General features: G+C 48.8%; 1 protein-coding gene and 3 non-coding genes across 4 annotated transcripts; all 4 read right to left on the reverse strand.

Moving 5' to 3' along the window:
- Positions 1-15,243: 15,243 nt before the first annotated feature.
- On the reverse strand, positions 15,244-15,316 carry TRNAA-AGC. The gene has a single exon. It is a non-coding gene; the product is annotated as a tRNA-Ala (tRNA).
- A 1,084-nt stretch (positions 15,317-16,400) lies between these two features.
- LOC120686759 (agmatine coumaroyltransferase-2-like) lies at positions 16,401-17,756 on the reverse strand. The gene has a single exon (XM_039968961.1). The coding sequence runs from the start codon at positions 17,754-17,756 to the stop codon at positions 16,401-16,403; it is 1,356 nt and encodes a 451-aa protein (XP_039824895.1).
- Positions 17,757-47,911: 30,155 nt separating this feature from the next.
- On the reverse strand, positions 47,912-48,018 carry LOC120686981. Its single transcript, XR_005680487.1, has one exon. It is a non-coding gene; the product is annotated as a small nucleolar RNA R71 (small nucleolar RNA).
- Positions 48,019-59,109: 11,091 nt separating this feature from the next.
- LOC120687076 lies at positions 59,110-59,216 on the reverse strand. Its single transcript, XR_005680576.1, has one exon. It is a non-coding gene; the product is annotated as a small nucleolar RNA R71 (small nucleolar RNA).
- Between the last annotated feature and the right edge of the window lie 12,873 nt (positions 59,217-72,089).

Here is a 72,089-nt window from a genome sequence, read left to right on the forward strand (position 1 = left end):
ATGGATGAAAAAGAGGCAGAACTGGAAGAGCAAAAGGCAAGAGCCACACGTGCCGAGAATTCACTAGCCGCTCTCCAAGCTCGGATGCAGAGGTACGAGGCTCGCTGGGGAATAGGTGGATGGATGGAGGAAGATGAAGAAGAAGAACCCATGGAAACCCATTGGGACGTAGGTACTCAGACAGAGGAAGAAGAGCCCGAGGAAACCCATTGGGATAAGGGTACTCAGACCGATGACACCATAGAACAGTGCCTCCCACTGAAGAAGCGCCCCATTCGGAGTGAGGAAGAATCCCCATGATAGGAGTAGCACCCCAAGCTGGAACCTTGCCCTAATAATTGTGTATCCATGAAGTCTGTACCCCACCATGTTGTAATAATAATAAATATCATCTACCCCCTTTGTGTACCTCAAATATTTGTACAAGTTTTTCACCCTATCTTTGTTTCAGATGGCTGAGGAAGGATGGACCCAGGGCGACTGCCAAGCTGCACCTGGCTTCCCCAGCCAGTTGATCAACGCCCTGGAAAGCCTTGGCGTTACGGAACGCCCAAGGTACTACAGCAGAGAGTACGAGCATCATGGCACTCTCCGCTGCAGGGTGATCCTAGTCATCGCCAGAAGTGACCGCTACCCCGACATCCAGTCATGGCGAGTGACCGCTACAGGGTTTAGGCACCAGGACACATATCCCCTAGCCGTCAGGAAAGCACTTTGTTACCTGTGCCGGATTTTCGAAAGACACCTCGCCCCTACACCAATGAGATTCTTTCCGCCGGCCATCAGAACCTCGGTTTGGGAAGCTCGAATGAGAAGCCTGGAACGGCATCGCCATGAAGAGAACCCTTTGTACCAAGTGACTACCTACCTAGCCGCCTTGGATCAGCTCTTTGACGAGCAAGCCAACCTGCTGAGGGAACAGACCCATCGAGCCGAGCAAGCAGAGCTCGCGGTAAGACTGCAACAGATCCGAGCAGTCCAAGCCGAGGCAAGAGCCGCAGCCGCGGTCAGCAGTGAAGCAGTTGCTCAGGAGAGCCTCAGGCAAGCCCGGGACCAGCGCATGTTGGAATGGACTAGAAGTGGAACCCCAGTCCCGGCAATAGGAGAAGACCATGTTCTGCTCGGAACACCCGTCATAAGATGGGGATCACTCCTTGGAAACCCATAAGCCTCACCCGAGAACCCTGGAAGGTCTACGGCCGCCGCCGCAAGAGACGCCACTGCGCAACCCAGGAAAACGGAGATCTAGAGGACGGCGGGCAAGGACCGCTCATTCCCCGAGAGGGCGTGAGTTCTCTTCCGAGAGAGGAACCCACTCAAGCCGATGAGTTCGCCTAAAGTGCTAGCTACCGTCAAGGGATGAAGCCGTGTGGTCCGAAGAAGATCTGTGCCCCTTTTCTTTTGGTAGTTGTGTACCCGGACGTGTAGTACGCGTTTGGCCTTGCCCCGTATTGTACCACCCTTGCTGTAATAAAGTTGTTTTTGCTTGTTGTTTGTGTTGTTGCGTGCTTGTTGATTGTGTGCTTGCCGGCAGTAAATAGATACTGCCTTTTCAAAAATACGACTTAAACAACTTAAACATCACCTAATCTTAGTCTCAATCCACTCATTCTGCAGATGGTTTCCCAGAGCGTCACGAGGGCCTCCCGCATGGGAGTGCAGCCGGATGGGCAGAACCCGCCGCCTGTAGAACAAGAAGTGAGCCAGGGCAGAGGGGAGAATAATGAAGTGCCACTGCCACCCCCTCCACCCTTCACAGACCTGGCACAAATAATCCATAACCAGACTCTTATACTAGAGACACTGGCCAACGCTCTAGTGAACAGGCAGCCACGAGAGCAGACCTTTAATGACAAGCTGACAGCTTTTCTAAGGGCCAAGCCACCCACTTTTGCCGGATCCAACAACCCCTTGGATGCAGATGATTGGCTCCGCGTGATTCAGAGGAAGCTCGAGCCGTTTGGGTGCCAGGATCGAGACAAAGTCCTTCTGGCAGCACATCAACTCACTGGGACTGCCTTAGCCTGGTGGGAGAATTACTGCGCTGCTGCCCGAGATGCCTCCACCATCACCTGGAATGAATTCGTGAGGGAATTCCGTCGTTATCACATCCCCTCAGGCACCATGAAGCGCAAGGCGGATGAATTTCGCGCACTTCAGCAGGGGAATATGACGGTGGAAGAATATACACACCAGTTTATGGAGCTGGCTCGCTATGCACCCGAAGAAGTGAACGACGACGAGAAAAAGCAGGATATGTTCAAAAAGGGACTAAACCCAGAACTCAGGACCCTGCTCACTCCGCAGATCTACCCTGATTTCAACACCCTGATGAACAAGGCAATCCTCACAGAGAGGGCCAAGATCGATGAAAGAAAGGATAACAAGCGCAAGTTTTTGGAGAGCAAGGCACGCCAGCAGGATCGTTTCCAGAAGCCCAGAAGCTTCAGCTACAACGCACCAAGGTCCCAAGCCCCAATGCAGTACAGAACTCAGTCTCAAGTGACAGGACCACGGGCCCCTAACACCTAGCTCAGAAGCCAGAACACCATGAGGGCCCCTCAGAGTAATGCAAGCCAGGTCACCAACAACAACAGCAATGTGAGGGCCTGCTTCAACTGTCGGGAGATGGGTCATTTCATCGCTGACTGTCCTTATGCCAAGAACAAACCGGCTACATCAGCTTTCTCCAACACAGTGAACGGACCTAAGCCTGTTCTGACCGGTGCCAACCGAGTGCCCCTCCGCGGCAACAGTAACAACAACAGCAACCAGCAGAGGCAACCCCAGCAGTCTTTTGGACGAGCCCGCGTCAACCACATCGACGCACAGGAAGCTCAAGGAGCCCAGGGCGTAGTACTCGGTGAGTACCTAGTCAGCTCAACTCTTGCAACAGTACTGTTCGATTCTGGAGCATCACACTCATTCATGTCCTCAAGTTTTGTGGAGAAACATAAAATACCTACAGTACTACTAAAAACACCCCTATTAACCCGGACGCCCGGAGGAGACATCAGGTGTCAACTGGGTTGTCTACGGGTAAGGATCAATTTAAGTGGGGTAGAGTTTCTAGCAGACCTAGTAGTACTTAAGTCAGAAGGGATAGATGTGATCCTTGGAATGGACTGGCTAAGCAAACACAATGGCCTCATAGGTTGTACGGACAAGGTAGTACATCTAACAAACCCAGAGGGAGTCCGAGTGACCTGTCACACCCAGGAAAGCGGAGCCAACCCGATGATATTCAGTATGGAAACCAAGAACTTGGGAGAGGTCCCAGTAGTGAATGAATACCCCGATGTCTTTCCCGAAGAACTTCCCGGTATGCCACTAGATAGGGACGTAGAATTCGTCATTGATCTTGTTCCTGGAACCGCCCCGATAGCCAAGAGACCCTATAGGATGGCAGCCTCGGAGCTGGCAGAATTAAAGAAACAGCTGGAAGAACTACAACGGATTGGTTTCATCAGGCCAAGTTCATCACCTTGGGGAGCCCCAGTTCTATTCGTCAAGAAAAAGGACGGAAGTATGAGGTTATGTGTAGACTACCGGGCACTAAACGAGGTCACTATCAAGAATAAGTACCCCCTTCCCAGGATCGATGATCTTTTTGACCAGTTAAAAGGAGCCAAGTACTTTTCCAAGATTGACCTGAGGTCCGGATATTTTCAGCTCAAGATCAGGGAGAGTGATATCCCGAAGACAGCCTTTGTCACCCGATATGGGCAGTTTGAGTTTACGGTAATGTCTTTTGGACTGACAAACGCACCTGCCTATTTCATGAACCTCATGAACAAAGTGTTTATGGACGAGTTAGATAAGTTTGTCGTAGTCTTCATTGACGACATACTTATTTACTCGAAGAGTATTCAGGAGCACGAGCAGCACCTGAGGGTAGTTTTGGAAAAGCTAAGAATGCATAGGCTATACGCCAAGTTCAGCAAGTGTGAGTTCTGGCTAGAAAAAGTAGCCTTCCTTGGTCATATTTTGACCGCCGAAGGGGTAGCCGTGGACCCCGAAAAGGTCGAAGCAGTATCCAACTGGCAGCAACCAACCAATGTCAGTGAGATCAGGAGTTTCCTCGGATTAGCTGGGTACTATCGAAGATTCATTGAGGGATTTTCTAAGATAGCCCGGCCCATGACAGAGCTGCTCAAGAAAGAGAAGAAGTTCACCTGGACGGAGTCGTGTGAAAGGAGCTTCCAGGAGTTGAAGTGAAAATTGACGACAGCCCCAGTGCTAACCCTGCCGGATATTCATCGGGATTTTGTCATATATTGTGATGCCTCTTGGCAAGGATTAGGTTGTGTACTGATGCAAGATGGGAAAGTCGTTGCATATGCTTCCCGTCAGCTCAGGACCCATGAGCAAAACTACCCGACCCATGATTTGGAGCTTGCAGCCGTAGTGCACGCACTTAAGATTTGGAGGCATTATTTGATTGGAAATAAGTGCGAAATCTTTACCGACCATAAAAGTCTGAAGTATATCTTCACCCAGCCAGACTTGAACTTGAGACAGAGAAGATGGCTGGAATTAGTCAAAGATTATAATTTGGAAATTCACTATCACCCAGGTAAAGCAAATGTAGTAGCCGATGCCTTAAGTCGGAAATCCTACGGGCCCAAGGATGACCATTTACAAGAGGAAATGGCACGATTAAATGTGCACATTGTCCCTCGAGGCTCCAGCCAAGTGCTGAACGTTCAATCCACTCTAAAAGAAAGAATCAGGAAAGCCCAAAAATCAGACAAGGGACTGATGGAAATTCGGAGGCAGACTGGAGAAAATAAGGCACCAGATTTTCGAGTGGATAATAAGGGGACGTTGTGGTATAAAGACAGAATTTGTGTGCCCCAGAAAGGAGATTTCAGGCAGATAATCATGGATGAAGCCCACAACTCAGCCTACTCCATTCACCCAGGATCCACCAAAATGTACATGGACTTAAGACAGAAATATTGGTGGAATGGGATGAAGGCAGATATTGCACGATTTGTCGCCCGTTGTGATAGTTGCCAGAGAATCAAAGCTGAACACCAGAAGCCGGCAGGATTATTGCAACCCCTACGCATCCCGGTGTGGAAATGGGATGAAATAGGAACGGACTTCGTGGTGGGCTTGCCCAGAACCCAGAAAGGACAAGATTCCATACGGGTAATAGTGGACCGACTCACTAAAGCGGCTCACTTCATACCTGTACGGACCAACTACGGCGGAGAGAAGCTGGCCAAGCTCTATGTGGAAAACATAGTAAAATTGCACGGTGTGCCCAGCCGAATTGTTTCAGATAGAGGGACCCAGTTCACCTCTAGATTTTGGAAGAGTTTGCATAAAGCCATGGGCACCAAGCTAGACTTTAGTTCCGCTTATCACCCACAGACAGATGGTCAGACGGAAAGGGTGAATCAGATTATGGAAGATATGCTAAGAGCGTGTGTCCTCACTTATGGCAAAGATTGGGAACAAAGCTTACCTTATGTCGAGTTCTCATACAACAACGGATACCAAGCAAGCTTGGGCATGTCACCGTTTGAAGCTCTCTACGGAAGAAAATGCAGAACTCCTCTGATGTGGTCGGAAGTTGGAGAACGTGCCCTAGTCAGCCCCGGACTCATAAAGGAAGCAGAGGAAAGAGTCGCCGAGATTAGAGAAAAGCTAAAAGCGGCCCAGTCCCGACAAAAGAGCTATGCGGACAAGAAAAGACGGGAAATAAGTTTCAACCCAGGAGATTTCGCATATCTCAAGGTATCACCCATTCGAGGAACCCGAAGATTTCAGGTACAAGGAAAATTGGCCCCTCGGTACATTGGACCATACCGAGTTCTGAAGAAAGTTGGAGCAGTAGCGTACCGTTTGGAGCTACCAGAAGAAATGTCGGATATACACCCAGTATTCCATGTCTCGCAATTGAGAAGGTGTTTGAGGGTACCCGAGGCAGAGCATGTGCCGGTAGAAACGATAGATCTACAGCCAGACTTGCGATATCAGGAAGTACCAGTCAGGATTCTGGATACTGTAACCAGGAGGACCAGAAACTCTGAAGTACGGATATGCAGAGTCCAGTGGAGCAGGCATGGAGTGGAAGAAGCTACGTGGGAACGCAAAGACGCTCTAAGGAAGGAATTTCCCCACCTATTCAGGAACCAGTCGAATCTCAAGGACGAGATTCATTTTAAGTGGGGTAGGTTTGTAACATCCCGAAAATTTACTAAAATAAGTCATGCGCTAAAGTTGTGTTTTGTCGTTGAGCTCGACTTCCCCTTAAAACCCTGAACCCTAAACCTCAAATCCCGAGATCGTTTCTCTGTCCCGAACACCCGTTGTCCCATCCTCCTCTCCGCGCGACGCGCGCGTGGCCGACCAGCCGTAGACCACGCCGCGAATCCCGCCTGTAATCGACGCACGCGACCGTCGCGCGTGGCCGGCCGGGGCTGTATCGCGTCGGCGCAAATCCCGCCCTTCCTCTCTCTCCATTTCCCTCTCCCCTCCTTTTTCTTTCTCTCTCTTTCTTTTCTTTTTCCCATTTTCTTTTTCTCTTTTCTTTTCCCTCTCCTTCCCTCTCCCTCTCTCTCCTTTCTCCTACCCGCGCGCTCGGCCCCTGCTTTGCCCGCTCCTGAGCACCGCCCGCTCGGCCTGCTCCGCTCCGCCTAGCCTGGGCCCCCCCTCCTCTCTCAGCCCGGCCACCCGAGCGCCGCTTCCCGGCCTGCCCTACCCCGCTCTCGCGCGCGCGTGCTCACCCGACTTGCCCAGCTCGCGTCGCGCCGCGCCAAGCCGACCCGGGCCGTGCGCACGCGCTCGCCGTGCCGCGGAGCCCCGGACCGCGACGCCGGCCGCCGCAGAGCCGTGCCAAGCCGCCTGCCCGCGCGCACCCCGTGCGCTGGCCGAGCGCCGTGCCGCGCCACGCCACGCCGGCCCCGGGCCGAGCACACGCGTGCGTGCGCGCACGCTTGCCTCCACGGAGCGCCGACCACACGACCGTGCCAAGCCATACGCGCACATCACCGCTGTTGATGCCACACAGTGCCGCCTGCTGCGCGCACACCGCCGCCGTTGACGCTCGTACGAAGCTCGCCTGCGCCGGTCGAACGCCGCCCGACGCGTCCCATCCTGCCCCGCGCACGCGCCCCGCCCGCTATCGCCGTTGACGCCCCACCAATGCTGCTCAGCGCCGTGCCGTCGCGTCGCCTCGCCGCCCCCACGCCATTAAACGCCGCCTGCAAGCTTGCCCCCGCCGTCCGACACCCCGCTCCCACCGCCACCGCCTTGGCCGTCTATAAAAGAGGCCGCGGAGCACCCTCCGAGCACCCCAGCCACCCAGGCGACCTCCACCGCCACTCCCAACTCCCTCCCCGGTCCTGCAGCACCACCGCCGCACACTCACCCCCGCCGCCGCCGTCGATCCCCGCGGAGCCGCCCCCTCACTCCACCCCAGCTTGAGCCGAGGTGGGGAATCGAACCTCTTCACCCTCCTCCTCCTTTTCCCCCCCCTTCCCGGCCGTTCCCGCGCCCTGGCTCGCCGGCGACGGACGCCGCCGTGCGCCGCCCACCTCTCCCCTGTTTCCAGTAGCGGTAGGAAGGGGAAGGGCACATTTGTGCTAAGCCCCCTGGCCTTTCTTCTTTTATTCTAAAAGTCCTCCCACCCTTTAACCTATTTGCCAAAAACCCCCTAGTCCTCCCTTTATTTTGTTAAAGGGACCCTCCATTCTTTGGCCTTTTTCCTTTTAAGCCCTACTCCTTATAATAATTACAAAGAAAACCCCCACTATAGAAACTTATTTGCAAATGAAACCCTACCTTTTCCAGAGTTACCCAAACCGTCCCCGAAAATTCTATTCAAGTCCTTTTTCTAATTACAATTAGGCCCCTGACTCCTTATTTAACCTCGAAACCCTTAAACAACCCATCATTTCATGCGCCTAACAACCTTGGATCTACACAAAACTTTACCACGTCTCTCTTAATATAGTTTTGACCATGCCATTAGAAGCACACCCAAAAATATCACTCCATGCCCCATATTTTATGTGTACCTGATTCGAGCTCAACGATAAATCGTTATTTCTTTGTTTTGATTGAGTGTTTGTTTGTATGCGTTGTAGACCACGGAGTGAACGAAGAAGAGCCCGTCAACGAGCCGTACTGTGAGCAGGAGAACAAGGATCAGTTCCGCGACCCCGAGCCCGAAGGACAGGACATCCCAGAAGGCTTTGAAGACGGCAAGTTCAATCCCATCCTTTGATACATGTTTCGGTCCTAGTTTTTATAAACACAACCCAATGGCCTGTTTTATAAAAATTGCATATGTTTTGCTTGCATGAAAACACGGTTGGATAGCCACCCCTTGTTTTGTGATAACCATTCCTTGACCACCTAGGTTAATGTCTGATTTTACTTGGACGTTAATCGACACTAGAACGCTTAGGACTTTACTCATAATATGATTTATTTGATAAAGAAAATGTGTGTGTGTGGGAAGGGATAAAATGTGGATTTTCGAAAGATAAGTATGGACGGGATGGACGGCATTTCTGTGTGAATTGCCGATTGGTGTGCTTATGCCTGTGTGGCAGGACAAAGAAGGGAGATATCCATCTTGTCGTGTCTAAGGACCGAGTTGGTGTGTCATCTCACCTAACTCCACTATCGTGCAAACCACTCGACCGTTGAATGGGCAACGGCGTAGCATAAATCCCACTAGTTAGTGTGGTAGCCATCAGGAGAGCTGAGAGCAACGGGTGACTAAGGAAAAGGGATAAGCCCCGAGTGACTTATGCCCGGTTATACCTAAGTGAACGGTCGATGACCCCTTGTTGCATCCCGTGATGGCTAGTCAGGCTTAGCTATGGTGGGTAATGGCTATGTTAGGATCTACACCGACACGACGGTGTTCGAGTTGTGGTATCCTACTTGTGGGTAAAGTTGCACACCTCTGCAGAGTTAAGAATCTATTCGAATAGTCCGTGCCCACGGTATTGGGCGAGTTACGGTGTGGTCACATAACTAGTGTTTCATTGGGATGGGTTGGTGTGAGTTGTTTTGGAATTGTGTCCGGCAGTTGTGCCGTGTGCTACGACGGACGGGGAGTCCGGTAGCAGTTTTGAAACCTGAACTCTGTGTTACTGCCAAAAAAAACTGATTTCTAAATGGTTTTCTATAAAATAAACCCCTGCATAAAATATTGTTTTTCTGCAAATTAAACCGTAACCTTATCCTTGATTTACCTATGCATATTATTCTGTTATAACCCCTCCGTGGGTGTGGTTGGACTTGCTGAGTACGTTTGTACTCACCCCACTCTTACTTTTTACAGAAGAAGACCCAGACTTCGTACCAGACGACGCCGAGTAGGGTTATCGTTCTACACCTAACCTTGTCTGTGGAATCGGCCCTGTCAAGATGCCGCCGCTGTCGCAATACTCTGAGCCTGTGATAGACCCCATGTGGTTTGCGGTCTGGTGTTATGTCGTAGCTTAGTTAATTATTATTATCATTTGTATCGAGTGTCCTCCAAGGTTTGTACGGTTATGAACCATCTGATGTAATAAATGTGGCATCAGCCTCCTGGGACTGGTGTTTTGTATCACATTTAAGTCTTCTCTTATGAGGGACGCTTCAGCAGGGGACAGCGGCGGCAAAGGGCGCAGATCAAGAACTGACCAAGTGTTGGGGGAAGGCGGAGGAAGAAGGGAGATATATTGGGGGGGGGGGGGGTCTTTTGTCCCGGGTGGAGCCACGACCCGGGACAAAAGGCCCTTTTGTCCCGGGTGGTGGCTTCACCCGGGACAAAAGGCCTTTGGGCCTTTTGTCCCGGGTGAAGCCACCACCCGGGACAAAAGGGCCTTTTGTCCCGGGTCGTGGCTCCACCCGGGACAAAAGGTATTTTTGGGCGGGCCGGTAAAATTCCGAACCCGCGGCCCACCTTTAGTCTCGGGTGGATCTACCACCCGAGACAAAAGGGGTCTGTTTTCTCTCATTCCCGCTAAATCTTATGTTTGTTTTTTATTCTTTTTACTTCTCTTTTAAAATAGGCTTTCATTTGTTAATTCAGTTAATAAAATTATGATTCCAAAAAATTATGGAACAAAATTTCTTATCTCTATATAAACTTGATACACGCAACAAAAATAATTAATTTTCATTCAAGTGATTGGGTCAACGAAATATCTAAATTTTTTGAAATCATATTTGTTATTTTGACCATACAAAAATATATTAGGTGAACAAATTTTTTCAAACTATTTCTTTTTGACAGAAAATGGATTTTACATAAAATTAAGTGAATTTTACATAAAATTAAGCAATTTCATGATATTAATGAGTAGTGTGTGAGTTTGAGAGATAGTGTGTGTTAGTGCGATTGTGTGTGTTAGTGAGAGAGTATAGTGTGTTAATGTGAATGTAATTTCATGAAATAAATAAAATTAGTTGAGTAATCCATTATTGAATGAAAATTATAATTGAGTCTGGTAATTAAGTGAAAAATATAAAAAATGAAATATATAACACATAAAGTATAATTGTACAGTACATATATAATAAAAGTATTCGAATTGCGATTACTTTTTTATACAATAATATAAAATGATTCAAGTACATGAAGGATTAGCGGTAACAGACTTTCTCTTCACAAATGTCCCTTGATTATGATCACGGCGCAAGTATGGAGCATCATCATTGGCTAGCAGGATGCATGGATCAGCATTTACTTCGAAAGGTGGAATGACAATAAAATTATTATATTCTTCTGACAAGTCTGTCTTGTCTTCCACTCCAACGATGTTTCTCTTTCCTGATAGAACTATGTGTCGCTTAGGCACAGTCTGCCTACACATTGTGCAATGCCTGCCCCAGATCGTCGCTGGGATCATTTTCTGCTACATCTACTTCATGCTCTTCCATGGGAATATCGTCATCGAATGCATCGATTCTAGCATTCCCGGGAAAGTGGTCGTCAAAATCTTCTTCTTCATTGTCTTCCATGGTAACCCCCTGTTCTCTGTGCTTCGTCCAACAAACATGCTTCTCCATTAAACCATTTGCGAAAATATGGCTGTGTAGGATTCTTGAAGATGAGTAATCCTTATTATTGTTGCAATGAACACACGGGCAGCACATAAAACCATTCTTCTTGTTTGCCTCAGCCACAGACAAAAAATAATGCAGGCCATCAATGAATTCTTTCGAACGTCGGTCAGCATTGTACATCCATTGCCGGTCCATCTGCATTTTAAAGAAATCGATTTGAATTCTTTACACATATCGAATAAATAAAATATATCAAACCTAAATTAAACTAAATGTAACATAACATGAATAATTAAAAGATCTGGAATATCCATCATACATCTTGATTAATTAAAAGGAGTACTTAATCAATTACAGAACTTAACAAAGGAGTACTCAACATGAAACTTAAAAATTCGGACAACAACACATATGTTTTCAACCGTCCTTGCGTTGGAACGCAGAATGCTCTAACGGATTTCTTGCTGGCGCAGAAGAAGGTGGCGGAGCTGAAACCTCCGAGTTTGGTGGTGACGAACCGTAACGCCGCAATAAATCCTCAAGATCAAACGGAGGTTCCTCGCCTCTTACCATGCATTCTCTATATTCTTTTTCCAAATAACGGAGCGCTGCCCTATGAAAAGCACTAGGTTTTTTGGACCGACGACCTACTTGAGTTGTGCCATTCTCTCCAGAAGGACAACGATCACCCCCACCGGCGCCACTCCCTCCAGCTGTTGAAGCCATATTTTACTGAAAAATACCTTTATTTTTCACAAAATTATAAATTCTTACCATTACAATGTAAATATTATTTACTATTACAATTACAATGATCAGATTAATAACTCTTGCAAATAACAATGAAATCATATAAAAAATATACAAATAATCCATCACTAGAGTGTGAGCATGAACGAATGCAACACTAGAGTGTCAAAATAATCCATTCATAATATAAAAAATTCTAATATACTCATTTCATTAATTCATTCATGAATACAAAAATCAACTATCTACAATATGGTCATATATACAAGTACATCGCATGAAGTGTCTACACTCATTTTAAAAATTTCTACTATCCACATACTCATCTAAATCTAAAAGAAAATCACACCTACATATGCAATCTAAATGTCCAAGAAATGAGCTAGCTACACATTTTCTCTATTTCTAAAGTATGAAATGAGCTATACAAGCCAAGGAAGAAGAGAAAAACAAGCCCCAAACTTTTAGCGCCGATAGATGGACGGGAGAATCAAAGATCTTCACAAATGTGGTGAAGAAATGAGTAAGAACTCCCCTCTCCCGAGCCAAGAACAGCAAGAACAAGTGAGCTGAATGGCTCGGGCGGGGGGGGGGGAGAGGGAAGGGGATAAGGGGGCCAAGGAGTTTTGTCCCGGTTGGAGACACCAACCGGGACAAAAGGGGGGCCTTTTGTCCCGGTTGGTGTCTCCAACCGGGACAAAAGGCCCCTGTCCCCCCCCCCCCCCGCTGGCCCGGCTAGCCGTTGGACCCGGGACAAAAGCCACTTATTGTTCCGGGCATAAAGTCTGCCGGGACAAATGGCCTGGAACAAAGGCCTGTTTTGTAGTAGTGACCGTGAGAAACGGGGTGTTGCGGTTGTGTACAAGTCGCGTGTGAACGTGGGATTTTAGCGTGGTGATGTGGTGGAAGGGTGACCTGTGAAAAGTGGCAGTGGTTCATCTGGTGTACAGCATTTTCTCATGAATTCTAATATTCTATAGAAACTTTGTTTAAAAAAATATCAATTTGATGGTGATTGTGATGTTACTGAACTATGGCACTATGCATGATGGGTCTCTCTCTGTATGGTAGTGAGTAGTAGTTTAAAAGCTATGGTTGGAGAAAGATCTCTCACAAATATCTTGCTTTGGAGTCCAATTGACACTAGAGTAGTCTTTGTTTAACAAACCCGATTACTTTCATATTATTTATGTCTGGTAATATAATGTTTTTTTCAGATTAAGAGAGGAATGCTAACTTGTGGATGGGTTAATAAAGTAAGAAGACTCTGGGAAAGTTTATTTCAACTTCAGCTTCACCTATTTGCGAAAAAATCGAAATGCTGCAGCGTGAACGTGTTTCGTAAACCTGAGCATCAGCTTTGGCCGTCAGAAGAAACCCTCCCAAACAACCCTCAAGACGAAAAGTAAAATTTGAAATTCCGTTTGACAGCGGTGACCAAAGTTTTGCGGGTCAAATTTTATGAGGAAGAAAAAAAGAAAATACTTTTGCATGGCGGTGACCAAATGTGAATGCTTTTGACAAGGGGCGATTACCACCACTTGTCTTGTTTACAAGGCACCGGAAGCTTCTCAAGTCTCAAGATATATCTCAAGATACCTCTTCAACATTCAAATGCATTTGTTCGACTGACTAGCAGCCCAACCGAGTCCATAAATATCTAGTTTTCCTGTCTCGCGAGAACACTTCTTTCGCTTCTTGGTCAACTGCTGCTGTAAGATCAACAGTGACAACTTTAATTCTTACGGCCACTAATAATCCAATAATATGCAAACGTACGTACGTTCACAGAGTGCGTGTACATGCATTGTGAATAATATATGTGAGTTGGACTGTGGAATCGGTAAAAAAAAAAGAGTCCGGTGACATGGGGCAGAAAAGATAGGTTTGATGATCGGGTCAGATCATCAGGTCGGTGGGGGTGGATAGGCGTTCGGCCGGGGAGCCAGGGCGGAGCCAGGATGGTGATTTTTCATTGTTAGGGGGGCTAATTATATAAATTTATATAAAAATTTAATCAAAATTTAAATTTGTAGTGTAAATTTGGAAATCATAGGGGGGCCAGGCCCCTGCCCGCCCCCCTGTCTCCGCCCCTGGCTGAAGCTGCAGGTTGGAGCTGGAGTAGTGTGAGAGAAAAATACTGTTATCTAGTTGGTGGTTGGAGGCTGGAGCTAGAGTGATGTGAGAGACAAAAACTGTAACGTTGAAGGGCTGGCGCAGTGAGTAGATGCTGTTCGGTGTTGGGTGGCTGTTGCCACTCATCATCGTCGCCCAGCCACACACGCACACGCAACTCTCCCAGTCCCAGCTTATTTTTCACCGAGCCCCTCCCATGCCCACGGTATCGCACTCGAGGGCTCCTCGACGACGCCCTGCAGGCCTGCACACGTGGATGTTCGTACGTATGGGTCTCCTCGATCTGTGCTTGTACGCAGCAGCTACGTACGCCTACGCAAGTAAAGAGTATTCGATCGGAAGCCCGGCGTGCAGAGACGTAGCTACTACTATTATGGTTACGGTGTGTATTTCATGATTTCACCACATCTCGAGGGCCTCTCCGAAAATGAAACGCCTCGCCGGCTTCGCCACCTCGGTCAGAGACTGGCCGTGTTTGGTTTGCGTTGGAAAAAATTTCAATTTCTCGCCCATTTGACCACTGATTAGATGTACTAAATAAAATTTAATTATAAAATCATCTCCACAACCATAATACTGTAGCAGTTACTCTAGATTTGACCGTATGACTAGAAGATGATTAGACGTGGTTACTATAGCATTAATGTAGCCAATTATGATGGAACTTGGCTCATTAAATTCGTCTCGAAAAATTACACCTATCCGTGAAAAATTTTCACAAATAAAATTCATTTATCACTTCATGCATATATTCGTTTTTTTGAAAAAAAATTCACATGGAAAACCAAACACGGCAACTAGTTGGTTCGGAGGACGCCGCAGCAGCAGCAGACGAGCCGCGTGGCGTCTCCGGCGGCCGGGGCGCGGCACGGTGGCCCACAAGCGTCCGGATGCCGGGCCCTTGCTCTGCCCGCACACCACGCTGGACCCGGACCGCGAGTAATAAAACCACGGTGGGGTATACTGTGTTAGTATAAAATTCGTGCGTACCATGAGGACCAGGTTGGGTCTACAGCGTGCTCCCGCAACGCCGACATGTGGGGTCGTCGGAGGGTCAAAACTAATTTTCTTTACAAAAAGCTAAAATCTGAATTTATTTTTTCAATTGAGGAACACTTCTCATGATTTTTTCCCCCCAGGGAAACATCATGGTCGGCCTCTTAGGCAGGCAGCTCCACTACACCTGTGGGCCGGCCTTTCTGCAGCAAGAGAAAGCTAACGAGAGCCCACACACATCTCATCTATTGAGAATGGGCCTGAAGAAGAATACTAACGAGAGCCCATGACATCACATAGCAGCGGGCCTGTAATATTCATATCCCAAAAAATTGGAGATGCGGGGTATCGATCCCCGTACCTCTCGCATGCTAAGCGAGCGCTCTACCATCTGAGCTACATCCCCGCGGTGGGTGCTTGACAGAGTACAAGCTTCTTAATATGTAAATAACGGTTGCCGAGACTACTCTTCTATTCCGATGGGCTCCAAGCCAACGGTAGTCTATTATCAATGTACCCAGGAAGCCGGACGTGTTGATGGGCATGCGGTCGTCGATGCGATAGACGGCCCTGCGGTGGCGCGGCCGGGGTACCAGCTGATGTCGGCCGGCAAACTCGTGCTCGCGGGCGAAAGGCCACGACGCGCTCCGCCACCAGGTCGGACGGAGTCGTCGTGCTCCTTCGAACGAACCTCACCGACCGCTTGAAGATGGGTGACCCGCGAAATGAACCCCAGCGTCGTCCAGCTCCGGGTCCCCGGCCGGCGGCGAGCACCAGCACCCTGGCGTCACCTTCGCTCTCCGGCGTCGTCGTGACGACCATCATCCCGACGACGTACGTGCACCGTGCACGGCCGATCGAGCCGTTCCCCCACAGGGAGCTCGATCCCGTGCGCGCCCGTGACCGTGAGCCCCAGCCTGCAGGGAACGCGTCGACGGCGACGACGCGGCTCAGCGAGGTGGTGCTGATCACGAGGCCGCGGTCACACCGGGGCAGGCCAGCTTGCTGGGCACGCTAGCTGTGGTCGAAGCGCGTGGCCACCTTCATCCGGATCCCGACCAGCCGCCGTGGCGTTGGCCACAACGGCCAGGAGCTCGCGCTCCGACGCCGGGAACGCGCGCGGCCGCCGCGGCGCGGCACGTGGACTGGTACGGTCCGGCAACGCGGCGTATAGGCGTTGGTCACGGACTCACGGCGCAGCCGTCCGCCGCCGCGCCGACGCCACATCGGCGTCGGACTGACTGCATCGCCATGGCGACGATCGTGATGGCTACGAGGAGGCCATGCGTGGGCATTGCTCTTTGGGCGCACTATAGTAGGTCTCAGGTCTGTGCTATGGCTGTACCTGTACGTGACAAAAAAAAATCTTGCTGACGTACAGGCACAGCAAATTCGACGATTTAAAGACTAAAACACAACATTTTTTTACAACATCATCAGTTCGATGCAAAGAGCTAGCACCTAGCAGAAAAGCATTAGATTTTCGTGCCCTAAAGGCGTGCGTCCGCCATTTCCAGCGAGTAGCAGCACTTGGTGAAGGTATCCATGGCGCGGCTGAAGAGGGGCACGTAGGCGTCCACGCTCCTGTCGCCGGAGAAGGAGCGCACGACGAAGACGGAGCCCTCCACCGGCAGGTAGCTGGGCATGAAGAAGAACGGCGGGCCGGCGCCGAAGTCCAGGTCGTAGAAGGGCGCGTGCAGCAGGCTGTCCACCTCGACGTCCGGGCTGTACACGGTCTCCGCCGCGTCGGCCGCGGGCACCAGCCGCTCCTCCTCCACCGCCCCGGAGCTCGCGAAGTCGATGAACGACCTGAAGTAGCCGTCGTCGACGCGCGCCACCTCCCGGGACAGGAGCTCCACGGCGAACCGGAGCGGCCTGGACAAGAGCTCCCCGGCGGTGGCGGCCGGCCGCGCCCACAGCACCACGTTGCCGGCGTACCCGTCCGGCACCCGCGGGCGGCGCATGCGCGCGCGCCCGTCCACCGCGACGCACAGCCTGGTGACCTCGCGCGCCTCGAGCCCGCGCGCCGCCGTGATGCACCGCCACAGGTGCGCCGCGACGCACTGCAGCGTGCTGTACGGCCGCGGCGCCCCAGCCGACGCCCGCGACCTCAGCTCGGCGACGAACTCCTGGCCGAACCGCACCCTCCGCACCACCACCTCGTCGCCTCCGCATCCGGCGACGTCGCGCCTGCCGCCGGGGCTCTCGCCGCGAGCAGGCGGCGGCTTGAACTCGACGCCGCGGTGCTCGAACGCGACGCGCGGCGGGTCGCGGGGCACGAAGAGGGACGCCCTGCCGTGTGCCGGGGCGGGGTCGAACGCCGCGCCGCGGGTGGCCTGGCCCCACGCGAGGAGGAAGTTGCAGGCGGCGCGCCCGTCGGCGACGGCGTGGTGCATGGTGTGGCCGACGGCGAGGGAGCCGCACGCGAACCGGGTGAGCTGGACCAGCAGCAGCTCCTCGGCGCCGTCGCCGTCCGGGTGCAGGCGCAGCACCTCGGGCGCCGGCTCCATCGGCATGACGGCGCCGAGCGCGACGTCGGCCGTCGCCTCGACGAGCCGCGCGCCCGCGTCGGTGAGCAGGATTGCGCGGCGGTCGGCGGCGTCGGCGCCGAGCCGCCCCGCCCACTCGCGGTACTCGGCGAGCGCCCGGGCGAGCCCCGCCGCGAGCGCGGCGTTCGGCGGCGCCGGCGGGCGGAAGAAGTTGATGCCCGAGATGTACAGGTCGTAGTTGGCCTTGTCGAACACCGTGAGCGGGATGGCGGCGTCCGCGGCCGTGGACGGAGCGCCGCCGCCGGCGCCACCGCGGGCGGGCCTGATGGCCTTGGACGACTGCACCGTGATCTTCATGTGGCGACGACTGTGTGCACGCGTTCTGGATGTGCTGGTGAAAACGTGGACTATGCATGGATGGTGCCATGATGATATCATTAGCTGGTGAAACCGTGTAATTGCACTGGACATATTTGGACATTAATAGCGCCAAGCAAGAGACAACCATGCTCATCAAACTGTGTAATTTCCTTTTCTATAAGCTTTTTGGGTCATGGTCAGGTGCGTTGTACTAAAACTCCTTTTTTTCTTAATGAAATACCTGTCCAGACAAAATTCTTGAGAAAAGATAGTTCCTTCTAGGACTTTTTTGGGGATCTTTCTTCACCTTTTCTTTAGATTTGGTTGTTGATAGGTAAATTGTGTCGTCGTGTAAGTAGTTTTATTGTCCTTTCTGCCTTTTTGTTGGATTTGTGCTACCCAGCTCAGGTCTATCTTTTTCTTCATCAACATAGCATGCATCTCTTTTGCTAGTTCATTTAAAAGAAACTAGCATATTAATCCTAGGTTTGTTACGAGTAATATTATAGACCTGCGTCATACCATCAACTTTATTAACTTTGTTTTCTTCATTCACTTCATGTACAGGCACAGGCTGTGCCGTGATTGATTGATTTGTTCGGGTTCTATTAGGATTCATATTGATTTGTCTGGACTCCGATTGGAATTATTCCGATTGACGGACTAAGAAAATATTAATTGCTTTAGAAATAGTAGAGGTATCTTGCAACAACTCATATATATGTGTGCTATGTAACTTCACAACTAAAAACAGGCTACCATGTGTTTCAGGAAAGTATTTGGTGGACACGAGGGCAGGTGCGCACAACATTGTTGAGTGACTCGTGGATCTGGTTATAGGACACACTAATTAGTTAGTGCTCGCATAGTGCGACTAGTCTCCACTACATCTACTATGTCACGGAAAGCTGCTGCCGCACATGCAAGATGAGCGATTGGATCGCAACATGGGCACCTGCCGCCGTGTTCATAAAATCCACTCTCTCGTGTGTTTCGACGAGATCAATGATTTTATGACTGAATTTATCTATTACTGTAATGGTGAGGGGCCGGGATAAAACAGGCTTGGATCCGGATGTTGATTGAAAAAAAAGGAAAAGAATGTATATTACTGGATTTGCTGATCATCTAATGGGTTAGATTAATACAAAGAGTGCATGCGGTGTCGAAGTGGCAATGCATTTCTGTGATTGATTTGCACGTCAAAGATCAAATTAAAGCTGGAGCGCCGGGCACCGGCGGCGCCAGCGAGTGGCAGCAGCTGGTGAAGGCGTCGACGTTGCGGCGGAAGAGCGGCACGTGCGCGACCACGCCGCCGTCTCCGGCGGGCCGCCGGCACGAGGAAGGGGCGCCCTCCACCGGCTGCAGGGTGCTGTAGGTGGGACTGTGGGAGCGAAGAGGAACGGCCTGCCGGTGCCGAAGTCCAGGTCGCAGAACGGGATGCCCAGCACGCTGTCAACCTCGAGGTTGGTCCGCATGGTGTACCTAACCCCATGGCGAAGGAGCTGCAGTGGAACCGCGTGACCTGGACCAGCATCATCTCGCCTCGACCGCTGCGCCGCTGCCGTCCTCGCAGTTCCGGTGCAGCCTCACCGCCTCGGGCCCCACCCGCCGCGGCATGACGGCGGCGAGCGGGACGTCCGCCGGCGCCTCCACGAACCGCTTGCCGGGGGTCGTTGAGGTTGAGGATAATGGCGCGCCTGCCGGCGGCGGCGCCGATGGTGACGAGCGACCGGCCCACACGAAGTCACGGTACTCGGGCAGCATCCTGGTCAGCCCGGCCTCCAGCGCTACGGCGGGTGGAACGCGAACACGCTCGGAAAGTACTCTTCGTGGATCACCTCGTCGATCACGGTGACCGGGACAACGGCGGGCGCCGCCGCGTCGGAGCTTCTTGCCCGGAGCCGTAAGCCGCGGCTTGACTTGCCTGGAGGAGCGCACAGTGACCTTCATCCTCGCTCCGATCGAGAAACACGCGGTACGTTGGCGGACGGCCGACGGGAAACTTAGCTAGCTAGGGCAAACGAGCAGATGATGATCCGATACGGTGCCCATTTTCTACTGGGATGCTGGATGCCATAGGCAGGTTAGGTGACGCGGCGAAACGGGTCGGATGGCACCGAGCTGCTGGTTCGTGGACGAAGCTTTCCTTTTTTCGGGGAAAAGCCCTTCGCACTCGTGGTACTTTAAATCCATTCTTTAAAAAGAATGTTTTTGTCTGATCATCAAGATTCTCTCCTCTACACCTAGTTTTGCTGCACACATTCATCCTCTATACCAACTACCATCTGCGGGGTCCACACGGCAAAATTCTTTTCTTTTTTTTCTTCCTCCCTCCCCACTCTCTCTCCTCACTCCCTACCTCCTCTCTCTCCCACCCGACCCCTCCCCTGTTCCGTGCGGGCGGTGTCTGTGGGCGCACGCATGGGCGGTACGCGGCCGCGGCGGGGCGGAGCACCGGCGGCACAACTCGGCTCGGCTCCGGCGGTCCCGACCGCGCTGCTTTGGTAGCGTCGGCGGACATGGCCGCGACCAAGGTAGCGATGCCGCCAAGCGCGCTCCTCGCATTGCCGCCGCATCCCTCGTCCACAGCACCCACGCCGTTGCTCGCTGTCAAGACCGCAGTGCCGCACGTGTCCCACGGCGCGGCGTGGCTCCTATTCTCTCCCCGCTCCGGCCGTTGCACACCCTGCCCTGTCTTCGACCCTCCTCTGTCCCTGCCCCGGCGAGCGCACACGGGGACGGCGGCGGGGCGGAGCGGAGCGGAGCGGCGGTGGTGGCGCGCACGCGAGGCCGGCCACGGCGAGGCTGAATGGCGGCGCGCACGCGAGCGGCGGGAGCGCGGGAGGGCGACGCGCACGCATGCAGCCGAGCCGGCGAAGTGTCGCGCAACCGCGATGGAGGAGCGGCCCGGCCTCAAGCTCGCCTCCCCCCTTATGTTGTGGCGCCCATGGTCAGCGGAGGAGCGCGCCAGATCCCGGCGTCCGGCGGTGGCTGTTGACGGCCATTATTTCACGTTCTGACCGTCAACTTCTCGGGAATAAAATGTGCTTTGCACTATGTTCCATGTATATTTTATTTAATTCTAATAAGTTCCACAAGTTTTGGATGAGCTGTGACTACAGGATATCACAGTCCAAAGATGGTCGAAAACGGAGAAAATTCAGGCCGCCGGCCTCAACCGTGCCGGGCGGCCTGACACCTCAACATACATGGGTGCGTCCTTGTTACAGAAGTAACGTGACATGCTCACAATACCCCTAAACCAGGGATCGGCCCTTGATTCAGTCGGTAGACCCGGAAGGCATGAGGATTAACCAAAGGACCCACAAGTCAGCGCCCAGATCATCAAACGTCGGTGGTACCCAACCCAGGAGCAATATAGAGCGTTGATTTACAACATCGGCGAAATGGAGGGCCAACAGGCCCCGGAGGCAGGCCGCCCGGCCTAAGGAAACGGTCTTTGGACCGAGTACCCAACTTACCGACCTCCAGGAGCAATCAGAGACGTCCAGGAGAAGGCGATGGCCAGATGGCCACATCCCCACACCGGCCGCCCTAGGGGAGGCCGGCCGGCCCCACTTGGAAGCCCCTAAAGCTCGGTCTTGGCGTGGAAGTTAAGCTCAACCGCCATACCTGCTTACACCTGACGCCAACTCCTTTACCGACCCTGAAGCACTATAAATACTATAAATACTATAAATAGGCTTCATCCTCACTTGTACACACACCAAAAGGAGTTCTCTCTTCTCTCATTTCTAGAGGAGAATTAGTAGTTGGGAGTTAGAGTCGAGTCGAGCTTGTCTCGGAGATCCGAAGTTGTCATCGGAGCTCGGTGAAGAGGTGGTGGCAAACATGTCATATGGTCTTCTAAACAACACTTTAACCATTTATTTATCATATATTATATCACTTACAATTATAAACTTATAATCATTGTTAACTATATTGACTACGAATCCAATCATATAAAATTTACATTATAAAAATAAAAATAATAATCAAATTATTGGTCAAAGATGGAAAGATTTGAATCTTGATATGCGTGTGTGCCTTATAAACATGAAAGAAGGGAGTAATTGTTAAGACGACATGAATCAACTAGTGACATGCTCATCCTAGAAACAATTAGGAATCCTTAAAAAGAAGCGAAAGCAACACGGAAAAGAACGGTAAGAAAAAACCTGCGCAAAGAGAAGCCAATCTACTCGAGCAAAGCTAGCAACAATTATATTTAATAAAGCATGCGAAAATTCGACAATGATTAGTAAAGCCCAAAGTCAAACAGAAAGAAGCCTTAACCAAAAAGGCAAAGCCGATAAAAAAAGCTCGCCAACAAAACTACAACTAAAAACTATAAACGAGTCCCACCAAAAAAGAGAGAAAAACTTAGAGCCAACTTTCAAAACAAACCTCAACTAAGCATGCAAAAAGTTAAGAACAAAAAGTTAATTAACTCAAGTTAACTAAGCGTGCATCGCCACAGTAATCCGATAATATGCTGTCCCGCCGGTTGTTAAGCCCACACATTAATAAGCCGCTAAAGTAACCAGCGCTACAGTAATTAGATGCTACAGTAACAACTCCCTCACAAAATCAGCTGGAACTAGTCCAGCCCAGCCATTCAGTTCAACCGAACAAGGGCAATATCAAAACCTGGTACTAATTAATCAAACCTAAAGAGCAGGAATTAAATAGCTAATAGGCTTGAGCTTAAGGAAAAGGAACAGTACTTACCTGCTCACGGGCGGAGGTGCACACGGGCCACCAGCAGGCCGCCCTCGTGCGTCACCTGCACAGGCCAGATGGGCTGGCAGCCGGCCTGCAAGCAGGGATGGGCTGCCGCCCAAGGAGCAGCCAGTTCGGGCAGCTGGGCCGCTCAGCTCCCTCGTGGGCTGGGCCCTGCTGATCGCGCCCATTTGACATCATCCTTGTTGCTGGGCCTGGGTCGATCGGTCTATCTCTTTGGCGGCAACTGTTGCATAGAGAGCGCGGTTTGAAATTTAATTTGGGCCGAGCAAAGCGAAGCGACTGCCCCCTCGGCGGCTAGCTTCTGCTGGGCTGCTAGGCCCGCCCGATTTGCACTGGGCTGTCGTCGCCATGAGAGGAGCCCAGAGATGGACGGGGAGAGGAGCCCAGCCCAACGCAGGAAGCACGGGCGGTTTTTTTTTTCGTTTTTTTACAAAAATATATTTTCGATTTGGAAATTTCAGGAATATACCCCGGCCGCCCAGCTGCAGGTCGGCCGGACCTGGCCGCCCGGCAGCGGGGCAGTAGGGGCATTTCTGAAAAAAATTTCACGGAGAAAATTGCTCGTAGGTCCCTGGGGGCCGGTCGCCCGGCAGCGGGGCGGCCGGCCCCCCAGGCCGCTCGGCTGCAGGGCGACCGGATCTCCCACCCTTATATAAGGGTTGACTAGTCCCCCCACCCCTCATTTGCATCACTAAAATTCCAGAAACCAAGAAATTAGAGGGAGGGAGGGAGAGAGGCGAAGCCCTTCTGGATTTTCGAGTCAGCGACTGCAGGTAACCAAAATTCTTCTATGCTTTACAAATAAATTATGTTGTAATTATTTTTGTTGAAATAGTAGATTAGCAATCAATTTAATATCATGATTGTGTGTCCAAATATGTCGAGCAAGCTTCGTTTTCAAGTTCATTATGGAGTAGATCTATCAGCTTTTGAATGAATAGAGTGCGGAATAGATAAACTATTAGAGATGAGTTTTGGTTCCATACGCAAATGGCTTCATGAGATATTCAATGTAAATTCAAAGACTCATTTCCTAACCGTTCAGACTGTGACGAATTAGGAAAGTGAAGGGGATTTCTGGGAGTTGATGCTTATAGCAAACACTGAAGAATGGCGGACTTACATGCAACAAGCTTTTGACCGCGGGTGGCCTCTTGCAATGCTAATTCAGATTCACCAGAAGGCAGCCCATTTCGATGAAGGGTCAACAAGTACATCATCTCATATAAACCAAGCAGTGGAACAAGAAAATGAAGATCAGAACATGCATGTCACAGAACCTGAGCCGCAAGGTATAGCTGATCAGGTAGGAGAAAAAGAAGATCAGAACGTGCATGTCATTCAACCTGAGCCGCAAGGTTTAGCTGATGAGGGGGAGCGGATACCTGGAATAGTGGAAGCTGTACAGAATGAAGACCAAGAGGCTCGAATGATGGAAGAATGTGGGGACTCATTAGACGATGAGGACTACCCGTTGCTAGGTGAATGGTGAGACAAGGGTTTTGGAAATCCAGTGATACAGGATATTAGGAGTAATGAGTACGAATACAGAGAGAATGAGGTTGTGTAGGGGGCAAAGTATCCTAGCATTGAAGCTGTGAAAGATGCTGTGAAGCTTTGGGCTATATCGTTGAGGAAGGAATTCAGAGTTGTGAAGCCTAGCAGCAAAGAATATGAGGTGAAGTGTGTCAATGACGATTGTACATGGCGAGTACATGCCTACAAGGGTAAGTACAAGACACACTGGGAGTGTTCAATTGTTACACCACATACATGTAGATTAACTGCTGTTGCGCAAACTCACCGTAACATCACATCCACTTTCGTGGCCAAGAAGATGTATGGGGTGATTCTGGACAAAATTGATTATGAGCCAAAATTGATAATTAGGGACATCGACGACTTCGGACTCCAGAATCAGCTCGTACGTCCCGTCAGCTAGAACAGTCGTATCTATATGTGATGCAAGAAACGGTATTACAATCATACACACTTCGCGATAAATTTGCAGTCTAAAACATAACTTATCATATGGGAAATTGTTTATAGAGCAGTTATTTAACATTTCTTACTACATAAAACAACATGATTAACCTCATAAGACAACTTGACTATCATCACAAAGTTTTAGTTGGTTCACATAGCATGTAAATCATGGTTTGCTAAGAATTAATCAACTCAGTACACAACCAGTATTTAAATTCAGCAAAATTACTTCAAACAGAAAGTATAAAGAGCAATCTATCTTGAAAATTTCACACAATTTCATGCAGCCAATTATTCATAATAAAACATTTACTCAGACAGCACCTAGAACAAGATTAAATTCTACAGACCAAACTAAAGCAAATCAGAAGCTATAAATTTAACAGGATATCGATACAGAGCTAGCACAGCTACTGTAAATTTTTCATGATTTTATCTGCAGAATTAATTCTAAGAAAATAAATAAAACATACAGCAACATATCAAGATTCATTTTTAATTTTCGTTCTAAACATGAACTTATGCTCAAACTTCATGGACAAGCTGTTTTATTCAAAATATACACTCAGAAATATTTACATGATTTATCATGAACAGAAATTATTTATATGATTTAATCTATGTAGGAACTCATAAATTTATAACTTAAGATGAATAGAGCTTTAAGCTCTCAACTTTTTACTATAGCTAACATGTAAACAGTTATATCTAGCATAAAAATTAGAGCTTCACAAAGCAACAGAATCATGCTCAAATAATTATCATGAATATAATTAGCATATAACCAAACCTAAGTCATAGCTTTTAACATAGGCATGTACTAGAGTTCATATTTTGACATAAGAACACACATGATAAGTAGAGTATCTCTGCCAAAAGACACACCCAGCATAGCTATGGAACTCAAGTTATAAATAAAAGAGCATTTACAAAGTATTTAACATACACATAAAAATATGCAGTGACAAGGCAAAGCCCTTTTACAAAGTGATAGAGTTCTAAACATAGAATCCATGGCCACTGGTTTCATAATTTTTGGATTTTTCTAGCATTTGTTAGGAATTTTCAAAGTTCAGCCTAGAAACAAAAGGAAAAGGATTGAAAACTTGCAGATAGGTCCCTAGAAAGAAAAAGAGACTTGCAAAATGGCCCTTGGCCGAATTCAGAGAAGAGGGAGGGGTTTTGACCGCCGATTCCGGCGAGGCTCATCGCCGGCGGTGAGGGTGGATGGGCTGGGGAGCTTTAGGGCGCCAAGCGCTATCTGCTAGTGGTGTTGGGTCGAGGAGGAGGCGGCTGGAAGAGGTTCGTCGACATGCGGCGGCGCGGCGGTATGGAGGAGCTCGATGGCGAGGGGGCTCTAGTGGAAGATTGGAAATGAGGAGAGGCCGGTGAGCTGCGCGAGAGTGAGGTGGAGCTAGGGGTGGGGTCTGCGCGGGCGAAGCGGCCATGGAGGAGCGGGGCGACGGAGAGCTCAAGCTCGCCGGCGTTCGGGCAGGCGGTGGTGGCGTTCTGGAGGTTTGGGGCGGGGAACTGGCGAGGGAATGAGGGGATTGGGATGCGGGGGTTCCCATGGTGCTGAAGCGCGTGAGAGGAAGGGAGCCAGGGCTCTTCCTCGAGCTCGCCACGGTGGCGGCGATGTGGCGGCCGCGCGGACGGTCGGGGCAGCGTGGCGAGGTAAGGAGGGCTACAACGCGGGTGGGAGTGGGGCCAGGGGGTTGCGGGGGTGCCGCGTGGGGCGGTGGAGCAGCAGGAGGTGGCCTCCCGGCCTTCCTGAGCGGCGGCAGCGCCGCTCTGTGCCGGCGGCAGAGGAAACAGAGAGAGAGGAGGAAGACGACAGGCTGGACCTGTTTGTAATTTCAGAAAAGTTTAGGGGTCCTACTATAAAACAAAAATAACTCCTAAACTAGGGCTCAAATGAAAAAGTGCCCAACATGAAAGTTGTTCAACTTTTCAAGATCTACAACTTTGATGTTGTGCAAAAATTGATTTGACCAAAGGTTGAGAAGTTATTTTGAAAACATAGAAAGTATTTTGAATTTAATGGACTTTTGTCTTTTCCAAAACAAATTCACCTTAATTTTAGACTAAAAAGTAAAATTTCCTGCTATGTAATGATTACACTAAATTTTACAAAGAAACCCTCCACAAAAGCAACATTTACCCATCCTATTCAAATTAAATTATAGGAAGGACCTTGCATCAAATCATATTTACACAATTAACCTTATATTTTTAAAATAAGACCCTTGTTCAAGCAAATTAAACACATGATGCATAAAATAAATGCAGTTCTACTGTGCAGACACCTAGGGTATCACATCTGCCTCCAAACCTCTTGTAGCTTATCTCCCTGAATACAAATATCTTTATTCCCGAAGTGGGAATAACAAGTTTGTATTTTGTCACGGCCTCGGGCCGATCTAGCTGCAGCAGGCGTCGACTAGAAGCTCTAGGAGATCTAGGAAGCAAGCATGCAAGCCCAAGTCGTTTATATAAAGTACTCGAGTTGTAATGTCGAGTAGTTGTACTGTGTCGAGTACTTATCCTTGTTTTGGAATGTAATCCTAGTTAAGGAAAAGAGTATCGAGCAGTCGACTAGGGATGTGAGTGTTTTCTTTTTCCAGAATGTAATCTCGGAAAAAGGAATGTCTTTTTAAAATCCCATTTTTTCCACAATTTGCAACGGACTGTTGGCCTGTTGGGTGCTTTACCATACTGCCACCGTTATTATAAAATGAAACGGTAACTTAGGTTTTACCCCACCGGCCGCCATTTGTTTTACTGCTTTAGATCTGTCTTCGCTCTCAAGCTCCTAGATCCAAAAGTCTTGCTCCTTGTCGTTCCCCATCCTCCTCCTAGGGTTTTCACCAGTTTATGCGCATGAAGCGTTCTGTAGATTTCCGGATGGCACCCAAGAAAGCGACCAAGGGGAAAGGTGCGGCTGTGGAGCCAACCCGCGATGAGGAGTGGAACACAAGTAAGTGTTCCCAATCTGACTTGGAATCTCTAGTGTCGCTAGGTATTTTAGTTCCCAGATCTATTATTCAATGACATCCTGCCTTGGGTTCAGATCATCCGTATGAAAATACGGGGGAAGTTGTTGCTTTCACCTCATACTTGGAACGAGGATTGGGGTTTCCTTGCTCTTCTTTCTTTTCTGAACTGATGTGCTATTACAGGATCCAATTGCATCATCTGACCTGAAATTCCTTTATTCATATCTCCATCTTCATGCATTTATGCGAAGCTTTTCTGGGCATCGAGCCCCATTTTGAACTCTTTCGCTTTCTTTTTCATTTGAAACCGCAGCCCAACAGATTCGTCTTAGATGTAGTAGGGGGCGCGGGTCTCCAACTTAGGCAAAGAAAGGATAGAGTGTATATCCCTTGTGACCTTAGTAATAAAGTAATCAAATGGAAACCTAAGTGGTTCTATGTCGAGAACTAGTCGAGAAGTTTTCCATCCATTACTCCCGGCCCTCCAATCCAATGGCCCGAGTGGAATAAAAAACCAGTCAACGAGAGTCAGATCTCTGAACTGCTCGAGCGAATTGCCGTTCTGAGGCAGAATGTGTTGACTAGGGAAGCAGTTATGTTTGACTGGATGAAGTGAGGAATCCAGCCATTGCAGGCTCGGGAATCGTTTGGATTTCAGTATCAGGGAACAACTGATCCATCCAGATACTCGAAGGAAGAGATCTCGGATGATGTAGCACTCAGTCGAGTACAACGACTGTTAAAGAATGTAAAGAAAATCCCAGTTGTTCCTGGTACATTTTCTGCTGCGAATCCGCCGAAGCAAGTACTTGATAAGAGTAGTCGATACATAGAAATCGAGTACTTTACCATAGTGTAAATCTGATAGGATTTGCTTTATGTAAGAAGACGTGGATCGCTTTAAGAGTAGTCCTTCACTACCAGGCATTTATTCGCCCTTTTGTTCTTCCAATTTCCTCGATCTGTCAATCAAATCTTAGTATGCTCATATGAAGTTTGATATAAACAGTACTAATGTCTAGACTTGGATGTGCAGATGAGGCAGCGTCTGGGGAAAAGAGTGATGGGGAGCACAGCCCCACTCCAAGTGCTGATACCCAATCTGTGCAGCCTAGGAGTACTCGAACTGCGGCCAGGAAGCATCGCGGTTCCTCCCAAACTACTAGCGTTAGGTAAGTAACTAGTGATTTTGCAATCGAGTACTTTCTATTTGTCGATTTGCAAGTTTTGATTTGTGTTTTTGCTTTCCCAAGTCCGGCGGCGAAGATGCCACGGACCTCAGCATCTAGGGATGATACTACAGTGGAACAGACAGTCCCCTCCACCACAGTGGACCCGTCGAGTGGGATCGGGGCTACTCATTCAGTGAATAGTTCCGATGTAAATAAGACCATCGATGCGGGTAAGCTGGCCGTGATCGCAAAGCCTGCCCGCAAATTTGGCATCAAGGGGTTTGCCCTAATAAGAGCTCCTGCGTAAGTTCTTTTGGAACTTGTATGTGTTGGATCTATTTTGAATCTAGTAGTTTGTAACTACTTTGTCTTTGCAGAGATGCGGTCCTGGGAGAGGATGTGGTGGCTGAGAGCCACTCAGTCTCTCAATCGGGGTTGGAGAAGCCCCCGAGCACTCCTGAGATGAGTGCTCAAGATGCAGAAACATTGGCCAACTCCATGCTTCTGGATTCTCCCTTACCGAACTTGGAGAAGGGTAATGATGAAATCCCAGAAGGTGACGGAAGCAGCAAGCTTCTAGGAGGAGAGGGTGAGAAGCTTCCTGAGGGAGGCGATGATAAACAGCCTGCGGAGACCCCTGTAGGTTAGCTTGTAGGAAAGGTATCCTTTTATTTGCCCTTAGTGTGATTATGTAGCTTGTTCTTCCTTTAGATTCCCTAACCACAGGGAATGTTGCAGGGAAAATTGAAGATGTGCCCAAGAAGGCTGTTGCTGAGGTGGTGGCGAGTACTTCCCAAGTCACATCGGGAAGTAATTTGCCAAGAGAGAAAGTGGAGCTAGCTGTCAAGCTGCTGGAGGTAAGTAGTCGAATGTTTCGAGTACTTTTAGAATAGATCGAGTAGTATGCTGATCTTTTGTTTTGCAGGAGGCATTGGGACGAAAAGGTGTCCAGTCTCCAGATGAGACAGAGCTGAATGCTCTCAAGGAGAGGGTTAAGACACTCTCGTCTGAGAAGACTGCTCTTGGGGGGAAGCTGAAGAAGCTTTCCCAATCTAAGAAAGGTTAATCTTTAGCATTTGATATGCACTCGACTAGTAGATCCGCTTGGTGTTTATAAGATTTTATTTTTAATCGAGTACACAGCTTGTGCCAAATCTTTAGAGATTCAGGAAAGCTTGGTACTAGATTTAAAGATTCCTATGTACCAAAACACAGATGAAATAGAGAGGCTCAAGAAGATCAAGGAGGACTCTGACCGAGAGATGGAAGGAGCCTTGAAGTAGCTCAAGACCTTATCAGAGTCCCGAGACTCGACGCAGCGTGAGCTCATGGAACAGAAAGAAGTCAGAGATGCCGCCCTGGAGGTGACCGAGGCCATGGAAATCCCACAAGAGGATGGAGATGAGCCACTCACGCTGGCTGGGAGGCTTCGCAGGGTGCCTGGAGCCTTCGAGAGGTTTGTTTCCCATATTACCCGCCCGTGCATGGGTCACGTACTTGGGTTGGTGAAGTCTTATTGGCCAACCACTCGTCTGGATGCCCTTGGACGAGGAGCTAAAGCTGACTGTACGGAGGATCAGTTTCGTCAGTATTTGGTGGAAACTTCCTGGGTGGCTAATCAGATAGTAGAGTCCTTGAGCAAGGCTGAGTCTCCTTGATCTTTTCTTGTAATTGGAATGGCATGTGGGCCGGTAGTACTGTGAAACAAATACTGGATATTTGTTGTAATGTTAAGTACTTGTTAGGATTGTGGAATCCCTTGATGTGTCGAGTAATTGTACTCGACGGTCCTGAGTGTAGGCAGCATCGTGCCCACTCAGTTATAATAGTAGATACGATGCATTGTATCCGTAGGTGCCTTGGGAGGCAGAGTATACTCGAATAAGATTGAGTTTGTATGGTTCTGAACTAAAACCATGGTGCTGGCCGGTTAGGATTGAATCCCTTGAGATTAACTAAGTGGGAATAGCACCATAAGAGAGAAAAAGTCATAGCTTATTGTTAATTTCCCTTTTTGGAGGAAATTTTTTCTATTAGCATGCAGCTAATATGGACTTTGTTGTCCAATCAAGGAAAAACTCTTATTGAGTACTTAGGAGGTATAAGAAGTTTCTTGATAGATAAGGAGACAGGCAGCTCTCGACAACTACTCAGAATGCTAAGGGAGAACAGGAGTTCTTTTTGTATCTCAAGCAAGCGGGTAGTACCCGTCAAGTACTTGAGGCAAAAAGATTCTGTAACAGAGATTCCCTTAGTAAACTAAGCAAGTGGGAAACTTGTGTCAACTTATTTTAGAGTATCAAGAACTTATCTGTACTCCTTAAGTGGTTTTCGTAGTTGATCAGTTAGGATAGACCTTGTTTGGTTACCCAGATAGTATGCAACTATTTTACGAAAATGTCCCAAACTACTCGATCATATCGAGTAGTATGTCCTATTAATGGACTGGATTGGTTTCTAGAATAGGACTGTTAGGATTGAACTCCGTCGAGTTAACCAAGACGTGAATATTCTAGAAACATCCCAAACTTACTCGAGCAGAGCGAGTAAGGTGTCCTACCTGAAGACTGGAGTAACTCTAAGGCAAGTCTGTTAGGTACTAACCCCGTCGAGTTGTCCAAGATGAAGGTGCCGAAAGAGTATCCAAGACCTACTCGAACCAGTGAGTAGGATGTCCTTTAACCAAGGACTGGAGTAATCCTTAAGACAGAACTGTTAGGTACGAACCCCGTCGGATTGCCCAAGACGTAAATGTCGAAGGGATATCCAAAACTTACTCGAGCGAGGCGAGTAAGGTGTCCCTAAGGACTGGAGTAATCTTTAAGACAGAACTGTTAGGTATGAACCCCGTCGGGTTGCCCAAGACGTAAATGTCAGAAAGATATCCAAAACTTACTCGAGCGAGGCGAGTAAGGTGTCCTTTTAACTAATGACTGGAGTAACTCTTAGGGCAAGTCTGTTAGATACTAACCCCGTCGGGTTGCCCAAGATGAAGGTGCCAAAAGAGTATCCAAGACCTACTCGAGCAGGGCGAGTAGGGTGTCCTACCGGAGGACTTAGAGTGTCTTTTAGGATAGAACTGTTAGGTACGAACCCCGTCGGGTTGCCCAAGATGTAAATGTCAAAAAAACACTCGGGTGTGAATCATGAAAAACTACTCGATAGCTGCTCTAATGCTGAGCGAGGCTTTCGAGATGGGGTATTGGTCGTGTGAGCGAGAGCCAAGTAGTCGATATAGAAGAAATCAACTTTATTTGGATTTGTCGAAATTACAATAACTGTAAAGTGACAGACTCTGACTCTTAAGACCTACCCCTTGCTCATTGGACGTGAGCATTGGTTTACATGACTAAATAAAACTTATTCGAAGATAATACTAGTCGATATGGGGGTCAATTAGATTTGGTGTAGAACTAGTCAATGCAGAGGTTGACTAGATTTATTGGTGGAGTCTCTTTCAGGAGAGGTGCCCCAAGGGCCTTGCGGAGTGAGTCACACTGGAAGATCGTGTGAGAGCTCTTTGGGTGGATAAAGCACTTGCGTAGCAGTACTTTGTTGATCCTATTTCCGCTCTGAGATGATTTAGCTTGATGCTGGATGCGTGGTTTACCCTAAGGACGGGTATTGGTGGTTGCCGGCTTGTGCTTTTTGAAGGATGCGGAAGCCTTTGGCGGGATGCGGTAGTTGGAAGAAGGGCTGTATGCCTCGACTTCCTCCCGTTCCTTTCTCCTTGAGATGATGATGTTGCGCGCAGCGCGCCCAATGTTGATCACACTGCGGAGGTCGTAGTTGGAGTAGTCATAGTTGTCGCCTTGTTGTTTTTGCAGGGTGTTAGCGAGGCACTGACGCCTGAATGCCCTCTTCTGGTTGAGCTGGCGACGACGTTCGTAGAGGTCTTCTGTTGGAAGCTGCTCGTCCAGTTGGACGGTGACGGTCGCTGCTGGAGGAGGAGGAGGAGCAGGTAGATCCTCCTTGGTAGTAGTTTGGGCTTCTGTGATTGTAGGAGGAGTAGTTTCCATGTTGTCGGAAAGGTACTCGTTGAAATCATCAGAATTGTAGTCGTCGAGGTTGAGACGCTCTGTGGGATCGCCCTCAGGTTCTTCGGCGATACGAACCATGAGGATTTCACAGCAAAGGCCTTGAACTTCTTGGTCTTGTTTGCTTGAGGACGGGTCTAAAGCTCTGTTGGTAGGGCAGATCCGCTGGCTGTGAGACAGAAGAGTTGGGATCTTGTGCCTTTCTGAGGTGCATTGTCCGTCCTTGCGGCGTTGCATATATAATCAGGTTAGGGAGGGAGTCCTGATCGGACTTGAGGTTCTTAGCCGAGTTGGACTCGACTTGTTTACTATACTAGATTAGGTCGTCTAGCTGTTCCTCCGGATAGGAGGAGTACTCGGATTCGGAGTCGGTTAGCCCACCGATTTTTGAGTATGTATGCTTTGGGTGAGCGAGAAGCGGGATGCCCATCTCTACACGGAGGGCGTTCTCATTCATCCAGTGTAGCCATGATTGAGTGGGAGTCAGCCCCTCAGGCTCCTTGATCCAGGGTCTGTCATAGATTGAATCGCTGGATTGTTCTGGAGCTTTGGCCTTTCCTTTTTTAAGCTTGGCCAGTTCCCAAAGAGCGTCAGCGTGCTCGGTTGGTTTGGTCATAGCGTCCATGAATAGCTCGGTGTTGTCTGACCACTCTTCGAGATCATCGAATGGTTCAAAGTTTTCGAGACCGTTCATGAAGCAATCAAAGTCCTGGTCGAACTTGGACTCGACTGGTTTCGGAGTCCGAGTATGAGCAGGTTTCGGTGAAGGGCTCTGAGGTATCCTGGAGATAGACGGTCCCATCCGAACAAGCCGGGGGTTTGTCTCACCAGCTCCCCCGCAGATTCCTCCTCCCGCTTTCTGCTCTTTATTTTGCAAAGTGCTTTCGGCTACCTTGATACAGTCGGCTAGCTTGGAATTCACCCGATCGATACCTGAGGACATATCACCTGACCTTTTTTGTGGTGGGTTTAACGCTTTGGGGATCTTCCGTGACGTAGATGGGCCGAGAGCAGTTTCTGCAAGTTTGATGCAGTCCTCTATCGATCGTGAAACTTGATCTACTCCGGCGAGTAGTTCTGAGTTTTTGATCCTAGGGCGCTTGATCGTCTTGAGATGAGCCAAGTATTTTCCAAGAGTTTTGGAAAAGTGAGGCTTTTTGGAATCAGAGTTTGTGTCGAACTTGACCGGACCAAGAGTTCGGTTTAGAGTTGTCACTTTTTCCGGGTTGTCTGAGTCAAGTTCGGGTGGAACTCTTTTCTCGTCGAGATCCGCAGACTTGCGGATGCTGGCGAGTTGGGAGCGGGTTTTCGATTTAGGTGAATTAGGCATGACAAGGTGGCTAGAGAAGCCTCCCGTTCCGTCAGCCGTGCAAGCCCAGGAACCGAAAACGAGGGTCGTGCCTTCTGGCACGTTGTTGGTGTCGCTTGATCCGGCTATCGAATCCGCTGATGAACTCGCCGAATCCCCTACCTGGCACGCCAGCTGTCAGTGTTTACCGCCAAGCCTTCTCAGGGATACCCTTAGCAGTAAGGTTTGTAGGTAGGGTTCAGCGGCTCTGGAACTCGATGGTGCAAGGAACACAAAGATTTAGACAGGTTCGGGCCGCGAGTTGCGTAGTACCCTACGTCCTGTGTGGTTTGTATAGCCTTAGGTGTTGATGATTGTTTGGAGGGGGTCCCTGCCCGCTCTTATATATCCGGGGGGACAGGGTTACATGGAAAGTCCTAGCCGAGTACAGTTGGAGTCCTACTTCAACACAATCGGGTAGTTCCCTTTGTACTACAGCTAGTTCTACGCCTATTCAGGTAGTAACAAAAGAGATAAGGTACATCCATAAGCTATCCCTTATTCTAGAACATTCTATGTCTATAAGCAGTCCCGCTGCCCCGGGTCTCACACATTGGACTTCTGGATGTTTTGAGATTCTATTTGTGGCTAGTTGTTATATATATATATATATATATATATATATATATATATATATATATATATATATATATATATATATATATATATATATATATATATATATATATATATATATATTGCCTGTGACGAATGTTGTGATATATACTGTATGTGACATTTGTTATGTCTGCGACATAGGTCTGTGATGGGGTACTTTATATGTGAAAAAAATAAGCTGGGTTTTTTCAATTTGCCGTGTGCCAACCATGGCACACGGCAAAGTGGCCATATAGGCCGGCCTGGTGTCCAAATTTCGCCGTGTGCCAAGGCCAAGGCACACGGCAAATCGTCCAAACTTCGCCGTGGGCCACAACCCACGCGCACGGCAAACAGTCCAAACTTTGTCGTGTGCCAACCACGGCACACGGCAAAGTGGCCGTATAGATCGGCTTGGTGTCCAAATTTCACCGTGTGCCAAGGCCAAGGCACACGGCAAATCGTCCAAACTTCGCCGTGTGTCACAGCCCAGGCGCACGACACATAGTGCAAACTTCGCCGTGCGCCAATGACTAGGCACACGGCAAAACGTCCTAACTTTGCCGTGTGCGGCGGCTGTGGAACACGGCGAAACCTATATTTTTGTCGTGTGCCGTGTAGCTGGTGCATGACAAACCCCTCTTCCGCGTGGCCCCCCCACACCTCTTTTGCCGTGTTCCTAGGCCTTTGGCACATGGTGAGAGCGAAATCTTCGCCGTATGCCTATCCCTCAGCACACTGCGAAGTATTACCAACACCGTCAGTGCGATGCCGCCCCCGTCTGCATGCCTTTTTTCACCGTGCACCCTGTAAAACACACGGCGAAGCTGTTCGCCGTGTGCCCGAAATATGGCACACGGCAAACTCGACCTATGCCGTGTCCGCGGCTGCCGTCAGGTCTTCGCCGTCGGCCACTCTCGGCGATGTTTTCGCCGTGTGCTAGGCTTAATTTGCCGTGTGTCATGCTTTTGACACACGGCGAACACTCGAAATCCGGTAGTGATTGCTGGGAACATATTTCACAATTACTAATTGGATGCTCTTTTTAAGCCTCCAGATAAAGCTATCTAGGATCCTAAGTGTACACTTAAAAGATAGATAAATTCTAGAAATTCTCGTACAAATAAGAATCATCTGATCATCAATCCGACAGCTCAAATCATAATAGTCATTGGATCTGTTATCTTTCCTAACATACACAAACCCATGTGTGACAATGTGTTTACCCATAGTAAACTATGATTGATGTATCCTGTTTTCACACTCACTTGGTGCATGGACACGACATTTTAGTCTGTCCTCTGTCAAATAACTTTTTCAAGAAGTCATCGACCTTTTGAGCAAACTCAATGTACTCTTGGTTGCTCTGTCATCCCTTGTACATCCACTCACGGTCATCCATCCTTTAACATACGAGCGAGTAATTTTAAAACCTATTGCATCTACATGATGTCTAACAATCTCTAATAGGTGAAGATAGGTCCTAATCCCACCTGAGGATGCGTAGATATGGTCAGTTTCCATGTTCTACTCCTATCCGAGATAGAATTTCGGCAGCACCTCCCCGCTGCTCTCCAAATACACGTCCTGGCAAGGAGATTGTGTATCCGGAGAACAACAGGGAGGTGATGCCGAAACTCTGGCTCGGATCGGAGTAGAACATGGAAACTAACCACATCTACGCATCCTCGGGCTGTCCAAAAAATGTGGACAATTCGAAATAGATACGGATATAGATATGCAAAGATCTGCATATCCCAACCGTATCTCTTCCAAACGGGAGACGCCTAGGTTACGTGACCTACAAACATAATACAAAAATAGGGCCTGGGTTGCTTATGCAGCTCACATTGCTTTCCAGCTAAGTGACGAGTCGAAGATGATTCAGTAGCCTCACCTAAAAAAAAACATAATGGTATCAATTGTAAATTTCGAAAGCACCTCCCCTACGGGGGCACTGCGGGGGCAGGGCCGGCCGGGGCACCGTCGGGGCAGCACCGCGGCAGGCCGAAGCGGGGTCGGGGCGCTGCGGGGTAGTGGCGGGGTGCGCCCAGCGGGGAGGGCACCGCGGCGGCGCCGGAGCCGGGCGGGGAGGCGCCGGGAGGGAGCCGCGCCGCGGCCGGGGCGGGGACTCACAGGGGCGGTGCGGGGACACGCCGGGGTGCGGAGCGCCGGGGCCGGGGCGCGCCGCGGCGGCTCCGGGGTGGGGCGGGGACGCGTCGGGGAGGGGGCCGTGCCGGGGTCGGGGTGGGGACTTGCAGGGGCGGGGCTGGGACGTGCCGGCGCCGGGGTCGGGCTGCTGTGTCGGGCCGGGTCGTAAGGGCTGGCGCGTCGGGGAGGGGCCGGCGGTGGTGGGGGAGACAGAGAGAGTGAAGTGAGAGTGAGAGTGAGAGTGAGAGTATGAGTGAAGTGAGAGAGTGAGACAGAAATGCAGCGGGACGAGAAAAGACAAGAGTTCTGGGCTTTGCCGTGTGCCGTAGATCTAGCACACGGCAAAGGCAGCGGCACCGATTGAACCGGACATTAGGCGTCGGTTCGACCGGCCAGGCAGAGGCCAAATCTGTTGACGACATGCTTGCGCAATTGTACCGGTGCATATCTTCAAATCCTCGATTAAACCGGTGCTGAAACTGTATTTTTGATCCAAAATGAGGAATGACCAGGTCCGGTGCAAAAGAGACCTGCAAATAGCACCGGTGCAGAGGCGGCGGTGTAACCGGTGCAGCACCATCTGCATGACTTTGTTATGCCGGCGCCAAGGCTACGGTTCAACCGACGCCAACAAGTTGCACCGACGCCAACAAGTTGCACCGACGCCACAGCGACGGTACAACTGGTGCTTTTAGTTTTTTGTTTTACTACTAAATTGACTTGGAGTTGTTTGCTTCTTTGACTTTTTGAACTTCCAAGTGTTTTTTTTTGAATTTTTTGAGCTCTCTTGAGAAGGATTGAGTAAGTGTGCGAGATTTCTAGGATCAACTCGATTTGGATCAAGCTACAAACTCGAGAACCCCTCTTAATTGTACGGTTAAGAACTAAAAGGTGTCTTTCAGCATGTTTTTGTATGTTCAGTCGCGTATACGAAACCCCATCAAATATACATCACTGCAGTTCAACCGACGCCCCCAAGTTGCACCGACGCGGTTATTAATTAGCTGACGCACTTCACGAACCGGCGAGGGAAAAAGACATGCTTTACGCAAACCAGGCCAGATGCTAAAACATCCATCTTTTCCTATACGGAGGGAGTAGTATATGTAATCTCCGGCTAGTCCACCGGAGGCCACCACATAGAGGACAGAGGTAGCAGAAATCTCTCCCGGCCCTATCTCCTCCACCACCGGTCGTCGCCACCGTCGTCTCGCCATATCTGATCGTCGTCCGGCAACCACGGCGAGCGCCCCACGCCAATGCCATTTCTAGGCATCTCAAGGTCCTGCTGCCATCTTCCACCTCCCACAAGCTAGTAAAAACTGAACTCACCCACATATCTGTGCTCCGTGACAGTGTGGCTCCACTTTTTAGTTGTCACGACGAGTCGACGACACGAATGGAAAGGCATGCTTCAATTGATTTAAATCTCGATCTACGTGCAACACATCTCCGACGTGTTCGCTCGGCACTGGGATGGCGGCGCTGGGGACACGACGCTCGTGTTCAGTCCGTTGGGCAAGTTCTGGCGCATCCAGGTCGTCCGGGACGCTGGCGGCGCATTCCTGGGGCTCCGGTGGCCCGTGTTCGCCGCCGGTAATGGTTTTGGCTCTGGCTAGATCGTCGTGTTCCGGCAAGAAGCTGGCGGCGGCATGCTGATCATCAAGGCCTTCGACACCACCTACTGCGTCCAAAAGTTCAGCCGCCCAATCAGTGGTTCGTAACTTCGTATACATGGCTATGCCATGTCGCTGCAAATTTCTCTTTGTATCTTCAGTTGATGCATTGTTCATCGTATGGACGCTTTACAATTCACTGTCATTTATCATCACTTGTTGTGAACCATGGCGGCGGTGGTGGCGGTGCTCACAGGCCACAGTTCATCAATGTGCTTCTGCCTCCGTCCATGGAAAAGATCGTTAGCCCCCCTAATATCAGTATTGCTAAAATCAATGTTCAGACTTCATACAGCCTCCTCAACATCATGGGGAAGATGACCTAATTCTCCGGTTGCTCATGCAGGGCATCCCTCCAAAATTTGTCAAGTACTACATCTCTGAACTTGAGACGGGAAGCTTGGTTGTCGTCCTCCGCAGTCGGCTGTGTAAATTCTGTCACATCACCGTCGTGAAGGATCAATCTTGAGGTAACCTTTTCTTCTCTGGTGGCTGGTCCCTGTTCCTGGAGTCCCACGGCATCAGGGAATCTGACGTCCTGCTGCTGAGGTACGAGGAGGACATGGTGTTCACCGTCAAGGCGTTTGGACATGAAGGCTACCAAAAAGGTTGCAAGGACCAGGGCACCAGTAGCAAACAACAGGAGCATAGTGATAAAACTAGTTAGTTTCTCAAACTCTGAATTTTTTTCTTGGATACAGCTGACAACAATTAATAATTGAGTAAGGAACTAATTATATGTGTGTTCCTTTTGATTTCTTAGCTTTTGCCAACACTAAGACGGAAGAGGATCATGCTCCAACTTCCAATACGAAATGCAATGGCAAGGAGAAGAAGCCAGACCGTGAAGAGAATTCCAAGAGGCCAACAAGTCCCACAACTTAGTTGAACAAAGCATCATTTTTTTCGAAATCTGATTTTTTTTTCTAAATAGCCCTGTCGCTAGTTTTCCATGTCCGAAAGATATGGCACACTAGCGACAGGGCTATTTAGAAAAAAAAATCAGATTTCGAAAAAAATGATGCTTTGTTCAACTAAGTTGTGGGACTTGTTGGCCTCTTGGAATTCTCTTCACGGTCTGGCTTCTTCTCCTTGCCATTGCATTTCGTATTGGAAGTTGGAGCATGATCCTCTTCCGTCTTAGTGTTGGCAAAAGCTAAGAAATCAAAAGGAACACACATATAATTAGTTCCTTACTCAATTATTAATTGTTGTCAGCTGTATCCAAGAAAAAAATTCAGAGTTTGAGAAACTAACTAGTTTTATCACTATGCTCCTGTTGTTTGCTACTGGTGCCCTGGTCCTTGCAACCTTTTTGGTAGCCTTCATGTCCAAACGCCTTGACGGTGAACACCATGTCCTCCTCGTACCTCAGCAGCAGGACGTCAGATTCCCTGATGCCGTGGGACTCCAGGAACAGGGACCAGCCACCAGAGAAGAAAAGGTTACCTCAAGATTGATCCTTCACGACGGTGATGTGACAGAATTTACACAGCCGACTGCGGAGGACGACAACCAAGCTTCCCGTCTCAAGTTCAGAGATGTAGTACTTGACAAATTTTGGAGGGATGCCCTGCATGAGCAACCGGAGAATTAGGTCATCTTCCCCATGATGTTGAGGAGGCTGTATGAAGTCTGAACATTGATTTTAGCAATACTGATATTAGGGGGGCTAACGATCTTTTCCATGGACGGAGGCAGAAGCACATTGATGAACTGTGGCCTGTGAGCACCGCCACCACCGCCGCCATGGTTCACAACAAGTGATGATAAATGACAGTGAATTGTAAAGCGTCCATACGATGAACAATGCATCAACTGAAGATACAAAGAGAAATTTGCAGCGACATGGCATAGCCATGTATACGAAGTTACGAACCACTGATTGGGCGGCTGAACTTTTGGACGCAGTAGGTGGTGTCGAAGGCCTTGATGATCAGCATGCCGCCGCCAGCTTCTTGCCGGAACACGACGATCTAGCTGGAGCCAAAACCATTAGCGGCGGAGAACTCGGGCCACCCGCGCCCCAGGAACGCGCCGCCAGCGTCCCGGGCGACCTGGATGCGCCAGACCTTGCCCAACGGACCGAACACGAGCGTCGTGCCCCCAGCGCCGCCATCCTTTGAGCTAACACGCCGGAGATGCGCTGCACGTAGATCGAGATTTTTTTCAATTGAAGCGTGCCCTTCCATTCGTGTCGTCGACTCGTCGTGACAACAAAAAACAGGAGCCACACTGCCACGGAGGACAGATGTGTGGGTGAGTTCAGTTCTTACTAGCTTGTGGGAGGTGGAAGATGGCAGTAGGACCTTGAGATGCCTGGAAATGGCATTGGCGTGGGGCGCTCGCCGCGGTTGCCGGACGACGATCACATATGGCGAGACGACAGCGGCGACGACCGGTGGTGGAGGAGATAGGGACAGGAGAGATTTCTGCTACCTCTATCCTCTATGTGGACTAGCCGGAGATTAGATATACTACTCCCTCCGTATAAGAAAAGAAGGACGTTTTAGCATCCGGCCTGGTTTACATAAAGCATGTCGTTTTCCCTCGCCGGTTCGTGAAGTGTGTCAGCTAATTCATAACTGTGTCATGGCAATTTTTAGCTACTCTAATCAAAATAATACAGAAAACACATGCAACCCTTATTGAACAAATGTCAGAAAATTACCACGCATACTAGACATGAAAATAAAGCTAACAGAACCGGTTTTACCATTTTATCATATTTCAGCGAATAAATATGAAATAAACAAACTTTCAGACATAGAATAAGATAACACACTAAAACCCTATTAAACAGTAAATAAGCATGAATACGAGATGTACCACTATTGAAATCACATTTAACGAGGAGTGTAACAAAATTTATTTTGGCATTTTTAGGGCAGTACATAATTAACTAAGCATTTTAATCACTATTACAACAATAAAGCACAAGTAAATCTACAGGGTAGATAACATGCAAAACAATTGTTTTTCTGAATAGATCTGATCATGACGAATCCAACAAAAGAAACTTCACAATTTTTGGAGGTCTATACAATTTTCTATGTAGTTTACAAATTCACTGCACAAACAAAAATTCATAAAAACGCTAGAGCCATACCACAAAAGGCGCTGACAGGTGGGCCTTGGGGGCCGGGCGGCACTAGCAGGCTGGGTCAAGGCCAACGGCCAACCTTGACCCAGCGCCTGTGCGTGCCAATGCGCGCGGCGCGAGCGACACGGAGAACGGCGGCGCAGCGAAATAGGGCGGCGGAGGGCCGGGCTATGCGCGCACGGTGTGTTCCAGGGGGTGGCGAGGCTCACCCCAGCAACGGGAAGGCAAGACGGCGTGGCTGCGGGGCGGCGTGACGAGCAGTGGGCGGCGCCGGCAGAGGAGCTCGCCGAGGAGGTCCTGCGAAAGGGGAATCGACTGATCAGTGAGGCCTCACGGGCAAGGGGAAGGTGTAGCTACGAGGTATCGAACCGAGGTTCACCAGAGATGACCAAACGAGGCGGCCGGCGGCGAGGAAGATGGAGGTGGCGTACGGCAATGGGGAGGAATGGGAGAGGGCTAGGGTTTGGGGCAAGGGCCATCTTGGGGATTCAAGGTGAGGGGGAGGAGAGGGACGGGCAGCATCGGAGATTTAAGGCGAGGGGGATGAGATGGACGGGCAGCCTCGGCAACCGAAGAAGGGCGTCGGTGCAACCGATGGCCACCGTGTGCACTGACGCCAAAGCTGCGGTTTAACGGGGGCAAACCGAAGATACATCTGTACGCAACCTTGTGCCGATGCCAAGGCACCGGTTTAACAAGTGCCAACCGGTTGCACCGACTCTCTTGCGTCGGTAGAACTGGTGCTATTGAGTTTTTTTATTTTCCTACTAAATTGACTTGGAGTTGATTGCTTCTATGAATTTTTGAATTTCCAAGTGTTTTCTTGAATTCTTTGAGCTGTTTTGATAAGGTTTGAGCTGGTGTGCGAGATTTCTAGGGGCAACTTGATTTGGATTAATCTACAAACTCGAGAATTGAAACTGAAGCACACATTAGTCGCATATGGTTGTCAGATATACAAAGGGTTATACAAGCATGCAATAACTGAAACTGAAGCACATGTCAAAACAAATAGCATACACAATATCCAAATGACATGTCCATACAAAAAATCAATGAAGATCCAAAACACGCCACAAACCACCCTGCTCCCCCTATGTATCTCCCCCTTTGGCAACAAAGCATCAAAAAGGAAGTCGAAGCTAGTCCTGGGGTGGAGAAGACGGAGTCGCCGTGCTGCGTGCAGTAATGAAGCGGTCGGCATCGTCCGAGGAGTTGTCGGTGGAGTCGGCGGGCACGTCTGGAGTGGTCATCGGAGCAGCTGAAGTAGGCAGAGCTGAGGATGCGACTGGCTCCGAGACAACACTCATGGACTCCATCAAGGGTGTTGTCATGACGAGAATGAAGCCCGTCGAGGAGGGTCGAATGACCGTCGAGGAGGTGATAGGAAGAGCTGAGGACGCAGCTGGCTCCGAGACAACACTCACGGGCTCCGTCAAGGGTGCTGTCGTGACGAGAATGGTATCCATCGAGGAGGGTCGAACGACCGTCAAGGAGGTGACCGGCAGAGCTGAGGACGCGGCCGGCTCCGAGACATCACTCATGGACTCCGTCAAGGGTGCTGTCGTGACGAGAGTGGAGTCCGTCGAGGGAGGGTTGAACGACCGTCGAGGACGTGACCGGCAAAGCTGAGGACGCTGTAGCGAAAATGGCCTCTCATGCCATATTTCAATATAATGTTTTGGCGATTGATGACACACGCAACACTTGAACTAATGTGTTTGCTTAGATGATATACTCAGGCTTTTAGGTTCAAGTGATGACAAAGAGAAGAGAGGCGAAGCTAGGCCCGAAGGGCCGCCCCTACGGGGGTTCCGCTTTTAGGGGGAGCTTGTTCAAACAATGGGAGATATGCCTAATCTAGTTGGTATAACACTCTATCACTAGTGAATTTCTTTTGCTACTAATGATCCTTGTTGCTAGTGGTTATGAAGCTTTTAGGTGTTTGATGACAAAGGGGGAGAAAATGTACCCTAAAAGCAAGCAAGTGATGCCATTAGCAAGGGGGAGGAATGCAAAATGCAATGCAAAAGGATGCATGGTGATAGGGGGAGGTACTTAGTCAATGTGGGGGAGAAGTGCAATTTGATGATCCCATGGACTAAGGTACAAATTTTTCATTGCTCATATAGTTCAAACCACACACAAGCCTTTGTTCTACAATTCTTTCTACAATTGGTATCAAGGGCTCTTTAAAATGAGCATTGAAATGTCATCCAAGCAAGCTAAGTAGTTTCTAACTTTTCAAATTGGTATCAACTTCATATTCTTGAAATTCATCTTGCTTGTTTTGGTTGTGTTGTCATCAATCACCAAAAAGGGGGAGATTGTAGCGAAAATGGCCTCTCATGCCATATTTCAATATAATGTTTTGGCGATTGATGACACACGCAACACTTGAACTAATGTGTTTGCTTAGATGATATACTCAGGCTTTTAGGTTCAAGTGATGACAAAGAGAAGAGAGGCGAAGCTAGGCCCGAAGGGCCGCCCCTACGGGGGTTCCGGTTGAACCGACGCCAAGCAAATTACACACGTCGGTGCATTGACTTGAGCACGTCTGGGAGTTTTAGTATCACCGGTTAAACCGACGTAAGGCAAAATGTACTCATCGGTGCAATGACAGAGATGGCCTGCGGGCTAGGGTTTGGCACCGGATGAACCGACGATAGGAAGTTTGAATACGTCGGTGCAATGGCAGAAGCAGACCAAGGAAAATGCATACATCGGATGAACCGATGATGCACCGGTTAATGGCGTCGGTGCAGTTGTCCAGAGAGTTTGTTTTTCAAGGATCAGAGGACAGTTGCACTCACCGGTTAAACCGACGCTAACATTACATACACCGGTCGATTGCGTCGGTTGATTGCCCGTACACGTAACGGCTAGTTTTCAGTGGGCAGTTTAGTATCACCGGTTAAACCGACGATGGCGATTTGGGGAGCATCGGATTAACCGGTGTTAAGCACATTTCTGGCAGCTTTTCTCCAACGGCTATATTTGCTTGTGCTGCCTATATATACCCCCAAGGCCGCACCATTTGAGTGTGCTGGAGTTCAAAGAAGTATACTAGAGCTAAAGATCATCTCCAACCACCATAGAGCTTCATTGTACATCATATATGCTTAAGCACACTTGTTAGAGTGCTTAGTGCTTGATTAGGGATTAGTTCTTGCGAGAGCTCCCTTGAGAGAAGTCTTGCTGCGGCAAGCAAACACTTGTACTCGTCGTGTGACCCTCCGACTTGGTGTGGAGTGGCAACGACACTTTGTGCGGGGAAGGAGGCCCCTACTTGGTGTTAAAGCTCCAAGATAGTGAAGACGGTGCCGTGGTGACGCTTCGAGATAGACGGTGGCGGTGACCTCGTCTTTGTGACTTGGTGTCACTTAGCCTTTGCTTGTCGGGAGCCTTGGAGGCGTGGCAAGACGGTGATCAAGCGAAGAGACTCGGTATCACACTTGTTCTTTGTGAGCAAGTGGCCGTGGACGTAGGGAGGGACTTTGGTGTCCTAACCGAACCACGTTAAATCGTGTGTCTTGGTGTCTTCACGGGAGTTTGCATATCCTCTCCCTTACCGCTTTACTTACCGCATTACGTTTCCGCATTTACTCTTTCTTGCTTACCTTTACTTTCCTAGTTAGTTTGATTAGGATTGACTATAGGTTGCAAGTCTTTTGGGGTAAGTAGAGGGTAGCATAGATAAACCTTAGTCATAACTAGCATGTGTAGGACGTGTTAGGTTTATCTTATGCAATTAGATTGAGCCCTAGGATAGAAAAGCGATTAGCGACCCTATTCACCCCCTCCCCCTCTAGGGTCGGACACCCCGGTGATCCTTACAGACGCGGCTGGCACCGAGACAACACTCACGGACTCTGTCAAGGGTGTTGTCATGATGACAATGGAGTCCGTCGAGGAGGGTCGAACAACCATCGAGGAGGTGACTGGCAGAGACTAGGAAGAGGGCTGCAGATGTCCTCAAAGAAACTGCGGCTGCTCAAGGAAGATAGCACGTGTTGACGGCCATTATCTCACATTTTGAGCGTCAACTTCTCGGAAATAAATTGAGTTTTGCACCATGTTCCATGCATATTTTATTTAATTCTAATAAGTTCCACAAGTTTTGGATGAGTTGTGCTTACAGGAATCTACTGTCCAAAGATGGTGGAAATCAGAGAAAATCCCGGCCGCCCGGCACATTCCGTGCTGACCGGCCTGACACCTCCACATACATGGGTCCAATACTTTCACTGGAGCAATGTGACACGTTCATGAGGTTCCAGAACAAGGCTAACATCTCATATCCTGTGAGTGGACCCGGAAGGCACAAGGTTCAAACCAAAGACCCACATGCCAGTGCCAAGAACGTCAAATGAGGGAAGCACCCAGTCCAGAGGCAATGTGGAGCGTTGATGTGCAATGTCGGCGAAACGGAGGGCCCAGGAGTGCCAGAGGCAGACCGCCCAGCCCAACCCAGGATGCCCGGCCTAAGATTCTGGTATCCGAGGAAACCACCCAACTTACCGACCTCCTGGAGTGATGAGAAGCCGTCCATGCGAAGTCGGGGGACAGGTGGCAGTAGGGCCAGGCCGCCCGGCCCCACAAGTCGGCCACTAGAGCTCCTCTTTCGCGTGAAGTTCAAGCCAAGTCAGGGGTAGCGTAATCTTGCAGCGGTTACCTGATTACCGACCTTGAGCAGCTATAAATAGGCCCCCATCCTCACTTGTACACACACACACACTCAAAAGGAGCAATTCTCTCTTCTCAAGTCTAGAGTAGGTTAGTAGTTGGGAGTTAGAGTCGAGTCGAGCTTGTCTCGGGGACCCGGAGTCATCATCGGAACTCGGTATAAGGTCTTGTATCTTTTCCTTTGACTATTTTAAGATAAGTAATCTTCTTCATTTACTTGAGTCAGCTTTACTTTCCGCAAGTATTTATCTTTCCAAGTACTAGTACTTGTCTGCGGGAGTAAGTTTTACCTCTAGTCCAGTTTAAGTTCTCTTCCTTGCTTGTCGGAGTTAGTCTTACGGGTTTTCTCGCCCGTACTAGTGTAACTCAAGTTAGTTCACTAGGTTGAGGAGGATTTCTCTTGAAGGCCTCAAAAGAAATCCTAGTACCGAGAGCAGACGTGGTGTCTGACTCAGTGCTAGCTAGAAAGTGTGTTCCACCCCACGGTACCGCAGTGGTAGGCGGCAAGTGGTGACAGCCTTGTCCGTCCCTCGTAGTCCTCCACGTTCGGGTGTTTTCATAGCAGTAAGTTGCCAAAAGTATGTTGGGCCCCTTCTCACCCCAGTCTGCGCCCTTCGCTTAGGCCGCCGAAGTAAGCTCCTAGTTCCGACATCAAGATAGAAGCTTAGATTAGTTCTAGAGAGGCTAGCTCAGTAGTTTAGAAGTGTTTCAGGAGTCCTTTCTCGCTCGTTGTCCTCCCAGCTGCTACCTCTCTAAGGTATAGAATCTCCTTTGTGTCACGCGGTCATAGACTGGCCATTTATCATACTCGTTATATGGCTTACCCCTACTGAATTAGTCAGTCGATAAACTCAGTAAAGGTTGTCACTACAATTTACGATACACTTTAGCATAGTGCTTCCCTAAGGATTCCATGATACCCTGGAATACTCCAAGGTGAAGTGCTACACTGGTGAATTCTATGCGCTTGCTAAATACCTATTCAGATTGAGCATAAGAGACACCGACAAGCATTTCTGGCGCTGTTGCCGGAGGAGCAATTGGCTAAAGTTATCGTATAATTGAGTGGAAAACCTTATTGTTTTATCACCGCTAGTTTTAGCGAGCTTACCATTGCTCTCTCTCTCGTTTATTCGATGCAGAGTAGTGCATGACCGGTTTTGATCTACCATCCAACTTCGATCCGAATCCTCAGAGAATTGGGCGAATTGTGAGACACCGTGTCGTCCCACCCCAGAAGAAACCCACTTGGAATCCTCATTTGTCAGTCTCAGCACCACCCATGGCCAAGACTCTCAGACAATACTCGGCCCCGTCCAGCAGCCACATCCCTACTGGACTGAACAATGACCAAGGCAATGATGGCTTTGAGCTCAAATTGGGACTGGTGAACATGGTTCAAACGAGTCCATTATGTGGCAAGGCATCAGAGGATGCCAACGCTCACCTTCAAAACTTCTTGGAAGTGAGCAGTACCATCAACCCCAGAGGTACCACGATGGATAACGTCCGTCTTCGACTGTTCCCGTTCTCCTTGCTAGGCAAGGCGAAGATGTGGTTTTACAGCAACAAAGCAGACTTCACCACATGGGAAGCTTGCTCCAATGCATTCCTGATGAAATATTTCCCGGTGGGCAAAACCAATGCCCTCCGAGGTAAGATCTCTGGATTTCAATAGCTCCTGGATGAAGCCATCCCGGAAGCTTGGGAGAGATTCTAGGAATACATCGTAGCATGCCCCCACCATGGCATGGAGGAATGGCTGATTATTCAGAGTTTCTTCAATGGCCTGAACACACCAGCCTAGAACCACATCGATGCAGCTACAGGAGGTTCCTTCCTTTCTCTCAGCGTCAATGCAGCGAAAGCGCTGGTAGTGAAGATTGCTTCCAACCAGAGTTGGAAAGGTGAAAGGCAGCAACAGCCCCGCAAGGGAATCCACCATATCGACAATATCAATATGCTTGCTGCCAAGATGGACCTTCTCATGAAGAGACTGGAGTCTCCGCACCAGGAGGCCAACCAAGTTATGGATTCTCGCATGACATGCGAGAGTTGTGGAGAAACTGGACACACGGGCAATTCTTGCCCGATCACTCAGGAGGAAGCTCACTTCGTTGGAGCGAACAACTCCAACAACTTTGGCTTCCGTCCTCAGCAGGGTTGGAATTCCAAACCCAACCTCCCCTTCGGTCAGCAGCAAGGTATGAATTTTAATAACAATTTTCAGCATACTTTAAAGGACCTAGTTTATGGCCAGAAACAAATCAATGATATCATTAGTTAGAAATTCCTTGCTAATGACAAAATTTTGGAATCTCTGGCCAGGCAACTAGAGGGCATAAATTCAGTTATTAAAAACTAGTTGAGCTTCAATAAAATGATAGAAACTCAGGTTGCTCAACTAGCCTCATCTTGTCCTAACAATAACTCGGGGAAACTTCCTGGACAACCAGAAGTTCCTCCCAAGGAAAGTGTTAGTGTGGTGACTACGCGGACAGGTAAGTCCATGCAAGAACCACCATACCCTAAAGATGCAGTATCTCGGCGGAAAGTCGTACCCGCCAGCAATACCTCTGCTGCAGACGAAGATCATGAGGAGGCAGAAGAATCCAACACAACTACTGCCCAGGAGGAAACCGTGGAACCCCCTAGAACTTCATGGGAGTTTCATGACACTACTGCCTTACCATTTGCGGAACGGATAAGGAAGCCGGTGGCTAACGAGCAATTCGGCAAGTTCGTCGAGGTAATAAGGAAGTTGTATGTCAATATACCGGTTCTTGACGCTATGCAGGTCCCAACCTACGCCAAGTACTTGGTAACAAGAGAAGCCTGCCCACCACTGAGGTCGTGCAACTTACAGAGGAGTGTAGCACAGCTATACTCGATCCTCTCCTGGAGAAGAAGAAAGATCCAGGATGCCCCACAATCACATGTTCAATCGGGAGTCAACATTTCTCACACGCTCTTTGCGATGTGGGAGCAAGTGTCAGCGTCATGCCTAAGGTAGTTTATGACAAACTAAATTATCATGAGCTTGCCCCTACTGCCATGTGCTTGCAGCTAGCGGACCAAATGGTCCGTTATCCCGCGGGAATTGCAGAGAACGTCCCGGTTAAAATCCGGAACTTCTTTATTCCCGTTGATTTCGTCGTCCTGGACATGGAAGTCGACGCCAAGATGCCCCTCATTTTGGGAAGGCCGTTCTTGAGTACTGCAAATGCACACATTGATGTTGGAGCTGGAGTGATCCAACTCAATATCAATGGGCAGACAGAGAGGTTCGCCTTCAGACCAAAGGTCGAATAGTGTTCCCAGGTCAAAACTTTCAACCGGAAGAAATCCGAGAAAGAGCGGGAGAAGCCATCAACACCCACAATCGAAATCCTTGCCGAGCTCTTGGAACGACTAAGAATCAACAGGGAGATCAGAGTGCATAACTACAGGAACGCAAGATGACGAATCCATCGCAGAGAATTTGAGGAATCGGAGGCGAAAGCGAGCAAAACAAAACCCGCCGCCAAGAAGGAATGTCGAAGAAAAGTGTCTTCGTCTGGAACTCCATCCGGCGACGACAACAGAACCCGAGGTATGGAGAGTCCTGCTCCTGATTCAAAACCCGAGCTATCGCCATGAGAACCATGGTACGTATCCATTCTTGCATTTGCATATAGGATAGTTTAAATTTTTCTTGCAGAATTTTTCTTTTCAAAGTCATGGCAAGTTTACAATTCTAAACCAAAATTTAAATTTTTGTTCTGCATCAAATTTTATTGCATTGCATAAAAAAAATTCAGCCAAAGTGTAGGCCGGCCGGCTCCACCTAGGCCTGCCGGCCCCACCTTGTCTCCTTTGGTCAGGGGGCAGCAGGAACTGAAGAACCTTGAGTGCATGCAAAGCAAGGAAAAAGGGGAAAGGCAGAATGAATGGTGCGGGATCGAGTGGCACTCATCACAGCCGGCTGGCCTGCCTCCACCACTCAAGTCCCATGTTCGCCCACTCAAGCACGATCACCAGCAGCTCTAGAGGTAGTAGACCGAGGCCGTGGCGCGCTTGCCGCCATGCCCAGGCCGGCCGGCCTGCCCCACGCCGCCCGGCCTGCCCCCTGCGCCTGGCTATAAAAGCCAACGAAGGTAAGTCACTCCCTGCACCCTCAGCTCGAGTACGCAGAAAACTCCCACGTGCTCGAGTTCTCTCTTCTCTCCTCTGAGTTTTCTTGCTTAATGAAGCTTTTAGAAGTTAATTAAGCCAAGTAACTCAAGTGCTAGCCCCACAAGAATAGTAGTAGTGCTGAGATTAGCTCAGCACTAATCAAATAAAATTAGTAGTAACTCTCTCCTAAAATGAAAACCACAAAAATATGTCCCGTTGAATAAACAAGCTCTGAATGAAGAACGATTGTGGTGGATTGATCCCCACAAGAACGACTAACCACTAACCCCTTCGATTATTTTTCCTGCATATTCTCTGTACAAATCTTTTGCAGGAGTCATGTCGGTCTGGGGGAACATCCGGAACAAGGTGAAGAAGCTCGGCTCATCATCCCGATCCCGGAGCTCGCGAGCATCATCAGGCTCCCGGGATGACATGTCGGTGGACTCTGTTCGCCGGCCGTCACGATCCCAGGAAGAAGAGGAGGAAGCCCCTGCCACTCCAGCAGTCCCGAATCCCCATCTCAAAATCAGGGTTCTGACCTCGGTCGATCAGATCATTGTCCGGACTGATTATGAGCGGGACATCCTCGAGTTGTTGAAGAAGCAGTCGTACGGCCACGCCAAGCGATTCGACACAGAATTCCTCATGATGACGGGACTCTGCCATGACATGAACCGCGCGTTCACGGCTGCGGGATGGTCGCACTTCACCGACATCACCAAACCAAGTTCGCACCTTCTCACCATGGAATTCTTATCTATGCTACATGTTGAAAGCGATCGGGTGCTCTAGCCTAAGAGGGGGAGGGGGTGAATTAGGCACTATTAAAAAACTTAACCTATGGCTCCAACTAGTTTGCACAAAACTTAAACTAGATCAAGCTATCTAGATGTGCAACTACAGTTCACCTTAGTGTGAAACCCTCATCCCAAAAGAGTTTTGCAACCTATAGCCAATCCTAGCAAGATACTACACTAAGAAAGTAAAGGCACACAAGTTGCAATATGAAATGCGGAAGCATAAGAAGAGGGATGAGAGGAAGCGAACTCTCGATACGAGGATATATCCCGTGGTTCGGATTGCCACAAAGGTGCCCGTATGTCCATATTGTTGAAGAACTCACGAAGAGTATCACTTCCCGGCAATCAAGTCTCTTCCGTGAACACAATCACGGTCACCTTGATCCCGATCTTCACTAAGGGAGATTTCCCACGAAGGAGGGGTCTCCGCCCCCCGTACAATGTTGTCGACGTCACTCCACACCAAGCCGGAGGGTCATTGTCGTGCCGGCGAGCCACCAATGCTCCAAGGAGGCCGGCACACCGAGATACAAGTTTGGTTCACTCTAGAACCACAGCACAAGGATCTAAACCTTGCTTGATCACTCACTCAAGAGCTAACCTAGCACTAACACTCACAAAGCTTGTGCTACGGACAAAGGATTTGATCTTTATGCTCTTGGATGGCTTGGAGGTGTTCTTGGGTGTGTGTCGGATGTCCAGCAACTCCAGCAAACTCAAAATGGCCAAGGGAGCACATATATATAGGCCACACACTTAAACTAGCCGTTGGGAGCCATTAGCAGCTTTTCTGCATGGGCATCGGAACTTCCGGTGCCGGGGCATCGGTTCTTCCGATCACTCACAAGCTGAAACTAGCCGTTGGCTTCTCTGACTCTTCTGCAGCTGAGTTGGCACCCATCGGTTGAACCGATGCAATGGTGTCAGTTCAACCGGTGACTCTTGATCATCTTATAGCCATTGCCCTTGCTGATGTCATTGCTCCGACTCCTTGCTCCGACGTCCCCCAGTTCAACTGGTGCTGAAGACTTCACTTCTGCTCACTTGACATCGTCTCTGGACAATGCTACATTGATTGCACCGATGCCTATCTTGAAGCCGTCGGTTCAACCGGTGCTTCACTTGATCTTCCATTGATCTCCATTTGGCGCTCAGACTTGCACAAAGCGAGAGGCGTCGGAACTTCCGACAACCATCGGATGCACCGATGCTATAGGCTTCGGTTCTTCCGGTGCTACTGATTTCAGTAGAACTCGTCCAATTCAGCATTTCTTTGAGTTCTTTCTTCGTGTTTTGCTTTGTATGGCCTTTTTACTTCATCCCTGGGATCTAGAAATGTTCACTTAACAAAACCATTAGTCCCATTGATTGCGTTATCATATGATCACCAAAATCACTCGAAATGGCATAAAATGTGCCATGTTCGTTACACATGTCGAAACCATTGGAAAAGAAACTAAGATCCACTTTCGCTTTTTCAACGAGTTCTTTGAAATGTTACCCAGAGACTTTAGTAATGCACTAGGCTTCAGTAAGAAATGCATATTAGAAGATAATGCATTAATAGATGATCTTGAGTATGACCGTAGTGCTTGGTGGAACGAAATCTCAGATGAACCAGTGAGTAGTAAAAAAATAGCATAGTCTCCCTCCATAACCCAACTCTGAGAGTTCTAGCCAAGTACCTTGCTATGGTAGTATTTTCCCGATCAGACCTCAGGTTGTGCAGCTCCTCAGAGCTCATGTGCCTGTATGCTATGGCAAAGAAGATTCGCTACTCAGCTGTCATGGGCATGGTCGCACACTGGCAGAAAATGATCACGTGCAAATCTCCCATCGACATAACCTCACTGGTCACCCGCATTGCGCGATAAGTCGGTGTTCTGGAGAATGCACAAGTCACATATCTACCCACGACGGATGAGTATCAAACCTTCATCGGTCTGGACCACTTTGTTCACGTGCACATGAAGCGTGAAGGTCCCGGGAACTCAGTGTTCATGTGCTATCCGGGGTATGAGAGGGAGTTCGAGCTGCCATGCCCGAAACTCTCGCTCTACTCTGTGAAACGTCTGACCCTCCAAATGGAAAAGAAGGCGCCAGCACAACACAGCACAACTAGCCCTATGACACGTGGCAGAACTCGGCGTGACGCATAGTTGGTCGAGGGTGGCACATCAAGGCAGGCAGGAGTTTCCCGTCAACCGGGGACTTCTCGCCAGCCAGGAGCGTCACGGCAGGTCTGTGCTTCTCAGGAGGCCGGACCATCACACGCAGTACCCTCGCCAGATGCTTCAGCACAACCTCACCCAGACACTACTCACATGAGCTTCGAGGAGGCCTACGGGTTTTCCACCCAGGGTGACCAGACCTCGCACTAGCCTGAGGGTAGCACGGGGTATGGGCACGACCAGGGGTTTTATTACCTCTCGGGCATGGGGACATCCCACAGCCCACAGGTTGGCCCATCTGAGTTAGCACTCTTTGAGTACGACAACATGCTCACACGGGAGCTGTCGGGCCTCACTGCCCGAATGGGTGCCATAGAGTTACGTCAGGAGGAGTTGGGACACAGCCTCTACCACAACACCAGTCTCACACAGGAGAGTAGGGTGATGCTATCTTCCTTGTCCTATGATTGGCACCATGGTGCGTACTACCCCCGCCGCATCCAGACCAGTAGCCCGAGCTTTGTTAAAGCTTGGGGGGAGAGATCGTCAGTATCCAGGTAAATCGTCATACCCGCTCGTTCAGCATATCATAATCTTAGTTGAAAAAAAAGAGAATTGCCATGCTTAGAATAAATGTGTGGAAATCCGTGCAAACTCTTACCTTGGAAATGATGAATAGTTGCTCTGTTTGAGTTTTGCATGTGCCTCGTTTACATCTTTTTACTCATCTAGTACCAGAGCTAGTTGGCACATAATAGACACATTTTAAAATCTGTTTGTGTGGGAGCATTAACATAATTTTCTAAGTCTAAGTTGTTGTGGGATTCGAGATGGCCTACATTGGAATTAAAACTGTTTACCTCGGTAAGGGAAATTCTCGGAATAACATTAAAACATGATAAAAGTTTTCCCTGTTGGTTTACATATCCCATCCAGAGCCATAATGATTTATCATACATGAGCTACCATAGGCTATCTTGATTTACTTTGAGCTTTGTCGAATGATGAGTTCGCTCGAGGAAAGGTACTTGTCATCTGCCGGTCTTTCTCCTTTGCGTACCCATTTCTTGCTAGCCTCAAAATGTCTGGTACGACAATTACCTACTCTGGGTATTGTCATCCACTTCCACCCAGACAGTTCCACCACAACTCCAGCCCAAAATCTCCACTGTGTGCCTATCCACTCCAAAAAGGGTCAAAATTCTTCAAAAGTTCCCTCTGAAAGTATTCAATTCAGGAAGGACATGGAGTAATCTTCTTCAAAAAAAAAGTGAAAAGAAGTGCCCATGATCCTCAGCAAAAGTAGTTCAAAAAAAAAAGAGAAGTTCAATAAAATGACCCAAAAATGTTTCCAAAAGTGTGAGTTCATTTCTCCCTCTCCCCTAGACATTTGTGATTCCATAAGATCGGAATTTGATCAAGTACCTACCTCTTGTGAACCACTCTTCAGCTTGGCAACACAGGTAATCAAGGTATGTCATACTCTTCCTACCCATAACTCCATATATCAGTCTTTGATTAGGAAGAAGTTGGTCAAGTTTCAACCTTGGTAATGATCATACACCTTGAGCGATTGAGAGCACCTTCAGGGAACCTTAATCATACGCATACTTAAGAAATATTCCGAGAATGAACCTGAACAGGGAAGACAGGAAACCATTCCGGTGAAGGTTGTTCAGTCCTCCAATCACTCAAGGAAGGGATGAAATGTGAAATAAGCCCCATCATTCAGAACAAATAGGTATGGGCCAACTTACTCGAAGTACATACGGATAGAGTAATATGATGTGCGTAGGGTACCTGCAGAGGGCAAACATCAACGCAACTCCTGATCCACTGAGCCTCAGTATTAAGCTTTGCTTGAGGACGAGCAAAAGTTTAAGCTTGGGGGGGTGTTGACGGCCATTATCTCACGTTTTGACCGTCAACTTCTCAGAAATAAATTGAGTTTTGCACCATGTTCCATGCATATTTTATTTTATTCTAATAAGTTCCACAAGTTTTGGATGAGTTGTGCTTACAGGAATCTACAATCCAAAGATGGTCGAAATCAGAGAAAATCCCAGCCGCCCGGCACATTCCGTGCCGACCGGCCAGACACCCCACATACATGGGTCCAATACTTTCACTGGAGCAATGTGACACGTTCATGAGGTTCCAGAACAAGGCGAACGTCTGATATCCTATCAGTGGACCTGGAAGGCGCAAGGTTCAAACCAAAGACCCACATGCTAGTGCCAAGAATATCAAATGAGGAAAGCACCCAGTCCAGTGGCAATGTGGAGCGATGGTGTGCAATGTCGGCAAAACGGAGGACCGAGGAGTGCCAGAGCCAGGCCACTCGGCCCAACCCAGGCCGCCCGGCCTAAGATTCTAGTATCCGAGGAAACCACCCGACTTATTGACCTCCTGGGGTTATCAGAAGCTGTCCACGCGAAGTCGGTGGACAGGTGGCAGCAGGGCCAGGCCGGCCGGCCTAGGCCAGGGCGCCCGGCCCCACAAGTTGGCCACTGGAGCTCCTCTTTCGCGTGAAGTTCAAGCCAAGTCAGGGGTAGCGTAATCTTGCAGCGGTTACATGATTACCGATCTTGAGCAGCTATAAATAGGCCCCCCATCCTCACTTGTACACACACACACACACACACTCAAAAGGAGCAATTCTCTCTTCTCAAGTCTAGAGTACGTTAGTAGTTGGGAGTTAGAGTCGAGTCGAGCTTGTCTTGAGGATCCGGAGTCATCATCGGAGCTCGGTATAAGCTCTTGTATCTTTTCCTTTGACTATTTTAATATAAGTAATCTTCTTCATTTACTTGAGTCAGCTTTACTCTCCGCAAGTATTTATCTTTCCAAGTACTAGTACTTGTCTACGGGAGTAAGTTTTACCTCTAGTCCAGTTTAAGTTCTCTTCCTTGCTTGTCGGAGTTAGTCTTACGGGTTTTCTCGCCCGTACTAGTGTAACTCAAGTTAGTTCACTAGGTTGAGGAGGATTTCTCTTAAAGGCCTCAAGACAAATCCTAGCACCGAGAGCAGACGTGGTGTCTGACTCAGTGCTAGCTATAAAGTGTGTTCCACCCTACGGTACCGCAGTGGTAAGCGGCAAGTGGTGACAGCCTTGTCCGTCCCCCGTAGTCCACCACGTTCGGGTGTTTTCATAACAGTAAGGTGCCAAAAGTATGTTGGGCCCCTTCTCACCCCTGTCTGCGCCCTTCGCTTAGGCTGCCGAAGTAAGCTCCTGGTTTCGACATCAAGATAGAAGCTTAGATTAGTTCTAGAGAGGCTAGCTCAGTAGTTTAGAAGTGTTTTAGGAGTCCTTTCTTGCTCGTTGTCCTCCTAGCTGCTATCTATCTAAGGTCTAGAATCTCCTGTGTGTCACGCGGTCATAGACTGGCCATTTATCATACTCGTTATATGGCTTACCCCTGCTGAATTAGTCGGTCGATAAACTCAGTAAAGGTTGTCACTACAATTTACGATACACTTTACCATAGTGCTTCCCTGAGGATTTCACGATACCCTGGAATACTCCAAGGTGAAGTGCTACACCGGTGAATTCTGTGCGCTTGCTGAATACCTATTCAGATTGAGCACAAGAGACACCAACAACGCCCTCGTGGCTCCCTTGCCGGAGCAGAGCGCCTCACGCCGACCACCCGCGCCGCCGGGTCACGACACCACCGTCCGCGCCAAGCCCGCGCGCACCGCCAGGTGCGTCGCCCTTCCTAATCACCACGCCGCAAGCCTCGACCTTGCCGAGTGCTCGCCTGCGTGCCCACGGCTAGCCAAAGGCTCTGCCTTGGCCATGGTCGTGCCTAACAGAACACGCACACAAGCACATCCCTGCACCTCGCCCTCCGCCGTTGACGATGTTTAGTGCCGCCGCCACGCCGAGAGGAGGAGCCAAGGAGGACAACCGCGCCACTGCCGGAGCATCCTCGCCGAACCAAGAAGAGAGAGCAAAGGAGAAAACACCGTCGTCACCGAGACATCCATGTCGCACCAACGCCCACGATCGACTACGACGGCAACCCGTTTCAACCAGCACGACCCCAACCGGACACACACACACACGTCCACCCAGACCATAAAGGTCCTACCTTGAACTCGGCCAGCACCGTTGTCGTATCCGATCCGCCACCGCCGTCACGTTGCGCCAGGCCAGAGATGTCGGTGCTCCACGAACACGTCACGATCTCACCGCGGCTCTAGAATGCTAGAGCCCACACGCATGTGCTTCGCCACGCCACTGACCTCGCCATTGCTCTACCTCGCCGAGCTTCGGAGCAAGCCGCTCCCTCCTTTCACTTTGCCCTTGACTTACCTCACCCCCGGTGCCGCTCCACCATTGCCACACATGCGCACTGCACAAGCTGAGCCACAAGTAATTGGGATCTTATCTTACGAGTTTTCTCGCCCGGACTAGAGTATCTCAAGTTAGTGCTCTAGGTTGAGGGGGATTTCTCTCGAAGGCCTCGAGAGAAATCCTAACACCGAGTGCAGACGTGGTGTCTGACCTTACTGTTAGGTAGAAAGTGTGTTCCACCCCACGGAACCGTTGTGGTAGTCGGTAGGTGGTGACAGCCCTATCCGTCCTTTGTAGTCCACCACGTTCGGGTGTTTTCATAGCAGTAGTGCAGGTTGCCGTCAGACTCCCCTCTTATCCTTTTCTGAAGTCCTTCCTCTTCTAGCCGCCGAAGTAAGCTCTGCTTTCCCGAGAAATAGTTAGATGTTTAGTCTGATCTAGAGAGGTTAGCTCGATAGTTTAGAAGTGTTTCAGGTGTCTTATCTCGCTCGTTGTCCTCCCAGCTGCTACCTCTCTAAGGAGTTGAAACTCCGTGTGTCACTCGGTCATTGACTGGCCATTTATCTTTCTTATCTATCTGGCTTACCCCCGACTAGTTAGTCGGTAGATAAAGCTAGTATGGTTATTATTCGATTTACGATACTCTTTACCATAGTGCTTCCCTGAGGAAAAATACAATACCCTGGAATACTCCAAGGTGAAGTGCTACAGCGGTGATTCTGTGCGCTTGTGAAATTCTATTCTATTGGGCATAAGAAACGCCAACAAGCATTTCTGGCACCGTTGCCGGGGACGCAATTGGCTAAAGATATCGTAGATAGTTTAATAAACTTTACTAGTTTGTCGCCGCTAACACTAGCAGGCTTATCATTGCTCTCTCTATCTTTTGATTGATGTAGAGCAGTGCATGACCGGTTTTGACCTACCAAGTAACTTCAACCCGAATCCAGAAAGAATTGGGAGAAGCGTGAGATGCTGCATCGTCCCACCACAGAAGAGACTCACTTGGCCCTACAGTTCACCGTCCACTTCAGCATCCTCACCCATGGCTCAGAAGACTCTTCGTCAGTTCTCTGCCCCGTCCAATAGCCACATCCCTACTAGATTGAACATCAACCAAGCCGGCAATGGCGGCGTTGAGTTGAAGACTGGGCTAGTGAACATGGTCCAAGCAAGTCCGTTCTGCGGAAAGGCATCCGAGGATGCCAATGCCCATCTCCAGAACTTTCTGGAGGTGAGTAACACCATCAACCCCAAAGGAACTACACTAGATATCGTCCGTCTTCGTCTATTCCCATTCTCACTGCTCGGGAAAGCCAAGATGTGGTTCTATTACAACAAGGAAGCTTTCGCGACATGGGAAGCTTATTCGAATGCATTCCTAGCCAAATACTTTCCAGTGGGCAAGACCAATGCCCTCTAGAAAAGGATTACCGGAATTCAACAATTGCCGGATGAGAGCATCCCGGAAGTCTGGGAATGTCTCTAGGAGTACATTCAAGCATGCCCACACCACGGCATAGAAGAATGGATGATCATTTAGAATTTCTTCCATGGCCTGAATCAGCAAGCTCAGGACCACGTTGACGCAGTAGCTGGTGGTTCTTTCCTTTCTCTCGATGTTGCGAGAGCAAAGATGCTGATTGACAAGATAGCTTCCAACCAGAGTTGGAAAGGAGAAAGGCAGCCAGCCCATCCCAGGGGTGTGCATCAAATCGACACTGTCGATATGTTAGCTGCCAAATTGGAACTTCTAATGAAGAAGCTGGAATCTCCGCACCCGGAGATTAATCAGGTTTCAGAGTCTCGTATGACATGTGAGACATGTGGCGAGACTGGGCACTCGGGCAACTCATGCCCGCTAACTCAAGAGGACGCAAACTTCGTTGGGAGCAACAACAATCCCAACTTAGGATTTCGTCCTCAGCAGGGTTGGAATTCACAGCCCAACCTCCCCTTTGGTTAACAACAATGTATGAATTTCAATAACAGTTTTCAGCCCACATTAAAAGACCTAGTGTACAGTCAAAAGCAAATTAATGGCAACATTAGTAAGAAATTCCTTGCTAATGACAAGATCTTAGAATCTATGGCTGCACAATTAGAGGGATTTAACTATGTTATCAAAAATCAACTAAGCTTTAATAAAATGATAGAAACTCAAGTACCTCAACTTGCATCTTCTTGTCCTAACATTAACACGGGGAAACTGCCCGGGCAACTGGAGGTAACCCCGAAAGAAAACGTTAGTGCGGTGACCACGCGTGGTGGTAAGACCACGCAAGAGCCACCTTTTCCACAAGATGCAGGAAAGTAGCGGAAGACCGTAACCGCTAGCCATACCGAAGTTGAAGACGAAGTGCAGGAGGAGGCTGTCGAATCCAACACTTCTACTGCCCAGGAAGACCCCATGGAACCCCCGAGAACTCCACGGGACTATCACGACACAACTGCCTTACCATTTCCGGAGCAGATAAGGAAGCCGGTGGCCGACGAACAATTCGGCAAATTCGTCGAGGTAATAAAGAAGTTGTATGTAAACATACCACTTCTTGACGCTATGCAGGTACCCACGTATGCCAAGTTTATCAAGGATATCCTTGAAAACAAGCGGACGCTGCCCACCACCGAGGTCGTGTAGTTAACTGAAGAGTGTAGCGCTGCTATACTCAATCCTCTCCTGGTGAAAAAGAAAGACCTAGGCTACCCCACCATCACTTGTTCGATCGGGGCCCAACACTTTTCGAACGCCCTCTGCGACTTGGGAGCAAGCATCAGTGTCATGCCAAAGGTAGTTTATGACAAACTTAACCATCATGCACTTGCCCCTACTGCCATGTGTTTGCAGCTAGCGGATCAAACGGTCCGCTACCCCGCGGGAATAGCAGAGAACATTCTGGTGAAAATCCAGAATTTCTTCATTCCTGTCGACTTCATCATGCTCGACATGGAAGTCGACACCAAGACGCCACTCATCCTGGGCAGGCCATTCTTGAGTATAGCGAACACCCATATTGATGTTGGAGCCGGAGAAATTCAGCTCAACATTAATGGTCAGAAGGAGAAGTTCGCCTTCAAACCGAAGGTCGAACAATGCTCACTAGTCAAAGAGGTCCACCGGAAAAAGAAACCAGAGAAAGAGGCAAAGAAACCATCGCTTCCCAACATTGAAGCCCTCATTGAGTTCGTAGAGAGTCTGCGGATTCAGGAGGAATTAAGAATTCAAGAGGAAGCGAAGCAAATCAAGCTTCATAATCAGAAGAATGCCAAACGAAGAATCCAGCGTAAGAAATTTCTGGAATCACAGAAGACAAAGGTCGAAACGCCACCCACACCCAAGAAAGTGTGGCGGAAGAAAGTGTCATCGCCCAAGACTCCAACCGGCGACGACAACCAAACCAAAGGAATGGAGAGTCCAGCTCCGTACTCAAAACCCGAGCTCTCGCCATGAGGTACATGGCACATATCCATCATTGCATTGCATATAGGATAGTTTAATTCTTCCTTGCATAATTTTTTTTCCTCTTGCATAATCATGTTTGAAAATTTAACCAACACATGTTTAAAATTAGACATTTTGCATCTCTAGAACTTCACAAAAAAATTTCGAAAATTTTTGGCCGAGTTGTAGGCCGGCCCGCCCCACCTCATTTTCTCTGGCAGGGAGTAGCAGGGAGTGGGTTCTTTGATTAATCACGAAGCAAAGGCAAAAGGCGGAGCACTGAACATGCTGGAGGCAGGCCGTGCGGCCCCATGCAGGCCGGCTGGCCTCTCCCCTCCGCTCACGTCCCATCTCCATCGACGATAGCACGTTACCTGCAAGTCTAGAGGAGTAGAGCCTCGACGTGGCTCGATTGCCGCCGCGCAGGAGCCGGCCGGCCTGTCCTAGGCCGGCCGGCTTGGCCCTGGCGCCCGGCTATAAAAGCCAGCAAGAGCGACGATCTTCAGTGCACCAGAAGCTCAGGTTTGCATGCCTCAGCCCGAGCTCTTCCATCTCCTCTCCCTTTCTCGAGTTTCTTTCTTAATTGAGCTCTTTTGAGTTGATTAAGTAAAGAACTTAAGTGCTAGCTCGCCCCAAAAATAAAATTTGAGTAGTAATTAGTGAAGTTCATAAACCAGAAAACACAAAATTTTTGCCCCGCTAAATAAAATCATGGCACGCTGAACATTGAACGTTTGTGGTGGTTTAACACCCCGCAAGAACGACTAACGCTAACCCTCTTCTTAACCCCTTGTTTCCTTCTGGTATTGCTCGTACTAATCTTTTGCAGGCACCATGATAAATTGAGCCAAGGAGAAGGTCAAGAGAGCATTCTCAAGAAAATTGAGAAGCTCGCGGAGTTCGTCTTCTTCTCGGGATAGCATGTCAGTCGACTCCGGTCTCCGTTCACACGCATCCCGGGAGGAAGAAGAAATTCCTGCAGTCCCACGAAGCTGTTTCCGCATTAGGATCCTGACGATGGGTGAACAAATTGTCGTCAAGAATGACTACGAACGGAAAGCACTCGAGCTGCTGAAGAGGCAGACCTACGGCCATGCCAAATGGTTCGAAACCCACTTCCTCATCATGATGGGACTCATGCAAGACATGAACCAAGCTTTCACTGCCGTCGAATGGGAGGATTTCGCCGACATCGTCGAACCAGGTTCGCAATTCTTGACCATGGAATTCCTTATGTCTCTTACCGTTGAAGAAACCTGCACTGAAACTAAAGTTTATTTTCGATTCTTTAACGAACAATTTGAAATGACCCTCCAGCAATTCAGTGTCGCAATGGGTTTCAATAAAAGATGCATCCTTGACCCCAAAACACTTGTTGAGCACTATGAGTATGACCGTAGCTCTTGGTGGAGTTTAATCTCTAATGAACCTGTGAGTAGTAAGAACAGCATAGTCTCAATTCATAATCCTACTTTGAGGTTTCTCGCCAAGTGGCTCGCCATGCTTGTGCATCCTCGCACAGACCTTCGCCTCTGCAGCTTGCCTGAGCTGCAGTGTCTGTACGCTATGGCAAACAAGATTCACTTCTCGCCCGTTAGGAGCATGCTCGCTCATTGGCAGAAGATGATTTCGGGCAGAAGCCCCATCTACATAACCTCTCTGGTCACTCGCGTGGCGAGGTATGTCAAAGCGATGGAGGCGGCCAAAGTCATCGTCTTGCCTGAGACGGAGGCGTACAGATACGAGGTCGGTCTCGAGCATTTTGTGCAAGGGAACATGATGCGAGAGGGGCCAGGGAACTCTATCTTTATGTGTTACCCCGGGTACGATAGGGAGATCGAGCTACCATGCCCGAGACTCTCTCTCTCTACTCGATGAAAAGCCTAACATTGCAGATGGAGAAAAGAAAACCCGCACAGCGGAGTGTTGTAGGTCCATAGACGAGGAGCAGGACCCGGCGCGAGCAAGCCGAAGCAGGTCTATCACGACGGACGCCCCCGGTTCACACCTCGGCACAACCTGGGCCGTCCACACAGAACATGTGTTTCGAGGAGGCATACGGGCATTATACCCATGACCCGTATCAGGCCAGCGCAGCGGATTCGCCGATGGGCAAAGGCCCTACTACCCCGCAGGTATGCATCCGTCTTATGGTCCACAGATGGGTCCCTCATCGTTAGCACGCTTCAACTATGACGACCCGATTCTCCGGAGCATCACGGATCTCTCGAACTGCATCAACACCCTTGGTACACAGTAACATCAGATGCAGGACACGATGGCACATAACACCCAGCTCACTCAGGAGAGCTGGGGCCTGACTTCCGCTTTGCAGTACGACATCTCGAACGTCTTCATTCACCTTGGGCTAGACTATCAGCAGTCCCAGCCATACCAGCCGTACCAGCAGACCGAACAGGAGAACAACGATGATAATGAGGAGGATAAGGATGACGATGATGAGGACCCCGACGAGGGAGAGCAGGACTCCGATGCGGAGGACTGAGCTTCATCAAAGCTTGGGGGATCACAGTTCAGGTAAGTCATCACACCCATCCTTTTGTTCAGTAGCCATATTAAATAAAAAAAATAAGTATAATAAATAAGTAATCTCATAACAAAAATCCCAAAAATATTTCCATGCTTTGAATAAAATCTATATGGGTGGAAATCCGTGTAAGCTCACTTTGGAAATGATGAATAGTTGCTCTGTTTAAGCCTTGTATGTGCCTCGTTTATAGCTTTTTACTCTCCTAGTACCTGAATTAGTTGGCACATATTAGTTCCACTGAAAATCTGGTTGTGTGGAGGCATGAGTTTAAATTCTAAAGTCAAAGTTGTTGTGGGATTCGAGATAGCCCAAACTAGAATTTAAACTGCTTGCTCTAGTAGGGAACCCCTCGGAATTCTTTCAAAATTAAAATTCCGGGTAAAGGGTTCCCATGGTTAAAATGACCCATTCAGAGCCTTATATTGCATAAACCGTTTGAACTATCTGAAGTTACTTTGAGCTTTGTTGAATGGTGCGTCCACTTCGGGAATGGTACTTGCCATCTATAGGTCTTCACCCCCCCATAAACTCTCCATTTGCTAGCCCAAACATATCTGGCCTGTCAGTTACCTATTCCGGGTATTGACATCCACATTTGCCAGCTATAATCCCCTGCAATCACAATTCCAATACCTCATTTCATCCCACAAAGAGCCTCCCAATCAAAACTCCAAAGAATTCAAGTTATATCAGCAAGAGAGAGTGGAGCTATCTTCTTAAAAAAGAGAGAGAGAAGTCCACTCTCCATCCCTAAAGACTTGTAAATTATGGAGTTCAAATAAATAGGAAGCCATCTACTTCATTTCCTCACAACCTCCAAGTATTCCATGTTCCATGAGACCTGAATTTGGCTAAGTACCGACCCCGTCATGGATCACTCTTCGGCTGGGCAATACAGGTAACCAAGGTATGCAAACATCTTCCTACCCGTAAACTCCACATATCAGCTTTAGAGATAGGAAGATGATGGTCAGAAATCTCGACCATAGGTGAGGATCATACACTTTGAGTGATTCAAGAGTACCATTGGAAAACCTGAACCTCTTTTGAAAAATTCATATAAAAAAATCCGAGCTGGGAACCTGAATAGGTAGTAGGGAACATTCCGGTGAAGATTGTTCAGTCCAACAACCGCCCAAGACCAAGGGATGAAAAACAAATACGCCCCATCTTCTAGAACCGTAGGTATGAGCCAACTTTTCATAAGTACAGACGGGAAGAATAATATGCTGTGCACAAGGTACCTGCAGGGGGTAAACATTGACGCAACTCCTGATCCACCGAGCCTCAGTTTAAGATTTGCTCGAGGACGAGCAAAAGTTTAAGCTTGGGGGGGGGGGGGTGTTGACGGCCATAAATTCACATTCTAGCCGTCAACTTCTCAGGAATAACACGAGCTTTACACTATGTTCTATTCATATTTTATTTATTTCTAACGAGTTCCACAAGTTTGGATGAGTTTAGATTTCAGGTGAACATCTACCAAAAATGGCCAAATCTGGGCAAAAATCCAGGCCGCCCGGCCTCCCTTAGGCCGGCTGGCCTAGCACCTCTGAGAATAGTGTCCCGTCTTCGATCCAGTGGCAAAGTAACACACCCACAATGCCTCTGAGTCATGGATTGAATGTCGGTTTGATCAAGTGGATCGAAAGGCTTGCACAAGGATTAAAGGACCTACCATTCAGTGCAAGCTCGTGTCCAGGTCAGTAATCCAGCACCCAGGGAAGGTCACAAGTGTACAAGTGCAAAGTCGGCACAACGGAGGGCCGAGACGAGCCAAAGGGAGGCCGGCCGGCCTCCCCTAGGCCAGCCGGCCTAGCACATGCATGCGTTGGTCCTAAGCAACTGTCAACTGCCTCTAGAAGAAGATCAGAGCTGTTTTCCAAAAGTCGGTGGCCACGTGGCGGGATCCCCAGGCCGGCCAGCCTAGGGGAGGCCAGCCGGCCCCACTTGGAAGCCCCTCAGGCTCGGTCTTGGCGTGGAAGCTAAGCCCAACTGCCTTACCTGCTTACAACCGACGCCAACTGCAGTACCGACGGAGAATCGACCTTAGAAGGCTATAAATAGATGCACCAGCCATCACTTCAACACACACCATTGAAGCTCTTCTCTCTTCACTTGTACTTTCTAGAGTAGGTTAGTAGCTTGAGAGTTAGAGTCGAGTCGAGCTTGCTCGGGATTCCGGAGTCGTCATAATTCTGGTATAGCTCTTGTATCTTTCTTTTGACTTTATCAATATAAGTTATCTTCTTTACTTTTCTGAGTCAGCTTTACTTTCTGCTATCTTTGCTTACTCGAGTCGGAGTGTCCAGCTCGAGCGCAGAAGTTTTCCTTTAGCTTAGGCTAAGTTATCTTTCTAAGTAATCGGGATCTTATCTCACGGGTTTTCTCGCCCGGACTAGAGTATCTCAAGTTAGTGCTCTAGGTTGAGGGGGATTTCTCTCGAAGGCCTCGAGAGAAATCCTAACACCAAGTGCAGATGTGGTGTCTGACCTTAGTGTTAGCTAGAAAGTGTGTTCCACCCCACGGAACTATTGTGGTAGTCGGCAGGTGGTGACAGCCCTATCCGTCCTTTGTAGTCCACCACGTTCGGGTGTTTTCATAGCAGTAGTGCAGGTTGCCGTTGGACTCCCCTCTCATCACTTTCTGATGTCCTTCCTCTTCCAGCTGCCGAAGCAAGCTCTGCTTACCCGAGAACTAGTTAGATGTTTAGTCTGATCTATTGAGGTTAGCTCGATTGTTCAGAAGTGTTTCAGGTGTCCTATCTCGCTCGTTGTCCTCCCAGCCGCTACCTCTCTAAAGAGTTGAACCTCCGTGTGTCACTCAGTCATTGACTGGCCATTTATCTTACTTATCTATCTGGCTTACGCCGACCAGTTAGTCGTTAGATTAAGCTAGTATGGTTATCATTTGATTTACGATACTCTTTACCATAGTGCTTCCCTGAGAAAAAAATGATACCCTAGAATACTTCAAGGTGAAGTGCTACAGCGGTGATTCTGTGCGCTTGCGGAATTCTATTCTATTGGGCATAAAAATGCCAACAGGGGAGGCGTTTGAGGGGCGATACCTGTAATGGGTGCCATTTGCGGACCACTGCGGGGAGATGCATTTGTGACAAATAGGCTCGCTTCGGCAAGTGAGGACCGAGTTAGGTGGACCTGGTGATGGAACTATGATATACGTACACGCCACTTACCCCTATGGGCGGAGGTTCCAGCCATTCCTAGCTGAGCGGTACCAGGACTGTAGGAGTTATGTGTTAGGAGCGAGTGGTGGCTGGCGCCCCCTGAGAGATCAGGGCTGCGCCGAACTTGTATCCGAGACTCTCGAAGCCCGTTGGCCAGGTTAGAGATTCACAGTCCCGGGTCATTCGTTGTGTCGAATGTCCCCACCCCGGGAGAGCAGGATGGTACCGTCTCAGTTAGGGAAGTTATGGTTGTGGGTTGTGTCTCTGTCGGTTGATCCCCGACTTGTAACCCGAGTGGGTACAGGTGTACAAGCTCTACAGAGTTAAAACTATACGTATAGCCACGTACTCGGACATGTACAACTCTTGAACTAGCTTCACTAACTAGAGTAGTGTTACTGGATATTTCTACCTCCCTCTAGTCTTAATGACTGCTGGATAGCAATTGAGGTACGAGTAGAGGGAGTTCTCGTACCGACTTGGGTAGTTCTTGGTGAGATATACTTAGTCTAGAGATGAGAGTTGACCGGGAGTCCGGGATGCCGGAATGGCCCGCGTCAGGAGTTTGGCTGATGCTTTGAGCTTGCTGCTGCTGCTTAGGAAAACCCCGGCCTTATCCTTGAATACTTTTCTTACCTTTGCATCCACTTAAAGCTACATACGGATGGTGACGTGAGCCTATCCCGTCCTTGGGGATAGTTTGTTAGATACAGGATCCATCATGAAGATCAAGTCAGACGACGAGGAACAAAGCTAAGGATCCAACATTTCAGTTGGTATCCGACTCGAAGATTAAGCCAGGTGATGAAGGATGAATATTAAGGATGGTTCATTCTACACTCGAGTTTTCCTGTGGAGAAGAGACATCAAGATGAAGGATGGCCCAAAAGTTTAGCTAGCACTTCCGATTTCTGTTTGTTTCCTTTTAGCCCAAGAGGCTTGTATCAGAATTTGTATCACAGATCCTCTGGATTTATGTAATAAATAAACCCATGTTTGTATCTACGACATTGTACGACTGTGATATGTGATTGAAATGAGTTCTGTATGTGATAACTACTGATTCAGGGACTATCATGATGATTCAGAGAGTCGGGTTCTCCTTTCGGAAACCCGGTTCGTTTCACAGCTTTACAGAAAGAACCCCAAAAAGCAGTCAGCAGCACCATCTTTGTCAGGTAGCACTTCAACCAAAGAAGTTGTTCTTCAGCATATGGTCCCTCATCCAGTACTCCTTGTCTTCCTCATCCATCTCCAAGAAAGTCTCAGCTATACACTTGTTGATCATAAGGTAGTTCAGGCAGGACATCTGGGCATCCTTGTTGAACTCTGGGACATCCATGACTGCCCTGTACAGCCCAGGAGTACCAGCCCTGATAGCATTGCAGAGGCCATCAACTGACTTGGTTAGACCACCATACAACTGAGTTTCATCTTCTGGTAACCCTCCCTTCCTCTTCCCAGTGCAAGATCCATCTCCTTTTCCTTTCCCTTTTGCTTCTGCAGTGGTAGTATTCCCAGTGCCGACTGGTGGCTTGGGAGCTTCAGCATCAACATCAATGGTCTCTTGGTCTTGAGGGTCTCCAAGTGGTTCAGAGGAACCCATTGCAAGCCTTCCAGTTGCAACTCCACTTCCAAAGATGTTTTGCATCTGCAGATAATTGATGAGAGGGGTGTTCAAGAACTCTGCATCCTTGGGGTGGTCCTACAATCATTAGCATATATTAGTTTGAGACATAGACAAAGACAACATGTCACAAATACACAAAATCAGTGAATGGTAATTACCTTGATGTATCCATTGTATTGCTCCTCATCCAGTGAAATGACATAGCTCTCCTCATTCCATAAAGCACCACTGATCTCTTTGAGCCTGCCTATCTTCTGCCACCTTGACCTCCATTTATGCAGATGGTTGTAAACCTGCATACTTGTCACTTGTACATTGGCAAACTCCACCAGCTATCTGGCAACTTGATTCAGATGCACCTCCTTGAAGCCCTTGTCAGTTTTCAGCCCTTCCCCAACCAAGTCAGAAAAGCAGTGCAGGACAAAGCCAGACATGACATTTGTCCATGTCAGCCTACCTGCACCACCATTACCCTAACCCACATTTGGTTCTACCCCACCCAGAACGTCCTCAACCTCAGCAGCAGCATCCCCCCTCCACCAAAAATGTCAGCCATCCCTATATTATAGTTAACAATATACAATTCCATAGCATGAATACAAGGCATAGCATCATAATAAAAGAATAAAAATAATGCATAATCAATCCAACACTTGCATCATTAAAATTATAAAAGGTCATCATTGATCTAGTAGATGGTCTCAACAGGAGAATCTGTTTACATCATTGATGAATAAAACAACAACCAACAGCAAAATCACAATTTAGTTCCTGTAGCGCCCCCTACTAGCCACATCTGAGCACTAAAAACATCCCTTTTGCCTGCCCATGATGCATTGTTCATCATCTGATCATTGGGTATGGCTTCATTGGAAGGGTTTGGCTCCCAAGTTGCTTTATCAGGGACATGTTCATCAAACTCGTGCCTAATGATCCAGTTGTGTAGGATACAACTAGCAAGCACTAGATTAACTTGAGTAGGGTAAGAATGGAAAGGCTTGTTATACAAGATATTGAACCTATTCTTCATGGCACGAAAAGCCCTCTCCATAGTGACTCTGAGTGATGAGTGCCTAAGGTTGAATAGTTCTCTTGCATTTTGTGGAGACCTAGTACCATACTCCCTGAGGTGGTACCTAGTGCCTCTGTATGGTGGGAGAAATCTAGGTCTGCATGCATACCCAGCATCTACCAAGTAGAATTTTCCTAACAAATATCAAGTAAGTTGTATCAGATGAGAACATATTATTTTCAATTATTAAAATTATGTGCTCGTTTGGTGTGTATGTACCTTGGGGGACCCTAAGCCCATCAAGCCTTTGGAGGGCATCAGCAAGAATAAGTGCATCATGTGCAGAGCCCTCCCAGCCAGCCAAGACATAAGTGAACCTTAGATCAAAATCTACAGCTGCTAGAACATTTTGTGTGGTAGTGTGCTTCCTTCCCAGAAATGCTGCTTTATGTTTTTCAGGAACTGTAGCTAAAACATGAGTCCCATCAATAGCACCCACATAGTCCTACATCATTGGATAAGAGTGAATACTTTATCTCATGCTTAGGATTTTAGAAGTTAATGTTCTGGATTTTATAAGGTACCTTGAAATAGGGATACCAGCTGTGGCTGTTCTGGATTTTAGAAGGTACTGAAGGAGATGGTACAACTATCAGCTCATTCCTAAGCTCACCAACTGCATACAGAACCTCCTGGAAGTGCCTACTAATGGTTTCTGTGGACCTTCTAAAGAAAATTTATGCAACTGAACCTTTGGTTATGACCCACAACATGTAGAAACATGGCAACTTGTTCCTCAATATTGCAGTGAATTGTATCCTTGAGTAACTATCTACTACGAAACAGATCGCAAAGCTGGTAGAAAGGGGTCCTTCTCATCCTAAGAAGCTCTACACATTGGGTATCAGTGGAGTTGAAGATGTAGGCTAGGTTGTTTTGGTGTTGTTCATCTCCAACAGACATTGGGGCATAACTAATAGATGGATGAGACCGACTCCTAATCCTAACAAGTAACCAGGTACAGAGAACAACAACTACTGTAGCTCCCCTACGAACCATCCTTAGACGCAACTCAGCATGATCCATGGCTATAGAATGCAACATATAACAGAGGGAAATAAGAAAACTTTAAAATCGAAATCAAGTTCTGCTGCAGGCATTGAAATATTGCATCTAACATAAGGTTAAATGGCACAGCTGCGGCACGATGCATGCGCCACCCAGTGCCAAAATGCATCATCGACCACTACTAAAGCTCAGAAAATGCTTCGTTTCAATTTCATATGAACATAAATGGCCATACACGAAGACTAAAAAAATATATCAGTTCAGTACTTGAAGTGCACCAGATCTACAAGAAATCGCCAAGAAAACATCTAGATCTAGACATACGGTTGCATACTCAGTGAATCAATCAAGCAAACTACCAGATCTACACTTGAACTGACATCAGTGACCACAAACTCAACTATTGGGACCAATAAGTCAAAAAAAAATCAAGCAAAAACAAGAGCACGGGCAAGAAATAGATGAGGGGAGGAGAGATTCAAGCGGAAGGAGGCCGAGAGGCGTTACCAGCCTACCTCCGGTCGAAGAACCCGAGGTCGGAGCGTCCACGAGCGCCAGAAGGAAGCAGACGAGAGAGAGAGAGAGAGAGAGCTCGAGAAAGGGAGGAAGTGGCGGCCGCGAGTGAATAGTTCGGGGGGGTAACCATAGAGGAGAAATCCAGTTTATATACGGTGGCTCCCGGTTGCATAAGCGGAGACACACGCCTGTTAAAACGAGCCAGGCCTGATTTGTGTGACCGATTCGGCCGCATAAGGATAGCCTAGCCACGGGCCTCCATTTGCACAACGGGAGCCTGGCTCCAGGCAATGTACAGGCAACCAAACATGGCCTCCTTGGGCTACTAGAGCCTGGTTGGGCTTTATGCACCCAACCAAACAGCCCCATAGCTCCTCTCTGTGTGCATATCCTCTGCCGTTGGTTCCTCTACCGTTAGGTCACATACGCGTGGAGCCGGATCCACACGTTAGTGATTAGGCGAACCGCAGAGAAGCCCCGTGAAAAAATCCGGCTGTCCCGGCGGCAGCGCCTTGCCTCGTCCGGTGCGCCATCTGCGTGGCTGCGCTGACCTCAAGCCTCGCCGTTGCCACTGCAGGCCATGGCAGAGAGAGACGATGCAGGGCGAGTGTGAGGCAGAGGGAGCCGACGCATGTGTTGGGCCCCGCTCATGCGTGGAAAGGATTGCTATCAGCCCTCGCCAGATCTCTTCATTTTCTCTATCCTCCAGCTCATACAAAAACTGAGACCAGTCTCAGTGGAAGTGTCATCGACACAATTACCAAAACTATGAACCAGATAACCGAACCGGAGGCGTGTCATGGTGATAAATACTCTTCTCATATTTCATGACACTCCCCTTCTCTCACTTCATAATGAGGCTGTCATGTCAGCAAAATTAATGTCCATGACACTCTATAACACTCCCATTGAGACTGGTCGGACATGGAGGTCTTGTACAGAGCAGCTAACGGCCCATTAGGGCGGCTAACGGTCCGTTGCGGCT

Source organism: Panicum virgatum, chromosome 8N (assembly GCF_016808335.1).
Source record: "Panicum virgatum strain AP13 chromosome 8N, P.virgatum_v5, whole genome shotgun sequence".
Lineage (NCBI taxonomy): Eukaryota > Viridiplantae > Streptophyta > Magnoliopsida > Poales > Poaceae > Panicum > Panicum virgatum.

Bases quoted from the DNA above. Each gene is read 5' to 3' on its own strand.
- LOC120686759 (XM_039968961.1), bottom strand. From the start codon at position 17,756: ATGAAGATCACGGTGCAGTCGTCCAAGGCCATCAGGCCCGCCCGCGGT.